At 43.4% G+C, this 69294-nt stretch overlaps 1 protein-coding gene across 1 annotated transcript; it reads right to left on the reverse strand.

Moving 5' to 3' along the window:
- Positions 1 to 16318: 16318 nt before the first annotated feature.
- Positions 16319 to 29648, reverse strand: CRABP1 (cellular retinoic acid binding protein 1). Its single transcript, XM_084640713.1, has 4 exons — positions 29396 to 29648; positions 28772 to 28950; positions 25683 to 25796; positions 16319 to 16643 (listed from the first exon to the last, which is right to left on the reverse strand). The coding sequence occupies exons 1-4, from the start codon at positions 29631 to 29633 to the stop codon at positions 16593 to 16595; spliced, it is 582 nt and encodes a 193-aa protein (XP_084496839.1). The 5' UTR covers positions 29634 to 29648; the 3' UTR covers positions 16319 to 16592.
- Between the last annotated feature and the right edge of the window lie 39646 nt (positions 29649 to 69294).

A 69294-nucleotide genomic window follows, 5' to 3' on the forward strand; every position in this document is an offset into this window, starting at 1 on the left:
CTTCATCGGATGCACACAAGTACTCCTTTTCTTTTTGCGAATACAGACTAACACGGCTGCTACTCTGAAATCAGATTATAAAACCATTTTAACCTGATGCAGTCCGTTAGATTTATTCATGGAAATAATGATCTTGAAACAGCCTTTTGGGAAGAAAGTGCAGGTATTTAACACAGCTAAATATAGTACTTATACACAGCTATAAGCCACACCTAACATGCCTGGCAACTTGTGCTTTTTGTTTATTCATTTCTCCAAACCAACCCCTCTCCTCACCTATCTAGTGTCCCTCCCAATCAGCTCTGCCACAGTGAGCCCAAAGCCTTTCCTCCCAGCCCTCCACAGCAGTCGTTCCCCTCCTTTAGAGAATGAGCAGAGATTCCTGACATCAGAATTTTCAGTTTGCAAAGTCTCAGACCCTTAATCTCATCAGAAAATGGCTCAATTAAAGACTTGCTGGTACATCTGGGCTCACAAGAGCTATCACCCCATTCCTTGAACCTCTCCAGAGAGAATACAGTTGAACATGGATTTGGAAAACAGCGCTCCTACCCATGGGTTAGTAAAGAGAAACATTTCTGTACACCCTACTCCAGGCAGTTCTGCAGGTACATACAAATTCAAAGGTATGTGACACCTCCAAGAGCACCCACAAAAGGTGTATGTTAGTACTATAAAGAAAAAACTAGCATCCAGATCATCTGCTTGTGAATTCATTGGGTTTATTGCTGCAGAGTAATTTATTCTAGGAGAAAGCTCAATGCAACTCGCTAAGGCACAGGGAAACCAACTACAGTAACAATTAGAGCCATTGGGCAGGCGGGGGGTGAGGGGGGAGCGGCAGAAGCGATAAGCTTCCTTCCAGGGACATCTGGCCATTGACTCTCCTGGGACCAGGGTTTTCAGGTCATTTCATTACAGCCAATAGGCTGTAGAGAAGGGAATCCTAACTTGATGCAGCAGTGTCTTAATCACACCTTTTGGGACTTAAATGTTGGTAGGTATTGATTGAGGTAAGACTGTGACCCTTTCTCTAGCCAGCTGCCCTCACCTTTCATATGGGGGTTGAGGTCCATGGAGACCACAGATTCTAACATGTAATGTTCCATATTGATTCACATGGCCGGGCAATTAAAGAGCCCCAATTATTGCTTTAGGCCATTTGCTTTCCACTACATGAAGTGTATCAGGCCTGGCCAGCCAGCCTGGCCACGCAGAAAGGTGGATGCACTTAGCCATACCTTCAGATTAAAGCTGAGTATGGATCCATTCCATGCAAATTAGGTGCTGTCCTCAGACTCCAATCAATCAATCGCATGGAATGGGCCAGGTCTGGGCACCTCTGGACTGAGCCACATCTGTTGAACCCAATAAAGTGAAAGTGGTGTGGAATGGGCCGGAGTCCCAGCTCCACATGAAAAGTTGAGAAGGGAGGCACTGAAATAGTGGGGATGATGAAACTGGTTGTCTCATTGTTGGTTGCAGTTTAGTGCGTGGCTGGGGAGGAGTATTTATAAGATACCCATTGCTCAGCAAGCTCTGTGAGGAATGGACCATTTTCCCTACGACAGAAATTGTTGTTTCAGGAAAACCACACCCTGTCCTAGATTTGCAGCAACTGGAAGCTTGGGAAATTCACATGCACCCATCAGTTCTGTGGCTCAAAACTGATGCCAGTTTCCCAACCAGGAAATGTACATGTTTCATATAAGCAGGCAGGATTTCTCCCCTGCTCCAAAACATACACTGCTACTCCCACTGTCTTGCAAGGAGGTTTGTTTTTTCAACAAAAGAGAGCAAACAATAAAATAGTCTTAACTCAGTCCTTACTTTCAAATTTCCACTCAGCTCAGGGGCTTCTAGCATGTTCCCAGCTCTTCTTCCTCTCTAAGGCAGCAACCTCAGGACTGTGTCCTAGCGCATCTAGCCCACTGCTTGAGGAGAGGAGACGAGACGAGACGAGACGAGACGAGACCCGACCCGACCCGACCCACCACCTGTTTCACTCTATCTCTCCTCTTCCTACCCCCAGCAGCCTTTTATAGGCCTAGGTGTTGCCCAGCCCTTTTTAATTGGTTGGATTGGACACACCTGTTCTGGTCCAGGGCTGCTAGGCCTAGTCTATGAACAGGGACCAGCTAACCTATGATATTTTCCTTCCTCTATTTTCTGTGGTTTGTATTATTCACTGAATATCTGACAACGCTCTCTTTACCTCAGCTGTGAGACTTTTCTATGGCTTCCCCTCAACTCTAGGAATTTCAGAAATAAATCACCCTATTCCCCAAACAATCTGAAGAGAAAAACTAATCCTTTGTTTTCATAGCTACATTCTCAGTAATAGTTATGATTACTTAGTTTATCGTGGTCATGGATGACCAGACAACTGAACAAGACATCCAGATTCCAAGTATTTCCAGAAACAATAGTGTACTGTACTTCATCACATGCTACAGACAATACAAAGTCTGTGTGGCAGGTTTCTTGCAGACTCCAATCAATGCCTTCTGGCTACTGTTGCCACATCCAGAATTGGAGGGAAGCATTTATTATGCTAACATAAGGCAAATATTGTTATTAAAGTCATACACACTTAGCACATTATATTATTATTATTATTTATTTATTTCTATTACCCCATAGCACTTAGGATTGTTTGTTAATTTTATATGCAATGTTGTTGTAGCTGAGTGGGTCCTAGGATATTGGAGAGACAAGGTGGGTGAGGCAATATCTTTGATTGGATCAATCTCTGTTGGTGAGAGAAATGAGCTTTCGAGCTGTACAGAGATCAAGAAGAGCTCTGTGTAGCTTGAAGGCTCATCTCTCTCACCAGCAGAAGTTGGTCCACTAGAAGAGATTGCCTTACCTACCTTGTCTCTCTGTTACTTTTACAGTCAGACATGTGCATGGCACTTTACAGATATTAGAGATGGATTCTTAACAGACAGATCCCCCCACCCCCATAATATAATGGCCTCATTGTGCAACACTTACTTTGAGTGGCACTTAAGCAAGTTGCCCTAATGTCTTCTGTGGGACTTCTTGTGTGAATAAGTAGTACTCATTGTAAGGGCTGCAGGAAGGAGGCCTTAGTTGGATGGTAATAAATAGGATGCTTGAGAAAAGGATCTAACAAAATTATTACAACAGAACATAGAAATCAATAACCATTTGTTCAAAATAGATTGTCAGGTTTTAGTGGATACACCATGGCACTTTTCAAAAAGGAAGGAGATGCATGAAATTCTCAGCCAGTGAGCATCAGGATATTTCCAGGTTCTCACCCTTTTCTCTAAACAGCAGGCTGATCTCATCTGTTTATGGCCAGCTGATGTGAATTGTCCCGTTTACCAGACATATGCTAGTGAGCTACCATGAGACAGTCATGCTCCATTCCACATGAAAGAATTGCTCCCAACCATTCCAAAGTATCATTTGGTGCTTCTGCTTCTGGTCACCCAGCTGCAGTGAGAACTCTTCAACCATCTCTTTATTTAATCAGCTCCAGGAATTTATTTCATTCACTATTTGCCTGTTGATAAATGTTTTCTAATTCTTATCCCCAAATCCTCTCCTTTCCCAAAATATATCTGGATATTTCTCCCCTAGACATTTCCTTTCGCCTTTGGTTTGCAGTAGCACACAAATAAAAACTGGCTAAGTGGTACCTTAATTACTTCAGCATCCCAACAACAAGCTTCAGGCAAAAAGATCATAATTACTTATTCAAAAGTATTCATAAAATTAACATATCCTGAATGAATTCAAACTTCATTTAACAGGCCACTGCACTTATTATGAGCATTTAGTACATGTCATTATTTAAACTTAGTTGAGAGCAACTTGCTCTTTCATAAGATATCAGGGTCAAAAGTAGATGAAGCAGCAGTTCACCCTAACAAGAGGAAATGTCAAATGGTTTAGGGAGCTATACAGCAATCTGGTCACATGTATGTAATTTTAAGGCATTCAATGAAGCTATTTCTCAGGCCTTTAATTTATTGCACAGAATTCTAACTGCTCCTAAAACGCTGTTTCTCACCTAATATTTATCAAGAAGGAAAAAAAATCCTGAGGGAAGAAATTATGAACTGTTCTTTTGTGGAGCTGATTAGGGGCTTTGTTCACAAGCAAGACCCTTCTGTGTTTCCAGATATCTGCAGTACCAAATGCACTTAATTCCCACTGTGGCTGTTATTTGGGGAGCAGTATATATGGATATTTTTGCACAGAATTGAAGCATATAAAACTGCTTTACAACAATGTTGGTTTTCACAGCCAAATTTAAATGTTTTATGAAAATTACGGGATTACTTGTACATTTCGGCAGTGCTATCCATTGTTAAAATCTGCTGGACTGTACAGTATTCCACTCTGTTAACAAAATGGTGTCTGTCACAAATCTCTCATCATATTTTTAACTCTTCAGACAGCCAACAATGTGTTGGTAAAATGTACTATGTCAGTGAGGCAGGGACGTGCTGGCGCAAGACCTGTTTCAAGGTGATTGCTAGAATCCATTTTAAAGGGAACAAAACTAGTTTGTGGGTGATCTCTCTGGTGAACCATGAAACTAACAAAAAGAAAAGGAGTACTTGTGGCACCGTAGAGACTAACCAATTTATTTGAGCATAAGCTTTCGTGAGCTACAGCTCACTTCATCGGATGCATTCAGTGGAAAAATGGAAACTAACATGAGGCCAGCACAAAGAAAGCTCAATTATAGTTCCATCTATCTCTGGGTATGTCTACACAGCAACAAAACACCCATGTCAGAGACTCTCATGGCCTAGGTCAGCTGACTTGGCCTCATGCTATGGAGCTAAAAATTATAGTTGATCTCCTAGACCAGTGGTGGGGAACCTGCAGCCGGTGGGCCGCATGTGGCCCATCAGGGTGATCTGCTAGCGGGCCACGAGACATTTTGCTGATGTTGACTATCCACAGGCATGGCCCCCTGCCGCCCCACACAGCTCCCCTGGCCGCAGTTCGCCGTTCCTGGCCAATGGGCGCTGCGGGAAGCAGCAGGCTGCAGAGATATGCTGGCCATTGCTTCCCACAGCTCCTGCTGGCTGGGAACAGTGAACAGGGGTCACTGAGAGCTGCGGGGGGTGGTGCCTGCGGACAGTCAACGTCAGCAAAATGTCTCATGGCCCGCAATCAGATTACCCTGATGGGCCACATGTGGCCCACAGGCTACCCACCACTGTCCTAGACCCTCTCCCCTCTCTGGATCTCAGAGCCTGGTCTCCAGCCTGAGCCTGGATATCTACTCTGCTGTTTTTAGCCCTGCAACGTGAGCCCATGACTTGGGCTCTAAGAGTCGCTGCTGCGAGTTATTTCTTTGTTGTGTAGACATACCCTAAAGTGATTATATGGCCTTATTACCATAGTGTCTAAGTGCCTCACAATCTTTAGTGTGCTTATCCTCACAACACTGTGAGGCAGGGCAGTGCTATTCCCCCTTATTTTGCCGATGGGGAACTGAGACACTAAGTAACTTGCCTAAGGTCACAGAAGATGTCTGTGGCAGAGCAGGGAATTCAACCTAAATTTCTTAAATCCCAGTCTGGTGCCTGAACCATCGAACCACCCTTTCTCTACATCTACACTACAAATACTTATCAGAAACTAGAGACACTACAGGAAGCCCATGAGCCTCCTACTCAAAACCACCCTTCCTCTGTTCCCTGGCTGTTACCTTCTTGGAGAAAAGCTCACTGGCCCTGCTACCCCAAACTTGCTCCCTCCTTTGGTGTTTTCATGGAGCATCTTCTCCTCTCAAACACCCCTTAATGTTCCTCACGGTCATGTCCTTCTGCCACCTTTAATGGGTCTCCTCTGCTCTCCCTTCATTGCACACTTTCTCCTCCATTGCTTTAAGGTTCTCCCTTTTCCTGTATTCTCCCACCCACAGTGCAGGGTTTCCTCTTCCCCATCACTGTGGATTTTCCTTCCTACATATCCCTCCTTGCTGTGGGTTCCCCTTTCTCCTCAGTCACAGTAACATTCCCCTTTCTTCTCCGTTTCCTCCCTCTCTATGGAGTTCCCCCTTCCCCTCATTGCTATGCGGTTCCCCATTTCACTTGTGCCCATCCCATCCTTTCCCCAACCCCCCAATGTGCAGTTCCCTTTCCCCTTTTCACTACAGCTGCAATTTAAAGGGCTGTTCTCCGCGTACCTCAGTGCATTTGAGTAGGACTTGTGATGGCCTGATTTTCTCCTAGCCCCTTTGCTGGGCCTATGTGTGACAGCAACCGTGTCAGGTTGAGGCCACCTCGCCGTGCTGTGGGAGGGGCTGTCCGGGTGTCTGCTTTTCCACAGCAGGAGCTGGGCCTCTGGTGCCATGTTGCGGAGAGGGAGGTGGCAGCACTTTGGCCAGCTTTGGCAGTGGCTACAAAAGCAGCTAAGAGTGACCCCCCCCCCCCCGTTGGGCCTCCTGCCCAGCAGTAGAGGGTGCTGTGTGGGGCCTGGATGCAGCCAGCTGCAGATAGTGGAGCAGAGGAGCCGGACAACTCGCAGACACAGCCCTGCCCTCCTCTGCTGGGGAACTGAGAGATTCTCAGGTATTTTACCCAGCAGAGTGAACTACCAGGAACTATTCACTCTTCTAATACTTCCTACAGTTATTCAAACAATAACATGAAAGAATAGGGCTGTCCATGTAAGTGGTCCATGTACGGCACTCTTAGCATTCCAATGGCTGGACTATATCATGGCCTGTTTTGAAGATTCTAACAGCTGTTGCATGAAGCCATCAACCACAAGGTTTCTGTGGTAATCTGTCCTAAGGGGCCAGTTGCAGACTTTTATTATCCTTCGTGCCGGCACTAAACTGTTGACATCAAATTAGTTACTGGAATTGGGAAGTAAATGACATTTCAGAGGTTATCGTGCCAATCAGCTCCAGATGATTCCAATTTATTTCACTAAACCACAACGTTTTATGTAAGCACGTTGTCTGCTGGCGTGCCTGGAAAGGACTTGGCCTTCAGGCTCTATAATATCTGCAATATGTCCAAGTCCTCCGGCAATGTCCTGCTAAAGAGAGTTTGAACTCAGCGTTAAAACCGATGAAACTAAAATTATTAGATACTCACATTGAATATGTGCAGTCCTGGCTTAAGCAGAAGTGTCATTTAGATCACTGCGAGTTTCATGTGATTATGGGCTGCAAAGTTATGTGCAACTTATCTAATTGTTCGCAAATTGCCCTATTGTAGTCTGATTCACTAATTGTCACTGTGGCACAGTACATATTCTGCACAGATGTTCACACACAGAACATTTTAAAAGTTCCTAAATATAGCAAAAGAAATGGCTTCAATAACCAGCAACCTCCTGGTAATATGAACATCTCTGCATTGACACTGGCAATAAAATACTGGCTAAAGATTGCTATAAGGAATTGCCACTGTAAATCATTTTGTCTTCGGAGGTAGCATGCTAGAGGCAGTGTGATCTAGTGGATACTGGACTGGGCCTCGGAAGACCTACGTTCTATTTCCACCTCTCCTTATAGCCTGCTGGATGACCTAGTGCAAGTCACTTCCCCTCTCTGTGCCTCAGTTTCCCCATATGTGAAATGGGGAAATGATACTGAGCTCAGTTGTAAAGTCCTTTGAGCTATACTGATGAAAAGCACTATATAAGAACTGGATATTATTATTAGACCATAATACCATTCGTGCAAGGGTGGGCAAACTATGGCCTGTGGGCTGGATCCAGACCACGAGCCGTTTTAAGCCTGCCCCTAACCCATAGCATGCGGCTCAGCCCCGCTGTGGTGCTCTGGCCGGGGCGCTGGGTTGGGGGCCACACCACATGACTCCTGGAAGCCGCGGCATGGCCCTGCTCTGGCTCCTATGCGCTCCAATGGGAGCTGCAGGGATGGTGCCTGTGGATGGGGTGGCATGCAGAGCTGCCTGGCAGCGCCTCCACATAGGAGCTGGAGAAAGGATATGCTACTGTTTGTGGGAACTACTTGAGGTAAGTGCTGCTCGGATCCTGCACCCCCTGAGTCTCTCCACACGCCTGAACCCCTTGCCCCAGCCCTGATCCCCCTCCCCAGCGCCAAACCCTTTGATCCCAGCCCAGAGCACCCTCCTGCATCCCAAACCTCTCATCCCCAGCCCCACCCCAGAGCCCGCACCCCCTCCTCCACCCCAACCCCAATTTTGTGAGCATTCATGGCCCACCCCTGCATTAAAAAGTTTGTCTGCATTAAAATTTTGCCCACCCCTGCATTAGTGCATGTTTTAGGCCTTCATTGTAATGGAAGAATGAAATCTCAACATGCAAAGAGCATCAGGCTTGTTTTGCTGTTTATTTCACTTATATTGGGTCAAATTCTGCAGTCCTTATTCAGCACAAAACTTCACTGACTTCAGTGCTGCTTTCTGTTCTCTAATGCAAAGCCTTGGGAAACTGCCTACAGGAGATTAGAAGGAAAAGCCTTCTCTCTCCCTCAATTCAGCAGCTTGATTTGGCGATCCTACACAGCGGCTCTTCAGCTAATGCAGCCCCTGGAGATTGTCAGCCAAGTTGAGGGTGGGAAAAGAATGCATCAAATGCACAGGAAGGAGTTGGAGAACTTTTCGGGAGCAGGGAACTCATGTAAATGAGCAGCACTATGTGTATTCTCAACCTGCGTCCTGCTGTACTGTATGCTGTATAAAATGGGCAATCCTGTGAGACCACTTGATATCTGTCATTATTTTATCACCTTTCAGCAATGTAATTTACTGGGGCATGAAAACTCCAGCCCTGGGAAAACTTACTGCAAGATCATCAGACCTGTCCTCCAATCTGTATTCTCCAGTGAATACACACTGAGGTCAAGATCTTGGTCCTTATCTTCAAGGCTCTTAACAATTCGGGTCCAAAGAACTGAAAAGATTATCTCGAGCTTCAAGATCACAAAGAGTGGTATAAAAACCTATGTAGACTAGAATGGAACTGCCAAAGTCAATCCCATTCCTCTAGCACCATGGAGTTGTCTACAGCCAGGGTACTACTCTGTGCAGGAGATACAAGAGCTGGTCCAAGACTGTGAAACTCACTGGTACAGAACCTAAGAACCACCCCGAACATGCAGTTGGACAGTTTGGCTTCTGTCCAATAGTGGGCAAAAATGCGGTTACTTGTACACTAACCCAGTGGTTCTCAAACTTTTAGCAACCCGAGGACCTCTCATTTTGATTTAAAATTTTTCACAGAAGCTGGCTTCTAATTTTCCCTCGGCGTGCTCAACCCATGCTCAGCCCCAGTCCCTGGCCCCCATGCCACTCCTTTCCCCAATGCCCCCCACCTCTTCCCACCCCCGCCCCTCCTCTTCCATGCCTTTTTCTGCCCCCTCCCCGAGCACACCCCATCCCCACTCCCCTCCCCCCCCCCCCCCGCGTCTCCTGTATGTCACTGAACAGCTGTTCTGCGGTGTGCAGGAGGCACTGGGAGGAAGGGGGAGGAATTGGTCAGCGGGGTCAGCAGCCCTGGACATGACTTGCGGATCCCCTGGAGTCAGACATGACTTATGGACTGCCAGAGGTTTGCGGAGCCAGTTTGAGAACTGCTGCACTAACCAATTCATTACAATATCACATCTCTGGCTGAGCTGTTCCTTTTCTCTTTTTGCTTTCCCAGTGTGAATTAGTTTGAATCCAACATCATTGCCTGTTCTGTTTATTGGCTTGTCTTTCTTTGTTTTTGCTGGAGAAAAGAAAACAAAAGTTTTATGAGAACAGCATTATAACAACCAAGTGTAGTGAAATCAGAGAAATATTCCCAATCTGAATCCTTCTCGTCCTAGGGCAGATGATGTGGCCTGATATCCCAGTGTGTCCCAGCCACCTAAGGGTTGAATCATGCAAAACAGATTTTTTGTTGTTGTTGAAGTTACACAAGTTAACTGGAGATCTCCGTAAAGATCAGGCTAACCCTTTATAGATGCCTTTATAGCATGTCATTCTCAGTATTCCATGCAATGAGCATGGTGGGCCCAATTGTACAAATATTTACTTGACTCAATGAGTAGTGCCAATGAAATCAGTAGAAGACAGTGTGATGGGTTTGGTCACAGAGACTCCTTTGGGACTGTCACCTTACCTGCTGGAATTACCTCTGAGCCTGTCTTCCCTGCCAGCTTGGGACTCCAGAACCCTGTCTTGGTGAGCCAGACATGCAAGCCTGCTGAAACACAGACCCAGGGTCCGAACCATGCCCCCAAAGCTGCAGACTTAACTGAAAACAGCTTAGCAAGTACTCCTGTCTCCAGCACCCAAACCCCAATGGGATCCAAACCCCAAATGAATCTATTTTACTTTGTATAGAGCTTATACAGGGTAAACTCATAAATATTCTGCCCTCTATAACACTGATAGAGAGATATGCACAGCTGTTTTCTCCCCCAGGTATTAATCACTTACTCTGGGTTCAATAATAAACAAAAGTGATTTTATTAAGAATAAAAAGTAGGATTAAAATGGTTCCAAGTAATAACAGACAGAACAAAGTAAGTCACCAAGTAAAATAAAGCAAAAACTCGCAAGTCTAAGCCTAATACATTAAGAAACTGAATACAGGTAAAATCTCACCCTCAGAGATATTCCAATAATCTTATTTCACAGACTAGACTCCTTCCTAGTCTGGGCCCAATCCTTTCCTTTGGTACAGTTCTTGTTAGTTTCAGCTCAGGTGGTAACTAGGGGTTTCTCATGACTGCAGCCTCCTTTGTTCTGTTCCACCCCCCTTTATAGCTTTGGCCCAAGGTGGGACTCCTTTGTCTCTGTGGGTTCCCATCCCTCCTTCTAAATGGAAAAGCATCAGGTTTAAGATGGATTCCAGTATCAGGTGACATGGTCACATGTCACTGTAAGATATTATTCTTCATTACCCACAGGCTGGTTCCCACGTCCACAAGGAGGCTTACAGGTAAATAAACCATCTACAGTAACTCCTCACTTAACATTTAGTTATGTTCCTAAAAAATGCGACCCTAAGCAAAACGATGTTAAGCAAATCCAATTTCCCCGTAAGAATGAATGTAAATAGGGGGGTTAGGTTCCAGGAATTTTTTTTTTTCCAGCCAAAAGGCATTATATACATTTTAAACAATTTTAAACAAGCAATTTAATACGGCTATTAAACAGGCTGGCAGCCCCCCATCAGCTCCCCTACACCCCCCCCCCCGCACCTCTGGCCCACTGGTGGATGCCGCAGATCAGCACCTTCTGCCTGCTCCCCCTGCCTCCTGCCCACGGCAATCAGCTGCCTTGTGGCATTCAGGAGGCTGGGGGGGAGGAGTGAGGAGGCACTGGGGGGGGGCGGCAATGTAGTGGGGCTGCAAGCCGTGGACAAAGCAGGCGGCCAAACAACGTTATAGGGGAGCATTGCACAACTTTAAACGAGCATGTTCTATAATGGAGCAGGGACATAATATCGAACGAATGTTAAGCAAGAGGATGTTAAGTGGGGAGTTACTGTACGGCCAATTGTCCTAGTCAATGGATGCCATCAAGATTCTAAATCACCATTAATGGCCCACACCTTGCATAATTATAATAGGACCTCAGAGTTAACGTCATGTTTCTAGTTTTAGATAGAAGAATGAGACATTCATACAAATAGGATGAACAAACTCAGTAGATTATAAGATTTGTAACGATACCTTACAAGAGACCTTTCGCATAAAGCATATTCCAGTTACATCATATTCACGTTCCAAGCATCTTTTCATAAAGCATGTGGAGTTCAACATCACAGACTGGTCAAGTGTTTGGAGGATCAGGCCCTTAGATTACAAGCTCCCCAGGCAGGGATCTTGTCTTTCAGACATGTTTAGGGAACACCTCATTCTCTCTTGGCCCTGTATAAGCAATTCTTATTCAGTAGTAACACCCCAAGTTTGTGTCATCATCAGATGTGACAACTCATGGGAGATTGTTTCCCTCGCGCATTCACTTGCATTGTCAGACATTTCCTAGCTACACAAGCAGAAAGCCACTTGGCAACAGGCACTGGTCATCAGATGAGAAGTAGGACTGCCTCAGGCTGAGGTGGATTGGTAAGACAGCAGACACGTCATGAACAGTTATGCTTATTGCAATCATTCAGCCACCAATGTGTCCAGATGGCAGTGGCAAACTTCATGTTTCACCTCAAGTGCTACTAAGCCCTTTGACACTCCCTGCCTGCACAATATAGCTTGGTGATGGCAAAAGTAGCTTCTGCTTTGCAGGAGGGGCATGGCCTGCTGGCTAAAGCACTGAACTGCCTCCTGGTTCTGTCACAGCCTTGCTGTGTGCCTTTGGGCACATCCCTGGGGCCCTGAGCCAAAGCCTATGGAAGTCAGAGTAAATAGAGTCCTTTTGATCTCAGTGGGCTTTGGATCAGACCCTTAATAATGATGCTCTGTAAAGCTGTGATAATGATACCCTCCTGCCTTCACTCACAGAGATGTTCTGAAGGACGTCATTCACTGATGTTTGTACAGCACGCTGAGCTGGAACATGCCAAAGATGTGCAGGTTATTTGTAACTGCTACACTGAAATTGTATAATTCCCAAAAGTGGCCTAACTGCAGCAAATAAAAAAAGCCAGAAGTCTTTTTCCAAGGTTTTTGGCCAATGGTCATTCAAAATCCCTTGCAATTAGATTTAGAATATTGCTGTATTGTAAAGAGTCAGGGGACTCACTAGTGCTGTTTGACTTTTGTGATCTTCCAACTGTTTGTTGTAAGAATAAAACAAACGCCTTGGGTCAGAAGGTACATCTGCACTTCAATCAGAGGTGTGATCTCAACATGGCAGCATGGGCTAGCCACCTGATTCCATACCCAGGACCCCACGTGGATGTGTATAGCCCATGCTGACACTTGTGCTACTGCAACTTCCCTGCTATTGGTATTTGAGCTGGCTAGAGCAAAGCTAGCTTGGGGATTTGCTGCCGTCGCACCTCTGATTGGAGTGTAGCCAGAGTCTGCTCTCAATTTACACCGGCATAAATCTAATGCAATGCCACACAATAGGATTGTCAACTCTCCAGGATTGTCCTGGAGCCTCCAGGAATTAAAGATTAATCTTTAATTAAAGATTATGTCATGTGGTAAAACTTCCAAGAATATGTCCAACCAAAATTGGCAACCCTAAATCGATAAGGTTGCAAAGCTGCTGTGACAGCACTAAGAGAGTAGGGAACTGCTGCAATGCTAAGCTACAGGCAAAACTTCATTTCTGTGGCTGGTTTCCAGCACTAAAGCAGATAAATTTCCTGTTACACAAAACGATCCCTGTCTCAAGAATCTGCTTTTAATCATAACCTCACAACTCAGATTTATGGCTCGTGCTTTGCTACAGAGCAATTGCCAACTGGATGGATATCTGACCATTTTTGACAATCAACATGAAAACTCTCAAAAGGATAGTTGCTGGAACAGCAGAGTCATTTAGCACTATCCTTTCTAGTCTCATGGCTTCCATTACATACATTCACTTGTTGTAGGAAATGTTAGAGCGATGGCCCTGATCCTTCAGCTGGATCCAATGGCTGGCACCCTGCCCTGGGGAGCAACCCCAGTGGCATAGCTGAGTGCAGGACTAGGAGGTCATGGTTACTCTTCAGATGCATCTATAATGGACCACATTTAAAAACAATTAAGAAGCTCTGGATAAAATATGCCAATTGTCATAATCAACCTCGGGTTCTGCTCTCCCTTCCAGACAAGTGTGTGACTTTTCCATCTGAGCCAAAACGTGCTGGGCCACATTCTGCTGGGCTACATACTGTGGCCATATTTTGTGTGGAGAGAGAGAAAAATGGTCTCTTACAAGGTAGATTCCATTCTGTTCAGGTGTAGGTAGTGTGAGAAGTCTGGTCAAGGCACCAGAAGACGGACGATCAGGGCCTGGTCTACACTCAAAGCTTTTCCTGGGATAGTAATGTTAGTTAGGGATGCGATTTTGTTTATGCAACATTTCTACTCTGGCAAAAGCCCTAGGCCAAGATCTTCACCCGTGTTTAAATGCCTAACTCCCCCGATTTAAGCAACGATCTGGGCCCTAACATAGACACAGCTATAACACAAAAGAGTGCTTTTGCCAGTATTGCTTATTTCATTCCTGGGACTAGTATAAGCTAAATCGGCAAAAGCTCCCTTTTTCAGGTATAAGCTGCGTGTACACTGGGAAGGTTCACTGGTATAGCTATACAGGCAAACATTTTCTGGTGCAGATTAGGTCCAAATGTTTCAGATACTGATGGTCTGCCTGTATAAATCTTCTCTCTTATCTTTATGGACCTCTCTATCTGTTTTGCCCCATCACCACAGTATCTAGGTCCCTCACAACACCCTGGTGAACTAGGGCAGCATATTTCCCATTCTACAGATCTAAGGCACTGAGAAACTGGTGGCTTGAGTTTCAAATGTGCCAATCTCTTGCAACTCCCCCTAGTGACTTCAGCTGGAGACAGGGTGCTCAATATGTCTGAAAAAATCAGATCATGAGTGACTTGCCCAAAAATTCTCACAGCACATCCATGGCAGAACTAGGAATTGAACTCAGCTCTCCTGAATCCTACCCCAGTGCCTTAAAGCCAAGACTATTCTTTCTCCTATGGATTACTGTTGGAATGGACATTGTAGTGGACTAATGCAATTCTTAAAAAATATTTTTTCCCCTCAACAATTTTTCCTCAGCTAAGCAAATTTTCTATTCAGCTTGTAACAGCCCCATGCTGGTAGGATTGTTCTTGCTTGTTATTATTATTAAGCTTATTATATGCCTGCATCCCCAGTAATCCAAGCCAGTTCAGAACAGCAAGTAAGTGGATGTGCTGTTCTTCACTTCCTGTCTAAGCGGTGCGTATTATTGTCAAAAAAGCCACGTTTTGATAATTATTACATTGAGGGCAAATGTTAGTTCCATGTAACTGTAAGATGCATTCTCTCCATGTTGCAGGAAGAAAGTTACTCATGCTGCAGTTCATATTATTACTGAACCTGAAGGAGGATCTTCACAGACAGAGTACCCAGGGATTCCTCATTCAGATACCAGAGGAACATTGAGGACATGGGAGATTCTGTACAGATAGACAGATATTTTTAACCTGGCATATTGTGGGATGCTCTGAAAGCCACAGAAGGCATGCAAGATTTGCAGCGGTATGTAGCTCTGTACATTTTTGTGGGTATTGGTTGTAGCAGGGTTTACCCACAGATGCATTTCTAAAAGCTACTAATTTTCTTATCCCCATCAGAAAAACACCATGCTAATTAACAGAGTTGGCAGTTTGTTCGCAAGAAATCCCTGGGATAGAAATAGCCAGTTTTTCTATTCCATTTTCCTGGACACTTCATTATATATGTTTTAAAGGGAAAGAGCAACATTTGCTGTGGTAATACCGGAGGGGGAGACTGTGAAGAAAACAGGAGTGCCTGGCTCATTTACATCTTAGTGCCCTGAAGATACTTCCAGCTTGGATCTAAACTGTAACAGTGCTGGTGTCTGAGCTCCACTCATTAGGCATGGAGATACTTTCCGTGGTTCTCAAGCTATGGTCCACCAAGCCCTTTCTGGCTCTTCATAGGTTGAAACACTGAGTCACACGTAGTGAGCGGGAAGGGGGTGCTGAGGGTTGCTGTGGGTCCACAAGAAATTCTCAGCATTATAAGTGACCCACAAAAGGAAAAGTTCAGTGGGGGTGGGGGTCTCAGTAGGCTTTCCTCCGCTCTACCCTTTAAGGATAGTAGGCAAGGTGTGTTGGGTCTGACTGCTCTCTGGGCAGATCCAAGATGTCCTGGTGTGACAGCAATCACTGTGAGAAATTATGAAAACATTGTTTGCCTTTAAATTAAGCTGGGGGTCTTACTGTGAGTAGCTAATGGCTGTCACCACTGGGGAAGGTTGACTGATGCCAGTGTTAAAAGGGTAGTTCCTGCCTAGCTCTATTGTGGAAATGTAGTGGGATGAGCTTTCCCCACACTGCATGGCTTGCAACAGAATGGCAGTCCCTCCACTCAAAGCAGCATAGAGATTGTTCCCTCATGGTGCCCTAGAGGGGGTGTGGAGGGGTAGAGAGTAAGCAGAACCATGGCTCTGCGGGAACATGCTGCATCCCTTAAAAAGGGGGAGCAGTTGTGCACTCCCCTTACACATTGGGGAGCTCTGGAAGGCATGCAGAGAGCCTCCAGCACTTCCCAGGGTCAGTGGGACGCTGCACTGCCCCCAACATGGGGCTGTGTCCAGTTGGCCCATACTAGCCCTAGATGTTTTGTTGGGCTTTCAATCCAGAACAACTAACAAAACAGCTGTGAGTTATGCCCAATAAATTTAATAACTGATACAAATTTGTAACTACAAAATACAAAGTAGACTGAAAAGTGACGGCATAAGAGTCAAAAGGAACAATGTTTGTTATGCAAAACAAAAGCAAAATACACTTAACAGCAGATAGGGATTCTGATATGACACACTTGGTCACATACAATGCTGCATTAGTAACAGTACACATAGATATTCATTATGCAGGATTTCTCACAACGGCTGCCTCTTAATCCTCCACTCCATCCCAGATGACAAGTCAATTGGTGTTCTTCATTCTCTTACATAAATTCTTGTGCACACAACATCATCGGCACCAAAAGTCTTGAAAAGAAACAGAAATCAATCAGCAGAGAGGTAATAGGCAAAAATTACATACAATTTTTCAGGAGTATGTTAATTTTACCATAGTAGCTAGTGGTATAGCAGACATTAGATTGTAACTTTGCCGAAGCAAAGACGTAAGTTTTGAAAGGGTAATATACTGAAGGTGGTTCTCTTTCCCAGACACGAAGTTTGTCAGAGAGATAAATAGCCTGGAACCTCATAATTTTTCTACAGTTTCTTGGCATGCATTTGTGAATGGCAAGAGAAGTTGGAATGTACTAGGTTTTTATATTTGAAAACAGTCACAATCTTTGAATGGCTTTGTCTGAATTAAGGGTGTTTAGGGTGGGATTCAGATCAGATTGACTGCACGTACAAGACTGACTGCTTAGCTGTCCAGTTCCTCAGCTGGCGTAAATCAGTGTAGCTCCAGTGCGATCAATGGAGCAATGCTGATTTACACCAGCTGAAGATCTGGTCCATATATACCACTATATATATAAAACCTGTAATTGGATAATGCTGCTGCAAGATGTTGACGTGACAGACCTACAGACTGAAATCCTCTTTTTCCAGCTATAGTGTAGACAGCATCAATGTGAGTATCCCCACACTGCTCTGACGGGGAGTCCTGACCCTGACCTGGAGCTTTCTCCTTTGGGAGTGAGAGGGTAGCTTAGTCTCCTTGCAATGCCCATTTGATCCTCGGCCCCTCTGCTGAGTCTACCAATAAACTTGCTAGTTCTGCTGATGTTTTCTGACATGGACACTTATCGACTCGGAATCTGTCTGAGGCAAACTCATTCCCTGCAAATGAGCAGTTAAAGGATTCAACCAGTTCCCCACAGCCATATAATCCAGCATTGCGCACTAATACCCCACCAGATTTACCCCACTTTAACATGGCTTCCTGACAACAATTGCAAAAATATGCACACATGCCAGATAACTTAAGCAGGAGCTATGCCAGAAAAAGGAGTGTAGGAATGGTACCCCCGAGGAGTTTTATTACTGTGATGTTTTTAAGCAATTTTATTTTGATTATAAGAGTTTTGAGGCAGGGATTGTCTTTTTATTATGTTTGTACAGTGCCCAACACAATGGGGGTTGGGCCTTTAGGTGCTACTAGAATAAAAATAATACTAATAGAAATAAAACAAAATAAAACTGACTTTGTGCACACATTCTCTGCAAGAGGTAGGGGACAAAAGTCCTATAGACTTCTTCCCTAGCTACACATGCAAAGAGATCAAACATGTTTGCACAGGATTTAGAAGACTACTTGCTAATAGTCACCTATCAGGTGCCATTGACATGACCCTTCAAACAGAGCTAGACATTGTTCCTTTCCTGAAGAGCCAGTCTAGATTATGTGGTTTCTCAGATGCTATAGGAATGTGTTGCATTTTTTAGCTCTGATGTTTTATATTTTATAGGTAAAGTTCATATTTTTAAAACTTGTGTGCCTAAAGCTAGCCACCTAAATCCACAGTTGGACACCTAAATAAGTGGTCTGATTTCCAGCCCCTTTGAAAGTAGAGCTACTTATTTAGGTGCCTAAAGTGGATTTAAGTGGTTAACTTTAGGCACCCATGTTGGAAAATTTTGAAAAGCCTAAAAGTTTAGCATAGTAGCATTATTAGTGAAATGGCATTAAAACATATTGTTGAGCAGAGAAAGTTATGTGTTGGAGGGACATGTACTCATACTTTCTGCACTCCTTTTCTTTAAAGTTACACATGACTTTGCTTCACAGATACATGTTAAGGACACAGTTGTACACCTCATACATTGGTGAGCATCTAGTCTTGTGAGAAGTCCCATTAAAATCAACAGGACTGATCATATAAGTGGTCCCCTTCATAAGAATGGCACAATCAAGCCTTAAATCAATTTAACATTCCACTCTAAACTACCAAGAAACTCAGATCTTGAAGCCCTTCCCTACATGTAACGCCCATTGAGTTCTGCACAGTGCTGGTCCATGAGAACAGTTCCTAGACAGAGGAAAATAAACTTTAATGGAGACTCAGAAGAGCTCTGACTAGACTTCTGCACAGTATAGATCCAGACCCACAGATTAGGTACAGATAGATTGAGGGATTGTAATCTCACAACCCCCTGCCCTAAAATTCATTGGATTTAGGGATGGGGAGTGGTTTGAGGAGACAGGAGAGTCTCTCCGTCTGAATCTGCCCCTAAGGTTTTGGTTCTAGTTTGGAAGAGATGTGGAAGAAATCTCATCAGCACAGCAGATCTCATAAGAATGCCATTATGCAAGAGGGTAGAAATCGAGACAGACAGTCCAGCCTGTCTTGGGCTGAAATTTCCAAAAAGCATCTTGGAAGAGTCCAGCACTGTCAAATCTGAAACCAATGCTAATGACAAAGGTGGGATTTTCAAAAGGGCCCATGTGAACATGGCACCTAACACGCATTGTAATCAATGGGAACTGGGCACACAATTCCCTTAGATGTTTTTGATATTCCCATCCTTTCTCATAAGCTTCAAACCTAAATTTTCATCTAAACTTAATCTGGATCCAAACCCAAATAATTGCCTTTTAACCAGTCTCTTGCTTCTGTCTAGCAAGTACAAATTTAAAGGAGAGCTATCCTGTGAAACAGGAATCCAGGAATCAGCTCTGTCGAGACATAACAGCATAATAGGTGGAATTCAAGACTTTGTTTATATTAATATATTCTGCCACTAGCTCACTGTATAACCTGCAAACAGTCACGAGCCTTTTTCTGTCTCATTTTCCCCATCTGTACAATAGGGATAAAACTCGCCTTACAAGGGTGCAGTGAGGCTGAATGTTTGTAAAGTGCTGGGGGAGGTGCTGTATCTAAGTGTAAATTATTATAGTGTCTTAAATTTATTATTTCAGAAATTACAACATAGCCCCGCCAGCCAATCAGATGGAATGGCCAATCAGGCAGCCTGCTGCTGGCCAGCTCTAGTGATGAGGCTGCTTGGAGCCTGGCTCTGCTGCAGGCCCTGATTCCTGGCAGAATGAGATAATCCATCAATTCACACTCTGCAATTTCACCCAGGACCTGATCCAGTGCACATCAAAGTCCATGAACGGGCTCCCATTGACATCAGTGGACATTAGCTCAGGTCCCCAGTACTTGAATAGAGAGACTTCCACAGCTTTTTCATAGATCCCAAGGCCAGAAGGGACCATTGTACTCATTTAGTCTGACCTCCTGCATAACGTGGGCTGTAGAACGTCCCCAGCACAATTTCTGTTTGAACTAGAGCATATCTTTTATAAAACATTCAATTTTGATTTAAAAATGGCCAGTGATGGAGGTTCCAGCACAGCCATTAGTAGATTGTTCTAATGGTTAATTACTCCCACAGTTAAAAATATATAGTTGATTTACAGTCTGAATTTGTCTAGCTTCAACTTCCAACCACTGGATCTTGTTATATCTTTGATAATGGGCTCTTCCCTCTAGCAGACAAATAGTTTTCCCCAAGAAGGTACTTACAGACTGTGATCACATCACCCCATAATCTTCTCTTTGTTAAGATAAATAGATTGAGCTCCTGGAGTCTATGACTGTGTCACTAACATTAGTTTCTAATCCTTTGATCATTTTTGTGGCTCTTCTCTGAACCCTCTCCAATTTAGCAACGTCCTTTTTGAACTGTGGACACCAGAACCGGACATAGTATTCCAGCAGAGGCTACACCAGTGCCAAATACAAAGATAAAATAACTTCTCTACTCCTACTCAAGATTCCCCTGTTTATGCATCCAAGGATCACATGAGCCCTTTTGACCTGAGCATCACACTGCGAGCTCAAGTTCAGCTGATTATCCACCATGACCTCCAAATATTTTTCAGAGCCACTGCTTCCCAAGACAGAGTCCCCCGCCATGTAAGTATGACCTACATTCTTTGTTCCTAGATATATGCATCTACACTCACCTGTATTAAAAGATATATTATTTGCTTGTTACCAGCTTATCAAGTGAGTCAGATTGCTCTGTTTCAGAGTAACAGCCGTGTTAGTCTGTATTCGCAAAAAGAAAAGGAGTACTTGTGGCACCTTAGAGACTAACCAATTTATTTGAGCATGAGCTTTCGTGAGCTACAGCTCACTTCATCGGATGCATACCGTGGTATGTAGCTGTAGTTTCCACAGTATGCATCTGATGAAGTGAGCTGTAGCTCACGAAAGCTCATGCTCAAATAAATTGGTTAGTCTTTAAGGTGCCACAAGTACTCCTTTTCTTTTTTCAGATTGCTCTGTATCAGTGACCTGTCCTCTTTACCATTTATAGTGCCCATCAAAGTCAATGCTCAGTACCTCTCAAAATCAGGCCACTTATTTGGGTGCCTAAGTTTAGAATACCCAAGTTTGAAAATTGTTGGCTTGTCCAATGTCACACAGGAAGTGACAAAGGCAAGAATAGAAGCCAGATCTCCTGACTTGCAGTCCAATGGTCTATCCAATGGATAACTCTATCTCCTAACTTATATGATTAAATACCTATATCAGTCAGTCAGCTGTATTACAAATGGTATTACAACAGGATGCATATTCAAATAATGCATTAGGTATCTCCAGTACTTAAACATGGATGGGTACTGGTTCTGGGCTTGACCTTGCTTTTATTGAGGTGAATGGCAAAACCCGCATTGACTTCAGTGGGAGAAGCAATGTTTAATTTGTAATGAAAGAGGTGCTGGGGTTAAAGCAATCTTTTTTACTTTCATAACTGATGCAGCAAGCCCAGAGTTGCCGGAGCTATGAACTGCCAAGCCTAGAGGTTGGGCTCAGCACTGGCAAGCCCCAGCAAAAATTAAGCCCTGGGGAGCAGACCCTCCACTTGATTACTTAAGATCAGACTTTTTTAAAATATAGGAAGCATTAAACCTTTAAGTGGTTTAATTCCAAGGCTTAAACCCACACAGACACACTTTGGCACTCAGCTGTGCGATCTCTCTCCAATCTGGGTTGGACCATCTTACCTGCCATGTTTAATTTCAGAATCCAGAAATATCATTTAAAAAATGTTCAATCATTCATCTATGCTTCACAGTTCACCAGTTTTAATCAACTATAGCATGAATTTTCCAGGGAGAGGAAGGGGAATAGAAACAATGCTTCAGACCCCTCAAACTTCTGATCTTTGACCCTTGCTAAAATTGATTCTGAGAACCCCTGTGTGACATGTGAACTGTGCAAAATTTGGTTTGAAGCTGTTTTTTAAAGCCATTCTTCAGAAATTATCTACTATACAGCATTTGCGATACAGATAAGGGGCTGAGCAGTCATGAAAGAAGCAACACAGAAAAGATAGAAGATAAATTATTTAATTTGAACCGCTAATATTTGAAGGCAGCAACCTTTAATTTTGGGTAAGAGCAGACCCTTTGTCCCTCCTAATTTGCATGAGTGATTGACAGCTCATTAAGGTCACAGAAAAGCGCAATAACAGCAAAAAACAATAGACTCACAATTAGGAAGTAAGGAAAAAAGACCTTATTTTAAAATAACCTCAACCATAAATCTTCATTTTTAGACCTGTACATGAAATACATATGCTGGGTCAGACTCTGGTCCTGATTACACTGATATAAATTCAAAATAACTCTAGTGAATAGTGTTCTCTGCAAATAAGATCAGAATCTGGCCCTGTATCTGTAGTCTAATTTAAAGTTAAGGATAGTTAAGGATACTCTCAAGGTAAGAAATCTGAACTTTGACAAGTTCCCTCCTCACCTCCCTTTTTGTTTGCACATCCCATGTAATCCTTTATATCCATTTTTATTCAAAAGTATTTAAAATCCAAGTTTTCAATACTTAAAAAACCCAAAACCAAAGAACCCCCCCATGTTAACATTTCTGAGAAACCCTATACTAATAAGTCTGTGATATAGAATAATAATGCTATTAAATATGAAGGCTCCATTGCCACATTTCCAATGGGATTACTATAAATAATACTGGAGAAAGCATCTTTTAAAAAAGAGTTTTAAAGTGTTAACGTGACCTTTTGCAAAACAGGGGGTTGATCCTGCCTCCATAGACCATCAGGCCTTAGACGAACAAGATTTATTCTTGACGTACCAATAACACCTTTCCCAAGTTAAGATGAACGAAGAGCAAAGATCATTTTTGGGAACACAAAACAGAGATGTAAAAAAAAATTCACCTTGGTGTGAAATGTATGATGCTATACCTGAAAAAACTCAGAACTGTGTCTTCTCAAAGGATCAGGCACCAGCCCTGCATGGCTTATACACTACAGCACAGGTTCTGCTCCATGCAAGGCAGCTATCCCAGCTGCAGAGACCCCCAAGGCGCACAGGAATGGGGCTCCCTCCAGCTCTGCTAGAAGGGAGCTGGGATAAACTGACTGGGGAGCTATGGGAAGGATTATAGGAGAAGGGGGTGTTGAAGAGGAGGGAGGCCTGAGAAGAAGGTTGGAGCTGGGATACATTAAGCTTTAAATGGCTGCTTGCAGAAAATTGCACCAGGGCGAATTTCAGCTCCCAGTCATTATGGTTCAAGCAAAAACCTTCAAGAGAGAAAGCCTTTTTAAATCAAGATTGGATATTTTTCTAAAAAATATGCTCTAATTCAGTGGTTTTCAACCTGTGGTCTGCAGACCCCTGGGGGCCTGCAGACTATGTCTAAGATTTCCAAAGGGGTCTGCACCTCCATTTGAAAATTTTTAGGGGTCTGCAAATGAAAAAAGGTTGAAAACCACCGCTTTAGTTGAAACAGGAATTAATTCTGGGGAGTCCTATGGCCTCTGGTTATAGAGGAGGTTAGACTAGCTGAATACAATGGTTCCTTCTAGCCTTATATTCTATGAGTCCATATTGTGTTTCTTAACCTCACTCTCCTTTCCCAGTTGGGTCAGTTTGTGTCGTGGCTGCAGAAGGGGACAGCATTACAATCGGATCTCCTGCTTGTACTGTAAGAGTTGGCCTTGGTTTTGCAAATGCCTCGTGAGTAGGTTGCTTAGATGACAAAATCCAAAAATGCTTTGTTAGAGAGCTGGAAAAATGACAGTTGGAAATAAATTCTGTTTGTATCAGTTAAAAAAAAAGGGAAAAAAAGGTATGAAACAGAGGGTAGAACTCCCCGCTTCCTAAGCTATCTGGGTAACATAAAGGCTTACTAGAGTTGAACAAACAGAAGGATCTGGATATTCATGTTTATGGAAACCAGTGTGATTTCACTAATAACATCCACCCCATTCCTAGAAACACTGTTCCTCACTATCTGAAATAACAACTTTAACATTCTAAAAGCTTCTTGTCTACACAGGGTCAGATCTGTTGTTGTTGTTGTTTTTTTCCCCTTTCAGATGAAATCTTAAAAAACAGAGCTCCTGTCTGGATTACATGAAGGTTAGATTGTATTGATATCTTTCGTAAGAGCAGAGGTATGCCCCAGTGTTCTGGACTAAAAATCCCCTCCCCATTGTTGTATGTGCTATAAGTCAGTTGACTGCCTCCATCCCAGACAGCATGTCCTCCAGACACTCTATTCCCGGGCTGAAGTACTGTTCTCTCTATCTAAGATACTTATATAGTCCCCATCACTGTAGTATCTGAGTACCTTACAATCTTTAATGTATATATCCTCACAGCACTCTTGTGAGATAGGGCACTGCTATTAGCCCCATTTTACAGATAGCAAACTGAGGCATAGAGAGGCACTAATTGATTTTCCCATGGCTGCACAGGATGTCTGTGTCAGAGCAAGAACTGACCTTGGATCTCCCACAGCGGAGACTAGTGCTCTAACCACTGGACCATCCTTGGGATAAAATTACTGGATTTACCCAGAATGCACTGACACAAACAGGCAATGCAGTGACTCTGGATGTGCAAACTGCTGTTGTGGGGGAAAGGCTACTGTGTGGGCACAAGTTTAACTGTGATACTTGTAATCAAGTTAAAGTGACCATGTCTCTAGCCAGTTACAGATCACAGCTGCAGTTGTAGCAGGGCTGGGCACTGAGGTGAGATTCAGAGAAGGGATATCAGTACCAAGATGACAACTGTAGGAGAAGTAAATAGACTGAATCTGACTGCGGGTACATCTACACCGTACTGCAAGGGTGGAAGGTCCCAGGGCTCAGGCTCGAGCCCGAGCTTGAACATTTACACAGCAATTTTTAACCCCACAGCCTGAGCCCCGCGAATCTAAGTCAGCTGACCCAGTCCAGTTGTGGCTGTGCCTCGGGTCTTTGATGTATCCTATGTAGATGTATCCTCACTGGCTCAGGTGGAGGGATCCAGTTCCAGATACATGAGGCAGAACTGCTGCTCCTGCCTGAGTGTGGAGTGTTATGTAGGAGTGGATAGAGGGATCACAAGGACTGAAGAAGCAGATTGATTGGAGCTGGACATAGTTGAGCTCAGACATAAGAAAGAGCGATTCTAGGAATCTTGAAAATAGAGGGCAATTCTGAATGGAGTTCAGAGATGAGCAGGGAGTCAGAGGTGATAGAGGATGTGGTGACATGTTCCTACTTATCAGAGGGAGGTTATATAGTGCTAACAGTATGCCAGGCACTCCTTTGTCATATACCATGTGATAAGAAGCATGTAATAACACATGTACCAAAAAAAGGAGAAGGAAAAGGATATATTTCCAGGTAAATCAAAGTAGGCAGTTCTCCAGAAATTAGGTCAAATTCTCTGCTCTCACTTACGTTGATTAAATCTGCAATTACAACTGAAATTACTGGAGTTACTTTGCATTTATAGAATTGGATTTAGCACATTATGGTTATTTTACCACTAAGTGTTTAGAGGCAGTTAAAACAGAAGAACATGATATAATTTGGTAAGTTATCTGAGAACAATGATTTAAAAAAAGTCATTGTGTGTGAATTGCACTAAAGAGGGTTAGGAGCATCCTGGCCTTTCAAATGCATTTAATATAAAGCAGCATGTTTCACAATAATTAATGGAAAAAAGTAACAGTCCGATTACATAGCAACAAAACCTATTAGTACAATGTATGCACTGGAAGGGTGAAAGGGTCTTACCAAAATCAGCTCATCGTTAGCTAATTCCCGAGTCCAATATGTTTTAGGACCCTCTCCCCCAATAAGAGTTTGTTTGCAATAGATCTTGTTTTCATTCTCCCAAGTGGCTAAACTCTGCAGGCAAGAAAACCATTAGTAACATTAATTATATTCCCTGGCAGCATGAGGGAGAGACACAACAATGAACACTACAGAGAATAATTGCTGCAGTAAAAGAGCAACACATGGTAGATAATAGCAAGGGAGAAAGGCATATCAACAGAAAGCAGTAAAATCAAAACAAAGGTTGGGGATGGATGTTTTGGAGATATATACATATAATTAACAAGAATAATTTCAAATATGACTTCTCAACATAACTCTGTGTTTATTTCCGTGCATCCAAATTAAGAAGTCCTTTAATTCTCATAAAAATTTTAATGGTGAGAACTGAGAAGCTTCATTTATTAACATGTAATAACTTAGCATCTTTGTAAAGATCTGGCATGAGCTGACATGTTATTTACCACCTCATGGCATAAAAGCAGCTAGAATCAAATGTAACATTTTGGAATAATAAATAATGCAGTACTTGCCACTTATAATCTTTATTCTATATGGCACTGTTCCAGGTTACTTGTATGTTTAACATATAGTTCTAACAAGCAGGGTACACAGCAACTAAATTAAAGTAGTTGCACTCGAATTTGGATATTTTGGGGTTTTTTAAAAATGAATATGGGGGAGGGTCTGAAAACTGAAATACACTAGGACATTTTTTCAGAGCACTTGGAATTATTACTATAAAGCTATTTTGAGGTGAGAAATCATGGCATTTCATACTGTTTAACAAGCAGGCAAGCACAGGTTCTCCACTGCTTTTCCTCCTAGTGTTGAATTATTATTCCACAATGCAGTGGAACAGCTGTGCAGAAGGATGCCCCATAATGAATGTACAAGTAATCGCTTTACAACTAGCACATGGGAGATATTCATTAGTCTGTGATGATAAAAAAAAATTAAAGTCAACATTTCCTTGACTTTCCAAAGGAAAAAGGTTTTCTTTTATATAAAAATTCGCTATTTCTTTTATATAAAGAACAATGATTCTTTCAAAATTATAGCCTTTTAAAACCAATATGGCAGAGTTATACATGTTATGCTTTTCATTCCAACTATCCTGAATCCTTATTTGTTTGTGTGAAAAATAGATCAAGTCAGACTGCAGAATAAGACCCTCTTTTCCTGTAAAGTGTTTCAGGATCTATAAACATTCAGCTATTTTGTCGGGTATTGCAAACTATATTATGATGTTATTTTTCTATCAATTTCTGTATCATAGCCACAGCTCAATTTTCTACTGAGCTCAGCAATATAATTCACTCATATAATTTCACACATGGAAAACATTTTACTGAAAACTACATTTTAAAAATTTGCCCACTTTCAAAGCAATAATTATTGTTTTTCCATATGTAGCAATAAAACTTTCATTTAAAATGGAGTCAAATATTTGTGTGTTCTGGATGATCAAATTCCATTTTACTTTCACCAAGAGAAAGAAATTAACAAAACCAGTGAGATATTTCTTGATAGATTTGTTCATCCTAGAGATTCAATGGGAGTTGCGGGTGCTCAAGATCTCCCAGGATCAGGCTCCCAGTTACACCAGTTTAAATCCATAGTAATTGTACTAAACTTGATGAAGTTACTCTAGATTTACATCAATGCAAATGAACTCAGAAGTTGGTCCTGGGATGATCAGAAATATTTTGCTACTATTTTGCCTTTTTAAAATATTACTTTGGGAAGGGGGGGGGGCTAGATTCTGATATCCTTTACTTGCACTGAGTTGCATCTTACTTTGAAAGTAGTTCCATTGATATCAATGACACTACTCACACTGAGTAGCACTTTCATTGATGAGTAGTGTCATTGACATCAGTGGAACTACTTGGGAAACAAGATGCTACTCAGTGAGAGTAAAGGACATCAGAACCTGGTCCTGTGTGAACTTTTTTCATACAACCCCCTCCTGCCACCACAGAGGTACCAATTCTCTATTTCCTTATGTCTTGTGTATTCATATAAGTGTAAATTGGATGTAAGCTGCAACTAAATCAGAATGTAGTATTATACACCCACTTTGCACGAGTGTAAATGACTATACAAGGTACAAAGCAATGGAAACATCAGGCCCAGAGTTTCTCATCAGAGTAAAGTGTAATAACCAAACCAAAACAAACAGATGAGGCATCTCAAAGATAACGCTGAACAAAGAAAGTGGTGTAATAACAATTGACAGCCGTTGAAGTTTACATAAAATTAAGTATCACGATACAATATTAGATCAAAGATACAAGCAATTAATATCTATGCAAAAAATTAAGATATATGTTTGACCTATGATAAAAGAATGTCCGGAAAAAGCTAAAAATATCCTGCAATTCTTATTTGAGACCTAGCCTGTTTTGTTTTAGGATAAAAGTTATGAGCAAGTTTGTGCCACTAAATCCTGCACAGCACTCAAGGCAGAGATCTTAGTTGCTCATCCACAGTGTGTTGTTATGGTAACAGACAGACATCAAGAAATCTCTTTCACCACTAGGGACATGTTAAAATAGAGAGAAGGAAAAGCAATCAGAAAAATTTCTGCATGCAAGGGTTAGGGAGAAGAATTGTGTAAAATCATCTTGAGCTCTTACTTCAGGACCTGATATTTTTTGCTGCTTTTAATTTTAAACTGCCCTCCCTGAGGAACAATGCCAGATTGAGGCCAAAAACCAAACAGTTCAGATTAGGGATGGAGGAGGCAGAGAAGACCGAGTAAAGGAGTAAGTCGGCAATGCCATTGTCTTGAGCCAGTGGAAATGTATCTATCTGCCGCATATAAAAATTACCGAGATCTCAGATAAATCCACGCTGGGAGAGCAAAGGGCTTTTCCTAGGACACAGGGGAAGCTGTCTCGTTGCTGGATCATACCTCTGGTCTGTTGTGTTCTATTCAGACTCTTACTCCACTCCCATTACCAGGGTAGGTGAGTGGGGTTCTGTTGGGAAAACACCATCAGCCAAGGCTGTACACACACACAGTTCTCCCCCGCCCTTACCCTGCATTTTCTGCCATCCACAGTCTCCTCTTCGAAGCTCTCCCCTACTTTGAAGTTGATCTCAGTGGTGCGGACGGTGGTAGACGTTTTGATGTAGAACTGGTCCCCGTCCTGGCGGATCTCCACATGCGGTTTGGAGGCGGCTGCCACCGCCACTCTCCTGAGCATCGCATTGACACCTGGGCAGAGGGGGAGACCAGGAAGCAGAGCATTAACCTAACCGGGCCCCTCCAGCACCGCTCACCGCGCTGCGGACGGCGTTTAGCAGCAGGCTTGGCAGCAATGGCTTGGCGTTGGCCACAGCCCTGCAGGTGCGTTAATCACTCCGACCCCGGACAGGTTGGCACGGCCCATGACGGCAATGCCTGGGGCGCGAGGCTGGGCGGAGCGGCTCGCCATGGGCCGGGCGGGCTGGCAGCCACCTGCTGGCGGCACGTCGCTTCCCAGGCTAGCACCTCGGACGGCCGCCCCGTGCGGCGAGGTCTCCGCAGCCCCGCGCCCCGCGGCATTGCCGTCATGGGCCGTGCCCATGGGCCGTGCTGCGTCCCTGCCCCGCCGGCGCCGCCCCCAGCCCGTGTCCAGGCTGCCGGCGCCGGGCAGACGCGCGCCCCGCCCGCTCCTTACCCAGCGCTTTCAGGAGCTCGTCGAAGTTCTCGCTGCTCTTCATTTTCCAGGTGCCGGCGAAGTTGGGCATGTCGGAGGCGGCGGGGCGTGCGCGGCGGCGGGGCAGGACGGAGCGACCCGGGCTCTGGCTGCTCTCAGCTCCGGCACCTTGTGAGCGGGGCGGGCTGAAGCGCTGGCTGTGTGAGTCACTTCCCCCCACCTCTCCTCCCGTGGGACTCGGCAGCATCCATCCATCCATCAGCCCGCCCTGCCTTCAGCCAGCTAGCCAGCTCCTGGGGCTCCCCAAAGGGAGACCCCAACTGTCACTCGCCCTGCAGCTGGGAGCCGGCTAGAGATTCACCAGCTATTGAAAGGAGCAAGAGGCAGAGGGGGATCCGCAGAGGAACAGTGCCCAGGATGGACTTTAACTGGGGCATGGTCCAGGGAGGCAGGCAGGGTATAGCCAGAATGACACATTACTTCCTCCAGGGCCAGCTCCTCAGCCTCCCAAAGGGGGAAAGGTCCCTTTAGAATCCTGCAATCTTGCAGGCACATGGGCCAAACACATGCTGGTGTAAGGGGATGAACCTGACCAAATATTTCTGGTCCAGAAAACCTAGACGCGGAAATGGGCCTTGACTCAGGAATGTAGCTAACAAGGAAAGGGTGAAACACACCTCAGAAAAACCCAAAACACCAAACACAAACCAATTTTCCCTGGTTTTTTGTTTCAGTGAGAACTAAAGAAATTCAGTTTCAGTTCAAAACAAACCAACAATTTCTTTTTCCAGATTTTTCAGTTGGTCCCTAAACTGAAAAAATCCATTATTCCCTCCGGTCTAAATAAATACCCATCCCATCCATGAGACTCCATACAATCAAGCATCAGATCACTCTTACTCACCTAGGTTAAGTTAGCCTAGGGTAGTAACAGAAATTAATCCACTACTCACTGCCAAAATGTCTCCCTTTCCCATGTGTCTTCATGCAGTTTTGGAAACGGCAGAGCAAGATCGGAAGAACTGGAAATTATTCCAGCTGCATCAGAAACTGCAGCGCCCATTGCAGAATCACACATTTTGAAAAAGCATCACAACAGGCTATTTCCCATGTATTTGAAAGAGAGATGAGTTTGGTAAAGTGTATCTATACAGTATTCAGGAGATAAGTATTGTCTGAGGTCTTTCATGCTTCCTTCTCCATAGCTGCTGCTTTTAATCCCTCCATTTCCTAGGTATCAGAAGAGCAAAAGAAGATTTCTCTCTCTCATACCAGGCCCAAGCCTGCTCACCTTATAAGTGTAATGGGACTACTCACATGAGTAAAATGTTGCACTGTTGTTGTAACTGTGTTGGTCCAAGGATATTATCGAGAAAAGGTAGGTGAGGTAATATCTTTTATTGGGCCTACTTCTGTTGGTGAAAGAGACAAGCTTTGGAGCTTACACAGAGCCCACACCTGAAGAAGAGTGCTGTGTAAGCTCCAAAGCTTGTCTCTTTCACCAACAGAAGTTGATCCAATAAAAGATATTACCTCACCCACCTTGTCTTATAAGTAAAATGAGCAAGATTTGACTGCATGCTGTTATTTACAGACCTCCTTCCCATAATAATACATTCTAATGATGCAGAAAGGACTCTTGAGTTTGACCCACAACTGTGCCTGATGCAATTTTACTATGCAAACCACTTGGCTGAGCCCGTTTCATAGCACACTCACAGCTACTCTTCCCTTGTTTGGTTGATTCTGGAAAATTCAGAATAATAATTTGGTTATTTGGAGTATTTTAAAGCAAGTGTCCACAACTGGACAAATGTCTAGAAATGGGGAGTCACCAGTCACAGACTGGGCTGATCCTCCAGGCCCTCCGCAGGTGAAACTGATGGGGAACTTTGCCCAAGTAAGGACTGCAGGAGGGGGCTGAATATATGTCTGCATTTGGTCAGTTTTCTACAGATATTTTCCTTCTAGATGTAGTTTCTTCGAAGGGAAATCAATAGAACTAGTTGACGCTTTTTGTCCACAACATTTTTTTTCAAAGAATAATGTGGTGATTTTTTCCCCAATCAGGATGGAAGTTTGTGTGAGCAATGTCCATTTGTGATTACATTTTTCATCTTCTGTCAAAAACATTTTTTTCCAGTTTTTGGTAACAACCAAGATTTTGGCCAAAACCTGAAAAATGTCAGCATTTTTTTTTTCAATGAAAATGAAAACTGAAGAAAACCATTTTCATTTTTGTCTTCTTTTTGTGAGAGGGGAGGGGGAAGAGACACAAAGCATTTCCAGAGCAGCTCTAGCAGGCAGGTTTTGCCCCTTTGTGGGAAAGGTTGCACAGTCCACTAGGCAATCTAGCAGTTCCCCAGGAACCTGTGCAGGAGAGCCTCCCTCATCCCTTAACTTCAGCACCCTGGCTGCATGGCTCCATTGTAACGTGACACAGCCTTGCATCCAGGATTCAGAATCACACATATGAGAACTCTGAGATAAGTCACATTTCTCACTGTTTGCAGGACTGGGGCCTTAGCTGTCTAAGATAACTGTCACGTGTAGCTCCCACCCAAGCAGATGGGAATCAGCCACATGTATCAGAGAGCAGAAACTGGCCAAGAGATTTTTTTGGGGAAGGGAAGGAGGGAAGAGGCGGCAGAGGGAGTCTTTTTCTTTAGAGGGGAGTTTAGTTTCCATGCCCATTCATTCCTTTGCTGCTGTGCTGAGACTGCCAACAAGGGTTTCAATTGATGCTAGTTGTGAGTGTTCTGGGGATGTGGTACTTGTCTACTAGATAATATACTGAAGCCATCAACCCATGTCATGAAGACCACAAAACAGCCTTGAGAGCGTCATGACTTTTAGAGATTGGAACAGTATTGAAAGAACAAGTGGCTTAGAAGTTAAAGGCTCCATTTTGCATTAGCAACACATGGAGATGTCAATCCTTCTGGATAAATTACACTTTTATGATGGGATAACACAATTTTGGCAATTAATTGATCTTTAAATATTCATGGTAAATAGACCTAATGGCCTGTGATGGGATGTTAGATGGGGTGGGATCTGAGTTACTACAGAAAATTCTTTCCTGGGTATCTGGCTGGTGAATCTTGCCCATATGCTCAGGGTTTAGCTGATCGCCATATTTGGGGTCAGGAAGGAATTTTTCTCCAGGGCAGATTGGAAGAGGCCCTGGAGGTTTTTCGCCTTCCTCTGTAGCATGGAGCACGAGTCAATTGCTGGAGGATTCTCTGCTCCTTGAAGTCTTCAAACCATGATTTGAGGACTTAATAGCTCAGACATAGGTGAGAGGTTTTTCACAGGAGTGAGTGGGTGAGATTCTGTGGCCTGTGTTGTGCACGAGGTTGGACTAGATGATCATAATGGTCCCTTCTGACCTTAGTATCTATGAATCATGCCCAAAGGCTGCTGGGTGCCTATGCATTTATATAGTGTCCTTCATAAAACAAAAGCCCAGATATACGATCTAATCAGCTTTGTCTGGCAATATATACACATTCCAAGGCAAGCATCTCATTTGTACAAAAGGCCCCATTTCCTTGAAGTACTGTACGATGTGGGATCAACAACTCTGTAGAATTAAGCCAAAAGATCCAGACATCCTATGAATTGCCCAGATTTGAGAATGAAGAGGCTTTGTTCATAGCACAGAGGGGGAGACAGGCATCAGCATTTCCAGAGCAAATTTCATCCTCCTCAAATATTCTCCAAGTGGAGGGGACACTGAAATCAAATGCTGCCTGGCATTTTCCCTTGCATTCTTGCTTTTGGTTTTGCTTTGCTTCTTTCGTGCTTTTTTCCTTTCCCTTTTAATTCCTTTACTTCCTCCCTTTCTCTCTTATTCTCTTTTCTAATCTCCTTCTCCTCACATTCCGCTGTCTTCACTGATTCACTTCAGAGTCAATAGGAGTAGTATTCATGTAAATGAGGGCAGAATGTGGCCCCAAATCTACAAGTACAGTTATTTCATTCTAACAAAATGCCCTTCAAGCAATACAATGCTTTTACCATGTTCGAAAGTCCACAATATGGCTGAGCCTTGCTGAGAAAAATGGTCCTTTGCCTTTTCCTCCCTGTTATTTAGATGCTCCAGAAATTGATCCCATTATGCTGCAGAGTACAAGGAGCGCAGCTTATACTGGCCAAGTTATGCAGTTAGCTATTACTTAAGTTGCAGCAAATTTTATGTATTTTGCATTCAGCTCATGCTAAATAAGGTGTATACACATGGATCTTGATCAGTTTACAAGCCGCCTTGAATATATTTGACAGCTAATGGCTCAGATCCTCAGCTGATGCGAACTGGGGGTAGCTCCAAGGACAATAGTAGAGCTATGCTGACATACAGTTGAGAATATGGCCCATGTACTCTAACCAGGTGCACAGATCCTTACCCTAACACAGCGTCTATAAGAGGCATTTATCATGCTGGTGTTAAAATGACCCAGATTAAGAAGCAGGTTTATTTTTTTTTTCAATCTATATAGATATATTTCCCCATTAACGTCGTGGAAAATAGCTTTGATTTTCGAAGTGTCTCCTTCAGCAGTTCTTCCCCTTGGCATTTATTTTAGATACCTGAATCCCTAAGGCTGATCTTTCCTTGCAGATGGACCTAATTAATCTTCCCAAAAGTGCCCCTAAGACAAAAGAAAGTAATATATGTACAGATGGGACAAGGTACTCCATCATCCATCCAAATAAGTGACCAATAATGTGACCAAAACTATCCCCCTGTGGTTATTGACCGACCACTGCAAAGTCACATAAGGCTCAGTGGAAACAATAAATTTTATTTACTAAGGTGGTACCAGAAAAAAAGATTGGTCTGAGGGAATATATAATAAATTATTTCGGACATGAATAAATTATACATCTGGAAGGCAAATTGCTGTCGTAAATTTATCTGCCAAATTAATTTACAATGGGGCTCCCAGCGTGACAATAGATGAAATGTAATATAAATGTATGCGGAATAAAAAGCATTTCTGCAGTTCTGCCTTGTATTGTCTATTACACTCTCATTAAAATGTCACTGCATCATTAGTTTTGTGTTTAGCATCAGCTGACAGGATACCCACTGTTCCCTGAGCTAAAACACTGGAGAGATTCCCTCCACCCCCAATGTAATTCTTATTGCAGCAAGGTGGATGGATCCCTGCACTGCTAGAGCTTGAACGGTAAAAAGTCCATCAGTTTAAAATACTATTATAAGCCTACACTATGAATGGAAAAATAAATGTGATTATTTACACTCATGGCTATGATCTTCCCAGTATTCTCCCCATGTCACCTCCTCCCCCAACAGGAATGCAGTTGACCCCTATTCTCTCCCAAAGTCAGGCCTCAAACTGGCCACCTGCTCCTTCTGTCTCCTCCCTTTCCTGCCAGGGGAATACAATGAAATTGCATATGTTTTTATAAAATAAAATACAATGTACTTCCCTTACTATATTATGTCTTTCAACCTTAAGAACAGGGACCCTGATTCTCTTCTCACTTGGTGCTCAGTCTCACAAGAGCCTGAGCATTCCAGCCCTGATCCAGCAAAGCACTTAAGCACATGCTTAACTTTAAGCATGAATTGTCCCAGGGAGCTGCTCATGCACTTATGTGCTTTGCTGGATCAGCACCAGAGTAAATCAGTTGAAGGCAATTGATTTACAGTAGTGTAAAACAAGTGAGAGGAAAATCAGGACCAGTCCCCTTCCCAGACTAGCAATTTGCAGGAGTCTTTCCATGAAGTTCACAATTGTAACCCTTCTGCCCGTCAGAGTTGGCAGCAACAAGGGCCGGGTTCAATATCTAGGGGTTCCATTCCAATAACACAATGCAAACCGGCTCGAGCCCCCACCCAGTGACCTGGGACCAATATATACCACCCCCGCTGGGCGCCTCCAAGAGGCAATACTTCCCCTCTCGCAAGCACCTAGTCTGAGTGTAGCAAAAGTCTTTTAATAACAGAGAGAAACAATGTGGCATTATGTTGGGGAAACACCACCAACAGGATTCATAACACAACCCATGAGCAAAAACAACCCCACCCCAGGCAAATTGGGGCATGCCCTTTTCCCTTTGGTTCTTGAGTCCAGCAACCCCAAATCACCCAAAGTCCCAAAAGTCCAATGCCCCAAAAGTCTCTGTCCCTGGTCAGGGCAGCCCCAGAGTTCGAAAGTTTATCGGCGGAGCTTTACCTCCCAATCTGGGTGGAAATGGGACAGGGGTAAGAGGCACCTTACGTGATCTGAAGCTGACCGCCCCATAGCTCCATAGCGGCGCTCCGCTCCGCCAGCCGCCCCACGAACTCCTTCGCTCAGCTGCGCTCCGCTCCGCCAGCCGCCCCACGAACTCCTTCGCTCAGCTGCGCTCCGCTCCGCCAGCCGCCCCACGAACTCCTTCACTCAGCTGCGCTCCGCTCCGCCAGCCGCCCCATGAACTCCTTCACTCAGCTCCACGGCCCACAAGCAGCTCCTGCCATCCACACACTGCTCCGCGTCGAACTGCTTCACCAGCCGTCCCGCAAATTGCTCCACAATATATCTTCAGGCTCCCCCACTACTTAACACAACACTCAGTGATTTCAGCTCTTAGGTGAATTCAGCTTATAGTAGGGGAGCCCCAGTGCTGGTGCACTGTCAGCCCAAAGTGAGCTCAGCAGCCTATAACTAGACTTCTAATGAAATCAAAATTAGCTCTGATATTCCACAGTGGAGAGAGGAGGAAGTGCAATCAGCATGTAAGGCCCTCACCAAGGGGCCCATACCACCAAGTATTAATACTTGTCCCCAGCCTCTCTCCATTCACACAGTTTTGGAACCCATGACCCTTGCCTAGCGAGTGCTACTTAGTTGATGGTGAATCCCTCCATCATAACAAAAGGCCATGTACAGTTCCAAGCACAGTTCCCATAATCAGGGTAATAGCAATTTATTCTTCCTGCCCCAATAACAGAGACACTGGGGATCCCACAGCAGCCAAAGTGACCATTTGGGCAGCTATGGTCTCATTCTAGGCGTGGTGGGTGTGCCTATGCAAATGAGATCGGCCCCTGAAGTTCTTTTCCACAACTTGCCACACCTCACCACCAGATGTCAGGGTGGAGCTCATCCTGACACTGCTTACACAATCTAGGAGAAACAACTACAAATTGCTGAGTTGCTTTGGAGAGGGAGCTGATGCAGAGTCATAGTAATATATGACCAACATCTAATAATTTTTAGCAGGAATCCTGTTTAACAAACATGCACAGAAAACCACTGAGACCATAGACTGCTGGGCTCCAAAGGAGCTGTTTCTCTGTCTGTCTATCAGGCCAACAATCCTTGGGTTAAACAAAGCAAAAGTTAACAAGGCAGAATAGAATGATTTTGAAGGAGCATTTACAGTCTGTCAGTTTTAAAAGATGATTTTGTAAGACTAAGGAAACCTATTTACATAATTAAATAGAGCTGTTATGGTCTGCTGGGTAAATAATGTGCTTAAAAAACGGGAGGGGGTGGTTAGTGAATTTCAGAGTCCAAGACAGTAAAGGGCTGATAGCACTGGTTAGAGCTAGCTTAACGCTTGCAGGCATAGTACAAGCTTCCTCTGCCAGCTCTCTTCATGCACATCGGCACGGAGATGCAGCACCGCTGCTCTTCCAGTACTGCCAGAGCCTTCCAGGGGGCAGCCAGAATACCAGCGCTGAGTTGGGTGTCCTGGAGTTAGAGGTTGGGTTGGTTAGCATGAACAAAGACACCGACCTCTAAGGGCTACGGGCTTGTTGTAGGGGAGCATGTGCGGGAGCAGAATTCTGTGGAACTGCGGAGATATTTCATTTAGTCAAACTGCTGATGCAGAACCATAATTATTGCTTTATGACCAACATCTAAATAAAGATTTTCAGTAGACAGCCCTTTTAAAGCTTATGTCAGTAGACCACTGAGATCAGACTCACCGGGTTCCAAATGAGCTGTTTCTGTCTATCTGGCCAACAAAGGAAGCTGAAGTGCTACTTGTAAGTGCGCCCCCATACTTGTAAGTGCGCCTCCAGCCCACAAAGGAAAGAGCCTCCCTTCCCATATCCTTATTCAGGAATGGCTGGAGGGTGAAAGTCATCCCTGTAGAGAACCAGCACAAGGCTTGTTCACCACTTATTGGGGTTAGGTGGGTCTGAAGTGGTGCATGTGCTGACTGTCTACCCAGTGGTGAATTTCTCCCTAGATGAATACCTAGGCCATGCAGCATGCCGGAGAGTCCATAAAACATAGATTTCACCAGACCATCAGATGAGTCTCTATTCTCCAAATCTGTCCCCCATCACACCCCTAACTCAAGGAAGCCCCTTGAAAGACTCTGCATGATACTGACATAAGCTTCTAGGAAATAAAATAAATCCATATCTGAGCTGGATAAACTGCTGCAGAAGTGTCTAATGGCCAGTGGCCAAGTGGCTGTTCCCCAATCAGAGGTCTTTTAATAAATACATAGTCAAGTGTTTTTAAATAGAAACCTGGTTGTGTGTCCTTGAGTCAGAGGAGCTGGAGATATACAACGAATTAGCCCTTGAAAACCATCCCTTTCCTTTGGGCAAAGTGCAGTGAATTCACTGAGTGATCTCACGTAAGTCATCTGATATCATCACTGTGGGTAACTTACCTTATATGATCCTGGAGGAAGTGAGACTTCCTGCTTTGGGTGTTTATAGAACCCTGAGCTAAGGCTGTGGCATTGAGATTTCTGTCTATGGGCACCAAGACAGAAAAAAGTGTTTTTTTTTTTTGTAATGGTGATAACTGTTACAATAGAAAGTAGAGATTTTTACATTTCGAGGTTTCTATGGAGTCACCTCACTTCCCATTTGACTTCATCTGTCTTACTCAGAACAAACAGTTGAACAAATAGCATTACTAAAACTGGAGCTGTCAATGTAAGAATGATCAAACCATGTCAACTTCTCTCTGAAGAGGCCCCATATCTGTTAAGATTCACTTGCTCAAGAAGATGGATACAAATTTACTGACTTTCTTAGTTACTGGAACTCTCAAAAGATCTTGGTCTCCACAGATGAAAGGATCACATGACTTCTTCTAGCAGACCAAAAAAGAGTGAGAACCCAAAGGAAGATACCCTTGCTTCAGTAATGGAGTCAGTGGAAAGACTCCAACTGGCTTCAATGGGACCTGAGGGAGGCTGTGAATCTACAGAGGCCCAAACCATTTGCACAAACCTAGAAGGTTTTCCTTTTCCACCTGTTCCTTGCTGTTAATATACCAGATTTAAAAGCTTCACACTACCACTGAGAGACCAAGAGAAAATGTTTGTTTTTAATTTCCAGACAATATTGAGTACTTTGGCATTCCATATAAATTGGAACCAATAAACAGGAATCCCATCCTTTAATTTAATTTACAGAGTTATAAATGCTCCTTAGAACACTGCTCATCATCCTAACTCAAAGCACTAATAAGTTTAAGATGTAAGGACCCAATCCTCAGCTCGTATAAATTAGTGTAGCTCTGCCAAATTCAAGGGAACTATTCTGATTTATACCGGTTGAGGATACAGCCCTAGGTATCTCCAGGTTGGTGGTGTCCTGACTCCTATTCACTCTTCTCCATCTTTGCATTGCCATGATTTCATGATTGCTCAGAAAATGGCCTGGAGAAAAACAGCTCCTTCCACTGTTAACTCTCTGACCTTCTAAACTAACATCCTTTCCTCTTTCTATTAGGAAAAGTTTCTGGGTCTTATTAACTAAACAGACTGAGTGACCATTTCCAACTGAAATCAGAGTCTCCAACAAGGAAGTCATGGTTTCCCAAGCTTCCTTCCCTCAGTACTGGGTTGGCAGATTTCAGATTGAAATAGAATAAGGCAGCATTCTTTGTTTAACAGTTATCTTGATGCTCTCCAGATAATGCAAGCCACTTCCTTGTCTCTTGGTTTTGAAGAGCCATTCTTAAAGGCCCAAATGATTATGGCCACAAGTTTCAAGCGTGGATGCCTAAAGTTACTTAACAAAAGCCTACAGTTAGGCACCTAAATGAAAGGGGACCAATTTTTAAAAGGTACTGAACACCTGTAGCTCCCTTGGATGTAAGCAGAAGTTAAGGATGCTCAGCACCTCTGAAAAAATCAGACCACTTTTATTTAGGAGTCTACCTTTACAGTTAGGTGACTAATTTTAGGCACTCAAGTTTGAAAATTTTGGCCAAGATCTCCAGCCAAGATTTTAAAAAGTAGGACCCTAAAATCAGGCTCCTAAATCCATAGTTTGAAACCTGCCTGATTTTCAAAGGTGCTGAACATCCAGCAAATCCACCTCTAACTGTAAACACTTATTTTCAAAAAACCTTGGCCCTCATCAGTGGTGCCAATTAGGGGAGGGCAAATGCCCCTCTTTCCCCCAAGGTTTCTGCACTTGCTCAAAGTTCCACAGGCCTTAGAGTTGGGTGGCAGGGGGTGTGGGGTGAGAGATTACTTTTAAGCAGCAGTCCCATACTGAATTGATATGGCTGCTGCCAAAGTGGTCCATATCACTGTATGGTTACACCACCACTGAAATCTGACCCAGTTGCCCCTCTGTACAGGGTTCCCGCAGGGGGATGATTGGAATTATCTCTTCCCTCCCCTGCTCCCACTCCAAGAAATATCTGAATTGGCACCACTGGCCCTCAGTTTTAGCTAAGGGATCACAAAGACCCAACAAGTCAAATCAGAATAGGGACTTTTGCCTTACATACCCTAGAACAGCAGAACACTCCATCCAAGACAAGGGAACACACTAAGGGTTTTTCATCCCCCATAGAACAGTACACCTATATTCTGAAACTCAGGCAGGATGGAAGCCACACTCCAAAGAGGGCCTCATTTTTATCAAAAGCCCCTTCCTCAGAAGAATCCACCCAAAGTTTAAGTACTGCATTATTCATATCTCAATCCATCCTATTTCAAAATGCCCCTGGACCACTTTCATTGTAAAGGTTTCAGAGTACCAGCCGTGTTAGTCTGTATTCGCAAAAAGAAAAGGAGTACTTGTGGCACCTTACAGACTAACCAATTTATTTGAGCATAAGCTTTCGTGAGCTACAGCTCACTTCATGGGATGCATACTGTGGAAAGTGTAGAAGATCTTTTATACACACAAAGCATGAAAAAATACCTCCCCCACCCCACTCTCCTGCTGGCAATAGCTTATCTAAAGTGACCACTCTCTTTACAATGTGTATGATAATCAAGGTGGGCCATTTCCAGCACAAATCCAGGGTTTAACAAGAACGTCTGGGGGGGGGGGAGTTGTGTGTGTGTGTGAGGGGGGTGAGAAAACCTGGATTTGTGCTGGAAATGGCCCAACTTGATTATCATATACATTGTAAAGAGAGTGATCACTTTAGACAAGCTATTGCCAGCAGGAGATTGGGGGGGGGAGGTATTTTTTCATGCTTTGTGTGTATAAAAGATCTTCTACACTTTCCACAGTATGCATCCGATGAAGTGAGCTGTAGCTCATGAAAGCTTATGCTCAAATAAACTGGTTAGTCTCTAAGGTGCCACAAGTACTCCTTTTCTTTTTTCATTGTAAAGTGCATCTTTTGTAGGTGACTGACTTTCTTAATTATTGGAACTCTCAAAAGATCTTTGTCTCCACAGACAAAAGGATCACATGACTTCTTCCAGCTGACCAGAAAAAGAGAGTGAGAACTCAAAGGAAGATATCTTTGCTTAGGTAATGGAGTCAGTGGAAAGACTCCAACTGACTTCAATGGGAGCTGAAGGAGGCTGTGAATCTACAGTGGCGCAAACCACTTTCATGGGAGAGTGAAGAGAAACTAGTAATGTGCAATTTCAATGGGTAAGTAAAATCTATTAGGTAAAGACATCAGCTCTAGCCGTAGGAAGATGTGAGATTTTGTATTGACTCTGGGAGGGTATTTGCAACACAACTGGAGAGAACCACATGAGAAGACTAAGTGGTTATTTTACTGTAATGCTGTAATTGTACTGTAATCAGAACTAGCAGGAAAATGGATTTTCCATCCCATGAAAAATTTCACTGGAGATGGAAAAGCCAAAATTTCAGCATACACTAAATGAAATTCAGAAAAAAAAAATCGTTTGGAGTTGTTTTTAAAAGTGTTTAAATAAAATTAAATTTCAAAACCAAAAATCATTTAGAAACAACAACAAAAAATCAAAAAATTTTCTCCAGTTTTTTTAAAACGAATCTGCGCTGATATGATTTCACAAGAAATTTCTGGAGCTTCCCAGACCATGCAACAGAGTCTGCTCCTCTGGTCATAGAATCAAGACAATGTGAATGTTGTATAGGATAGACTGTTTGATTGTTTAGTACATTTACTATCTTGTTTGTGGCTTTAGAAATCAATTTTAAAAGAGGAATCTGAATAATCTGAACATTTTAAAAGCCAAATCCCTTCTTTACCAGAGAATAATAGTTAAATACTGTTGTACATCAATCAAGCATACTTCCACACAAAGGACACTTTTGGCCTATCGACAGATACAGTGTTAACCCTAAATTGCTGTTTCTTATTCACATTAGAGTCTCATCCAGGGGCCCAGTCAGGATCAGGGCCCTTTTGTGCTAGGTGCTATACAAACATCGCTCTGCCATTTTGCATCCACAAATAATAGCAAGTACTATTTTGTCAGCACAAGCAAATCCATGTACACATCTAAAACTAATTGCACCTGCCTCTGTCTTCTCCATACCCTCCTTTGCATCTGTGACAGTTTGGGGATAGGTCTGTGCCAAATTAGGAATTCCATTTTGTTTTATGAACACCATTTATGACCTTCCTTGTGATTAGAGCATCAGTTTTGTAGCAGAGACTTGACTATGTGGATCCACTGTCCGAGAAGCTGTGACCGAGCAATCAAGGGTCATCAGCATTGAATGGTTCTTTCCTACTGGAACAATAGGGGTTCCCCTAGCAGTGCTATTGATTTTGAATGGACTCGCTCTACATAGAAACCTGTCTCTGAAGGGGGGTGGCGGAGTGTTGGAATCCCCCAGTCAGAGCACATGGCTGGGAGACATGCAGTGGCCCAGATTGACTAAAAGAGAGACTTTAATTTAAGGAGGCTGCTTCTTAGAGGACAGGAGGAACTCATTCTACCTCCAGAAGCAAGATGGCCAAGCCAAGAAGGACAGAAGGGCTGCCTGGTCTAAGGACTTGGCCCAAACCACAGATGCACAGGTATGACAACAGCAGATCCAGGGGGTTGCATTCAGGAGCTTCTTGTTTTCCACAGATCTGTAATTCTCTTGTGCTTTTTAAAGAGTCAAGTATTTGTGAATAAAAAGTTGTTTTGATAAGCCTGTGTTCCTTGCTTTATTGCCAGTTTTCTAGTTACACCCTTCAGGGACAGAGCTCCCACATCCAGGTGGATTCTCGGGGAAACATGTCTAAGCAATTTGGGGTTTGGGAGGGCTGTGGTATTGGTTCTGGGCTCTAGGTGCAGAGTGCAGGGCCTCACTACCCAAGAAGGGTGTCAGACACAGGGTCTGCACCTGGAAGTGTGCTTGGGAAGCCCAGACTAGGAACAGTGACCAGTCACTGCCCAGACCCAGGGGGTTTAGAACCACGTGGGAGCCAGCTGTTGGATCCACTCACAACAGATTGGTGTCCATCCAGAGAGTGGGATTGGGCCAGGCTGTGAAAACACCCAGAATTATTTTTGACCACTGTTGTTCATGGGAGAAGTCTGCTGGCACAAAAGTGAACCCCATACCTGCCTTGTGTGAAAATGGAACTAGCCCTAATAGCATTCCACAAACAAGGCTTGCCCCTGGGAAGCTGGTTGGCTGAACATCACATCCCAATACTGAACATTTGCATTGGCTAATTATAACTATTCCTGCCTACTGAAAAATATACAATCCACAATTACTGTCAGGGTGACTTGTAAACATACAAACTCCTCATGACTCACTATTAGATTGGATTTGCATTACACTGATATAGTCGTCGCTTCAGACAACTGTGCCTTCGGCTACAATAGGACAGTTTGTACTTTTCACAATAACCTCCAAGGCATTCCCTGTATTAATATTCTAATGATTGTGGCAAGCAGGTTTACTGCTGGCCAAAGGTTCAGAATTCTGTCCTTTTTTAACAGTTATAAAGGACCTGATTCTGCCTCATCTGGAGTAGCACCTTACTCTGTGGGTAGTCACACTGATTGGAGTCAAGGGGACTAGCACACAGTAAGGTCCTACCCAATGTGAGTGAGAGCAGAAAAACAGAGTCCAATATGACTGAAATGAGACACAGTTCCAAGTGAACTGGCACACACGTTGCATGGAGTTCCTGACCTTGGAGGAGGCAAGGAAAGGGTGCAGGTACAATGGCAAGCATCTGATGTGGCATGTTGGATCTCCAACATTTTGGGAGGTGGAGGCAACCAACACAACTAAGTACCTAGTGGCATTTCTTCCAGCAAGCATTTTTATGTCAGGAGAAAGTGTACTACCATGGTGGAATTCAGACGGATTGAAATGGAAGGAAAGGAAAGGTAAGAAGGAGAGGAGAGGAGAGGAGAGGAGTGAGGGGGCAGAATGGAGGGAAGAGGGACATGCTGAAAGGGAAAGGTTAGACAGCTGAAGATCCAAGTAAAGCCTGCACCCAACTAGTACCAATGGAATCACTCGAAGTTAATGACTGTGCTCAGCACATTTGAGTGGGAGTCGGGGTGCTCAGCACCTGGCAGGATTTGTGACTAATGATTTGGCTTGGGTCTTGCATTATAAAAAGACTGATCATTGCACCAATAAATCAGCCATGGTCTAGCAATTCTGAATGTGTATACAACATGGAATGTAAACAGTGTATAAAGCTACCTGGGGCGTCACCATGGATTTAAGTGTATTATAGGTCTGAATATTGTACTTAAAAGACTGTTTGCAGCTGCTGTAGTGGTCCAATAGCAGAGCAGCAGATGCACATCAACACCCAGGTTTGAGAATAGATTCAAACCTTTCATTTCCTGGCCCTGAACACTGACAGCAACAGAAAAGGGAAGGTCATTTAATCTTGATATGGCAGCTTGCTATGAAGCAACTCTGCTTGACTGACTCTTTGTAGTCTCTAGACATCATGTGGCGTGGTAGCAGGTGATAAGTCAGACAGGCTTTGTGTGTGTGTGTAGAAAGAGTGTGAAAGTGTTGGAAACAATTGTTGTACAATGCCATCTAGCCTACAAACTTTCCTATTGGAGCAATTTTTGAATCTGTGTTATTTTTCCTCAGTCCTACTCTCTCATTCTCAATATTTAGATTTTTATAAAAATAATATAAATAGAACCTGATCTCTTATTCTGAATCATAAAGATTGTTGCTATTATAAGGATCTAGTGTTTAATTTCTTATTTCAATTTTGTGTTCATATTAAAATGCTACACTTTAAAGGGCACCATCAATTAAAAAAAAATCACACTCCTATCTGATTTTTAGTTATCAAGTAAGTAAACACTTATTACTGTAACTGAAAGGAGTTGGAGAAAAAAATATTCTTCTGATATTTTTACAGTTTTACTCTGTGCATTTTACTCTATGGTCAATTTAATAGTTTCTCCTAGCTTGTCCTTTAGGCCCCAATCCTGCAATTAGATTGGTATGAGCAGACCCTGGCTATTGGGTGGAGACCCAATGACTTTAGTGGGACTCTGCATGGGCACAAGGGTCACTCACAGGGATCCATTTGCATGATCATGGCCTCAATTATTCAGCTTCTTCCACTGCGTCTTTCACTCAATAGTGGTGGGAGAAAACCAATTAGGAAAATGTGATTGTGAAACCACAAAAACAGTGGCAGGGAGGCCCCAGGACAAGTGAAGCATCTGAAACGGTTTTAACTCATTTAAATAAATTGATATGGTTTCAAACCAACTATGTCTCTTTATTATACATATTCAAGAGGATGCTATTTGCAGAGAAAATTATCAACACAAAAATCTTACTTTTACAGTAGGTGCTAGACTCTGAATTTGATAGAGAGGAGGGGGGCATTTGGAAACAGAATTTCAGAAATAAGTATAATTCCATCATCCCTGCAGAAGGCATGTTGACAGAATGAGCCTTGGGTCAGATAGGAGAAGAAAATAAAAAAAGACAGGGACTATTCCATTTTAATATCGCCAAATGCCAGCGGCACAAAATACTTGAGATGTAATATGTCAAAAATGAATTTTTCACCTCATATACTAGTCTGTTTTGCTTTTCTAGGAAGCCATTGATTCTTTTTTTTTTTTGGAACAGTATTACCAAGATCAGCTCATTTCAGACAGATGTGCCACTGCATCAGTATCTACTAAATTTCTCCATCATAAAATACAGGTGGAAATCTTCATCCACAAAATTCTCTGTCTCTCGAATTTTCTCTTTTCCCTGATTTACACAATCATGTAATCCCAGGTGGAATAATAACAAATTTCCCATGTAACTGTGATTTGCTTGATAAAGCAGCATTCATATTTCCAACAATTTATTTGAATGTCATGAAAACTGGCCAACTTTACATCATTTCCAGTAAGTGCATATCAAATTTCATAAAATACAAATCAAATAAATATATTTTTCCACCAATTTAAGAAGGCAGCCATTAGTGAATGAACTTCTAACACAGCCAGAATGGGGGAATATTCTTAAAGGACAAAAATCAGAATGAGTGGGTAGTTATTTACCTATAGCCTTTCAACAGAGTCCAAGAACATGAGCCTTTTTGCACCACAGATTCTACATGCACAGGTCTTTCACCCCACGTTACTAGAAAGCTAACTCTTCAAGAACCACAATTATAAGTAAACTTTAATGATCTATCATCTTTACACACTATCTTCTCCACACAAGCCGATGTTGAAAGTCTAATATAGATAGTACCAACAGAAACAGATCTTCATCAAAACCAAATGTGCAAACAATAAGAACAAAAACTAGCACAGCTCTCTCTTACCATGCAGAGATTCAGAACAATGCATTTCAGCTGCTACTCTAGAAAGATCCCAAATCATGGATTCTATGGAATTTTTTTTGTTCAGTAAAACTGCTACTTTCAATCATCTCTCAACATTTGTTTGCTTCGCTGGGGCCACAATGATTGCTTCTAATTCACTTAATTGCACTTAAGTGCTCATTTTTTGAAACTGCTCTATCATTATCATGAACAACTACTACTAGCAACTGCAAATAGGGTATCGCTGGGGTAAGGTGGAAAGAGGAGAGAACAAAGAATAATAAAACCAGTGTACAGGTCCAACAATACTCCACTTAGTTCTCTCTAGATCTGGCTTTGAATGTACAATGAAGCAGCTACAGAGAAATATTGCAATTCTCTCTAAACATAATCAAATAAACTCAAATATAATTTGTCTACCTGATAATTTTCTGAACCAAGTTATTAGGAAACAGGAGGAAATTGATATGTTAGTAGTCAAGACTTCTATCCACTGGCTCTTTCCAATACACTTGATTCATAGCAGATGTTAATAAGTCGACACGTCTGTTCCTGTTACTTTGTTCTGAAAGAGTAGACTGGGCTGAGAACAGTCCCACTGAAGTCATCTGGAGAGGATTTTTAAATATAATAATAGAGGGTGAGATTCTCCCACCCATACTGACAGTGGATAGTAAATACCCAGTTCCTCAAGTATTCCCATTGAAATCAACAGGACTACTTGAGGACTAATGTACTACTTTATATGATTAAGAGAGGTAGAATCTTGCACAGAATTATTACTTACTAATTATTATTATTTGTATTATCATAAGGCCTGTGAGCCCCAGTCGTGAACAGGACCCCATTGTACTAGATGCTGTACAAACACAGAAGCAAAAGATGGTCCCTGGCCCAAAGAGCTCACAAGTATAAGACAAGAGACAGATACAGACAGATAGATGGGGGAATGCAAGGAAACAATAAGACAATACTGGTCACTACGATGGCTACGTACTGTTATTATTAAAGGGATTGAATACTGCAAGACATTAAAAGAGTCAGAGCAGGTAAACAGAGAGAAAAGCCATTTGAAATCATGAAAAGTCCAAAGACAATTACACAATGAGCTGAATATTAAAGGAAACAGTAGACACAAAGGAAATACAGGGAAAATCTTTCACCCATACACAGGGGAGTTAGTGGAAGGGATGAGGTAAAAACAAATACTGAAGTAGAGGATTGTTCACAAGAGCTAAACAGCTATTTAAGAGCAAACAATGTATTACTGTATATAGCCATTAGTTAGGTACCTAGATCAAACTCATGAGCTTCCTTTCAGCCAAAAATGGTTCTTTCTTCCTAGATATGCTATGATTATACCTGGCACTTGTTGATAATGTGTATAGTCAATTGGTTGACCACACTCTGGTTCATTATGAAACATATTCAGAAGACCAAATAATGTCAGCCAGGTTTATTAATATGTACAGGAAAAGAGGTTCTAAACAATGCTAGTCTCCAAGGAGCTGTCCCATGCAGTGGTTACATTCACTGTTCGCAGGTGAGTGCCTCAAGTTATACACTTTAGCTAGTATTATTTATATGATGATTCTTGTTAGGGAATTCCTTTCTTCCTTCTCTTTGGTCTGGATATTAGCATGGCAGGTACTGGTCCAGGAAGGTACTTCCTAGCTTGTAGTAAGACACAGAAGAAATCTATCTTGATGTTGACAAGTTTCCTCTCTGCTTATGCCAAATGATTACTTCAGCAAATGCAAGGAGTTATGGGATACTTAGCATAAGTGAACAGGATTACGGTATAGGCCAGTTTATGCTATATCATGATTATAGTATTTGTGCTTAATGTTACTGGTCCTTAATACATACTAATTTTATATATATAGCAGATAATATATATTATTAATATGATATATTTATATACTAGCCAGCATATATTAGTCAACACATTTATGAATCCAGTTGTGCACTCTCTAGTCTGGGAAGACACCTGCTAAAGCAAATGAGAATTTTGTGTAGAGTCCTGATCCTCTGACTGTATCAACCCACATGAATCCCATTGATTTCCACAGAATTAGGTTTTTTGTTAGAGGATCCCTTTCAGGATCAGTGCCGAAGTAATGGGGTACAGGATAGGCCCATGATCACACTTTCTGGCACAACATCTACATGAGATCTGTACGTAAATACTATTTTCCCCTTTTTACACATAGGAAAATTGGTGCACTCAGAAAGTAAGGCAAAAATTTTCCAACCTGCGTGCCTAAAGTTAGGCTCTTTAGTCCTTAGGTAGGCCCTAAATGAAAGTGCCCTGATTTTCAGAATGCTCAGCACTTGCAAATACCCTTGATATAGGGGAATGCAGTGCCTTATAGATGATGCTCTGCACCTTTCAGCATCAGGCCCTAAAAAATTACACATGGCAGCTCGTCCTCCAATTGCCATTACCTAACGAGCTAGCACCTCTGCATATATAAACCTCACATCATATGCTTACAGCCCTTACCTGAAAAGAACAAAAGATAGTGTGGTGCTAATCACCACACCTGCTACTGAAAACAGTCGTATGTAAAACAGATTGTAAATATATGGTGCACATTTTCTATACTCAAAGCAAAAGGAAGAGAAGTTGATAGGCAGGCATTGCTATAGGGGTAGAGTTAAGATTATTTTGGTGGATCATCTGAAGTACAACTTTAATTCAGCATTCCTGAGTTTCCAATATTTGTAAGGGGGGGGGATAATTCCATCATTGTTGAAAGGTAACATGCACCCAAACCGCAAATAATGTGGATGCAACCTTAACTTCACCTTAAGAATATATTACAATAATATTAATATTTTAAACATCTTAACCTTAAAATAAATAGCTCTCTGATTAGATCTCATTACATGGTAGATCTGTCTTGTTGGGTTGAGTCATGGCACTACTATGTTGGGATTGCTTCTGAGACTTTATTTTACTCGGCTTTCCAAGAACAGTTTGATTCCAAACTTCATCATGCAGGTATTTTTATTTGGCATACAGCAATGCTATGCTGAACTGATTAGACTTAAATGCAGGGCGTAGATGCAGGATACATTACAGATCTAAAGTTACACAGAAATCCTCTCCCTTTACATACATTTACACATCATATTGCATTCTACATTTTAGGACTGACTTGATTACTTTATAGGAACCAATCCCTGTACAGCATACTCTGTCTATGCACTGTCCGTGTTTGACTTACTCTTTACTTCATTTTTACGTTTCCGACTTATTTTGTCCATTTTATCTTGTTCTTTGTAAAAGGTTTTCTGGGTGTTAGTTCAAAGACATTCTGTCTTTTAGTTCACTGACCCATTTACCTAGTTAGCACAAACATTTTGTTTTCAGTCTGTTAATCTATTTATCTCCTTAATCCTGTCTTTTAAAATATAAAGCCTCCCCCATGTTTAAATTATTCATGTCAAGCCAGGCCTACATGTCTCAATTACTGCATATAGAATATGGAATTCATTTTCCCCAGAGGAAGGTGTACCATGGCCATTCCACTTAGGGCAGGGTTATGATTGGTTCTTGCCTGGGCCCACAGGGTGTAGGGGACAGAAGTTTCCTGGTCTTGCCTGTCCTGCCCAAAGGCAGGGCACAATAACAGTCCCACTGAGCAGGAAGTGCTCACCACTTTGTCCCTTGACAAGCAAATTGCCTGAAAGGGATTGGAGAGGATCAGGAAAGATGGGAGGCCATGACTCCAACACCCTCTATACCAGCTTGTGGAGTGGGGGAAGTGTACCAGGACAGCAATCTGCACCATCCTAATGGATGGCAGAGAGTACACTCCTTCCCCACCCCCTCGCTATGTGTACAAAGCATCGAAAAGATATTTTTCTTGAGGCACAATCTCTGTGTGTGCTCTCTGAGGTGGTGCTGCTACACCTTGCTCCCTATACAGGACTCTCTGCAAATTGCACAATCCAGCCCCCACCATAGATGAAAAGGAGAAGAAGAAAGGGTAATGTGGTAGCACGGAAGACAATCCAAATGAAGAGGTTGTATGTGCCTTCCATTGCGTGTAACAGTCTGAGAAGATTTGGATCCCCACATGGAAAGGGTATTTTTCCCACCCTATCACAGTGCATCTCAGATCCCTACCCATCTCCCCACTTTGCTTGTTGACTGCCTTGCAGATCCTACTTACAAGTCAAAACACTGTCCAATTATCTTTCCAGCATTTTGCTGAGAAGTCGCATTTGGAAAGATACAAGAATACATTTTCCAAGAGATTTAATTCCTTTAAGGGAAGAGCCTCCTTTTGCCACTCGATGGAGAGAACTGTCACATTGGATTTCATTACAGAGACTTAATACAACATGACTTTATAAGGCAGAAGAAAATAACCCAATCCATTTGAAAAACAACTTGGTCAGATACCCACACGAAACACAGGAAAAAGGTTTGCAATTCAAAACAGAACATCTTTGCTTGACAAGATTAGATTTTCTTTATGTGGATACAAGCTGTAAAATAAATATTCAGACTCACATTCTTTCCATTAACAATTGACTTTCACATATTTTCTCCAGCAGAGAATCTGGTCCTCAGATCCAACATCTTGGTCACTACAACTGATAAGGCCAAATCCTGAAGTGTATACTCAGTTTTTATTTGGTCTTTACCCAGGCAAGACTTTCCACTGAAGTGAATAAGAAAGGACTTCAGAATTTACCCCATTGTTAGGGGCAACTTTGACTGCAGTTGCCTTAATATATTTTCATTAACAAAAGTAATTAATCTAGGAACTGCACCTACTGGACCAGACTCTCATTTACACCATTCTCAATCCTGAGTAACTCCAGGGATGTGAGAGAAGAATTTGGCCTCCTGTGTGTTGCACAGAAGAGTCCTTTGCAACTGCAGATTACATGGGGAAGTGGTTGGGAATGCTGAAGGCAATGTACTTCCACAGTGGAACTAGACAAGGCTCACACTGCACAAGGGAGGAGTAGTAGGCTGTTTGCTGCTCCTGTACTTCTAGGACCTGGAGGTAGATGAATATGGGCTAGCTATACAGGACTCAAGGTCCTAAGCATATGTCAGGCAAGCCCCCTTTGTGCGTTAGCACCTGTGGAAGTATAACATTGTATAAGGGGACATGCTGGATACATTGTATATGAGAGGGCATGCCAAAACATGTTACAAAGTATCTGAGGGAGCACACATAGGGACAGTTAGCTTTTGAATGGAGAAGCAATTAAGATAGAGCCAGCACGTCTAAGAAGCAGGCATCAGAATGGAAGGTGTGAAGGGCAATTAGTTAAGTTAACTGGAAGCTGTTAAAGGAGATTGTTAAGGGTGGCAGGTAATTGAAGATATGTGACTGGTCTCAGGGATCTCGAAGGGTGGTGACTAAAATCTTTTTCTTCTTTTGTCTGTAACTTCTCTGTAACTTGTTCTCCAAAAAACTGTATAAATTAAGAGACACAAGCCCCACTCGGGAGGCTCACTTCTAAATGTATTAGCAGAGCAGCTTTGCTAATAAAACAGAGTGGTCTGATAAATTGTGAGTCTGAGTCAAACTTTGACACACCTTAACCTCAGAGCAAAGCCCTTCTACTGGGGCCCTGCTCCATTTCTCAGGAGAAGACCAGATATAAAAAGTAGCATAAGGAAATGAGAATTGACTGGTGTTTATTTTTTATGTTGGGAAATCTTTCATTTTTTTTTTATTTTAAATCATTCCAATTCTAAACATGTGTTGGAAAAGCTGCTTTTCAAAATCTAAAGCTGCTGCACAAACCAAAGCTTACATGCCAGTTGTTGAACCATCAAGCTGCTAGGGTTGCATTTTCCATTCCCTCTTCTAATGTACGACAGGGCACCTTTAACGCACCGAAATATAACAAATCATGTCTAAGAGCCAAACAGCCAAACCTTGTTGCCCTAAATCAAAACTCCAAACGACTTCAGTGGGAGGCTCTCCTGAGCAGGGCTGGCAAAATCTGGTCCTATGTAAACTGCCAGCAATCCATAGTCATTTATGGCAAGTTCAGTAAAACCTCATTCCACATGGAGTACAGCCAGGCATGTCCCCTCAAATTGACTCTTCAGGGCTTGAGCAATCTTCTGCACTGAGAAACATGGATGTAGCTTTTATTAACTTCAGCTCTTGTTATTAAAGCCCAGATCCAGCAAAGCACTTGGACACATGCTTAATAATCCCACTGACTTCAATGGGGCTACGCACATAGTTAGCACATTTTTAAGTGCTTTGCTGGATCAGGCCAACTCCTCTACATGCAGGTGTGCTAGTTTTTTCTGATAGTTTAAAAAGACAAAGCAAAAACACAACCAACCAACCCTACTTAATTCCAGCATGCTCTTAATTTGAACGTCAGATAGTGACTGGTTCCTTTGCAAAAATCCCCACCTAGAATATTTGTCCTGGACTCTACTTCTCTTTCCATTGTTTTCATATGAACACGTGTGCGTCAGAAATAGCAGCTCTCTCTTTTCTAACACTCTATGGATATTGGCAAAAATCAGACCCTTATTTCTCCAATATAGTAGCAATAGTGGAAGCTGTATTGTAACTGGGCTTCAACATTTTCCCCTCCATGTTGCCTAACTTTGCTCTGGTAGTTAAGTGGCTACAGTATAGCTTCCACGATTGCTACCACTGGTGGAGTTGCACCAGTGTTGAAATATGTGGTTGGGGTTTCCATAGTATAGACAAAGGCTCTTCCCAAATTCATCCGACGATGTCACTTCAGGGATTGAGACATCTCTGTTATTTCCCTGGCAAAAGAGGCATCTCAAACACTGCGCTGATACATCACAGGGGTGAAATTCAATCTGTGCAGTAAGGCTATGTCTATACAGTACTGCAATAAAAGACCGGCAGTGCCAAGTCTCAGAGCCTGGGTCTATTGATGGGCTTGTGGGGCTCTGGCAGTTGGTCTAGAAATAGCAGTGTAGACATTCTGGCTCAGGCTGGAGCCAGGCTCAAATCCTAGCAAGAACGGAGGGTCTCGGCGCCTGGGCTCCAGCCTGAGTGGGAACATCTACACTGCTATTTTTAGCCCCACACTCCAAGCCCAGAAAGATTGAGTCAGTTGACCCAGCCTCTGAGACTTGGCACTGTGGGTTTTCTTTGCAGTGTAGATGCACCTAGAGGGGCCAGCACAAGGGTTATGCACACCTTAAGCTCTGTTTTGAATGTTTAAGTGGGACTTAGGTGGTGCCTAGGACTTGCCCTGGCCCCTCTGCAAATCAACGAATTTCACTCCAAGCAGTTAATTAGACAGAAAGCAGCTTCTGTCTGAAGACTAATGTCTTGGGTATGGGACCAATCCTGCATTCTTCATCAGACACAGCTCCTAGTCTACTCACTGAGAGATTTGCAAATGTAAGGAGTGTAGTATCAGGCCCCCTATCAGTAAAGGTAGTAAGGGAAGTAGGGAATGAACTAAGGCTGGTAAACTGGGTTTAGTGACTTAGTGAACTTTGCAAAGTTTGATGGCATGTGGAGGGGGCCTTAAAGGTTGCTCTTCATTTCCAATCTCAGAAGTGTTGGGTCAATGAGTCATACTTTTCATGCAGAACCAACATTGGCCTGATGTTTTTGATGACTTGATCTTCCATATCCCCAGGTGTCATTACAGAAATGTCTTGTATGACTTCCTTCCATTACTAAGTTCTGGGAAGCTGCGGCTGAGCTAACTGGGGTATGAATACAAATATGGTGTTAAAATTCCCTAGCCTGCTCAGACACAGACTCTTACATTTTTCTCTTTCAAATAACTTCTGAAAGTCACTAAGCCCAAGTACTGTATTTGGGGATCCTGCTCATATCTTTCAAGCAGCAACATCATAAATATATTTAGTGAGTCTCCGAGGCACAAAAGCTACCTTACCCAGTCATCTTTGTTCTATCTAGACAGTGGAAGCAGCAGTGCCCAAACCCCATGGTAAAAGCTGTCCTCAGGGCATTTTCAGCCCACCCAAAAGCAGAAAATGCTAATAATATTACAAGATAGCCTGTTCCAATAGGTTTTCCCATGCTATTTTGTAGACCTGCATGTCCTATTAGGAGGATCGTCTGAACTTCTGGAGTGTATGTATACCCAAGCCAAACTCCAAGTTTAGAGTTCTCCCACCCCTAGTTTGGAATTCCCTGTCACCACCCAATATACTAACTCAGACGCTGCACTGTTCAGAAAATGAGCTTTCCCATAGGAGCATTCACAGGACCAAATCCTGCCTTTTGATAAAACAGGAGGTGCAATGTTCATTGATGCCAAACTCTGGAGTGTCTTTGTGCTGCTGGCAAGAGCTGTCCACTCACTAGTGCTAATCCAAAGTCCAATGAAGTCAATGGCACTCTTTCCATTGACTTCAGTAGGCTTTGGATCAAGCCCATAGAGCGCAGGGACCCATGTACAAGAACTGCAATCTCTTTAAACCTTCTCTCCCCCTAGCACACAGGGCTAGCCACCAACTGGCCCAGAACACACAAAGCCATCACTTTCTTCAAGGTCAGGTATTTTATTAATTTTATAAACCTAAAAGCAAACAGCTGTGGCCACCATGCTACTGGGGATGATTGAAATGATCCTGGCAGGAACTCACATTAGTGGGGACAAGTGTAAAACACACCAATATGCAGTATTTTAGGCAGAGATTCAACACAACATTTAAACACGTACTTTAGTCCCATTAAAATAAATGAGATGTAATTGCATGCTTTGCCTCATCAGGGCTTTAAACAGTGCTTCCTGTCTCCACAGCCAGAGAAGGATGCCATAGGCATGTATTATCCCTGTAATAATATGCTTTGACGCAAGCACCTCATATGAAGGCAGCTTAACATAATGGTATGTCAATGTGCTGTGCTCAATCTTGTTCCTGTTGAAGTCAATGGGAGCTTTGCCACTGACTTCAATGGGAACCAGAGCAGGCACTGCATTGGCGTTTATCCTGAAGGGTAGCTCCTCTGTGCAAGTTTAATACTGTCAACAACATTCACAAAGATGTGCAAGCCAGATAAACAAACTGGAGAAGAATGAGCCTCACTCACTTGGGGATGAGTACATGGAAGTGGTGGTTGCCCAGTAAAGTTATCAAAGCAGACAGCATGCATGAGACAGTGTTGATAGAGACAAAAGTGGCATTGAAGGCTGCAATAATAAAGCAGTGCAGTGACACAGAGTTAAGTGGCAGAGAAACTGACTGGTCGAGCCAAGTGTGTGTCTTTATATTCAGCCGGCAAGCAACCTACAAAAATGGACATTAGGCATTAAGGCTTCCTAGATTCTATTTACTCTAGAAATAACCAAAGTGTTGGCACAGAATACTGAGTATACCACATAAAACTGGGAGGCTTTTGATAGTGGCTGAGCTAATTATTGCAGTCTACCTTTGCACTCACTGTCAATCAGTGAAGGGCTCTAATTGAGTTTTTCTACACAGATCTTGATGTATGGAATGTGCTGTGTGTCTTGGGCTGCTGAAGAGCTATGTACTCTGGGCACTGCGCACAGAAAGTCCACTGAAGTCAATGCGATGCCATGTTGGTGGTCAGATTCTGGCCCCCACCTCAGCTGCTTTATACAAGAGACATGATCACATGCATTAAGTCACCTATTACAGGAGAGTGTTTTATGAAAGGGAATCCCCAAGTGGCAGAGAGCTAGTGTAGCTGCTCTTATGCTAGGAACTGGCCCCAGCACCCAGGAACTGTGAAGGTGGCAGAAAGCTACTTTTGTCTTTGTTTCCATTCCTGTGCTGAGTGCAGCTTGGCTAGACAGAGAATCTGGCTCAGGGTGGTTACGGGACTGCCCCAGATCCAGTCTAGTATTTTAAAACGTATACTTGCAGAGGTCAGGCAATAATTCTCTCTCTCTCTCCCTGACCTCACTAGGGCCCTACACATACAGGACCATGAGACCAGCCTGGCACAATGGTCCTGGGGGTAAGGTAATAGATTCAGAGTCAAGACTGCTGGGTTCTATCCCTATGTCTACCACTGACTGTGTCTGACTTCAGGCAACTCACTGAATCTCTCAGTTCCCCATCTGTAAAATGGGGATAACACTTTACATCAGATGGCTGCTGAGAAGACATCATGTAAGAAGCCAACATACTACCTTCCAAAACATGAAAGTTCCTGTAATGTCAATGCACAGAAGACTCATCAAAATGTGGGGATGTTTCATTATTGGTTTTGGATCATGGGCTAACATCTTGTGCCTTCTAAGAGCAAGTCACAGATACATTCACAACATTTCCTTCTTCTAATCCTGACAAATAAACACCAGATGTTTCTTTGAGAACTATTGCATTTTGCAGCAGTTCAGCATTTCAGAGCTAGGGGAATATTTTAAAAACCTTCTCCAAACCCCTTCCGTAAAAGTGGCTTTAAGTGAGAACAAAACCAATTACACCCCCCCACAAGAAAGGGCCATTCCTATCAAAAGCGATGAACAACGGAGGGAAGGTAAGAACAGAGGAATTCTCCTTCCAGAAACCAATATTAGAAGGAGAGAGAAGCTGGGGAGAGAATGTTAGCTGGGCTTAGTTATCAGTAAGCATAGACTAATAGCTGGAAAGTATCTCACAAAGAGGAATGCTGCTCTTGATACTTTTTGATCCTCTTCCAAAACAATTCAGCTCTTAAAGGCTCCCTCTGACCTACAAAGGCCATTAAACAGGAGAATGAAAGGCTTGCAATTCTGTCTGACCCTTTTGTTCTCCCTGTAGGAAATATTGGGGATGTGAATGCTTCCAGTGGAGGATGGAGTTTAGTTTCTAGGATTTATTTGTTTAATTAACTGTTTTATTTTCCTCTTTTCTTCCCTGAACAAGCTGTTCAGTCACTCCAATTCCACTGCCCACATCAGCCCCTCTGATGGAAGGGACTGTACAAGGCAAGTTCTTCTCAGAGTTGCACCTCATGCAACCACACTGCAGCTGGATTGCACACAATGCCAGTCAGAGAATGATTTTTCTCAAGTGCCAAATACTGCATTATTGTCGTCATCATTAGACACAGCTATCAATTTGTAGAGGAGAATGGTGGCGGTGGGGGGGGGGGGGGGGAGAGAAATGGGGAAAGAGGGCTAGAACAAAACTGCATCCAGCCCCAAATTCCTGGGTTCAGGGGTCCAAATATTTTATGCCTTCCTAAACAGGGTTCCCGTCTCAATAAAGTTTTCTGATATTATCGTTTGCTAAGTATATTATAACATGCTCTTCATGCAGCTTCAGAACTTCTGGATATTGGCATCCTAGCTTCACCCACAAAATAAACCTCACTAATACTTTCCTTCCCCTGCCTCAGTTCCACCACCTGTAAAATGGGGATAATGGTATGAAAAGTGCTTTGAGATCTGCTGATGAAAAGCACCATGTAAGAGTTAGATATTATTATTATTGTCTTGCTTCTGCCAGTCTCAGCCTCTGGGAGGTTCATTTTCTTCTTAATTGCTGTCTGCCCTCTGTACTGTACTTGTAACTGCTTATTAATTGAATGGGAGGCAGGATTTGTCCACTGGATGGAATCCCAATTCAGTAATCACTTAAAAAAAGCTCCCAAAAATATGCTTAAAGTTAAGCACATGCATAAGTGCATTGCTGAATCAGGGCCTAGAGCAGGAGACTGAGAAAAAAAAGAAAAGACTCCTAGATTCTACTCTTGGCACGGTCACTGACTCACTTTGTGACCCTGGGTATATCTGGAGTTCTACGGGCCTCAGTTTTCCTAATCTGTAAAATGAAGATAATGATACTTCCCTACCTCACAGGGTGAGGAGGCTGCATTGACATTTGTAATGTTGTTTCAGATTTGTGGAGGAAAGGTTTCTATTATATCATCCTCCTGTTTGCCTGTGCCAATACTTGAAATCTGAGAGTGAGAATGGCTGTGATTTCAAATCGGATCCCCTTGTATCCCATAATATCTGTTACAACTGGACCAGGCACCACCATATGGAAGGTGTAGCAGCTTTGGCTAGTTTTAAGGGTCTTGTGGGCAGTCACGGGGTTGGGAAAAAGCAAGAGATGGGCTCAAAGCAAAACCCTAGTTCTGAACCTCCTTGAGCTTTAGAAAACTTCAGATTTGAACCTGGATGCCAACTTTGTAGCTTGGGACTAGCTCTAAGTAAAATCCCATAATAAAATGGTCTGGGAATTTTGAATGGATAAGGAGGGAGGGAAAAGAGTACAAGAGAAAAAAAAAGGAAAGGAAGGAAGACAAAAGAAGTGAGCAAAGAAAGAAACAGGAAACAAAGCCGCAGAAAAAACTGATGTTCTTTTACCTCATGTCTGTCCCAACCAGCACATTTCAAAAGAGGAGCACTGGAGATTATGTCTGCATCCACAAAGATCTTCCTATTATCTTCATTTCCCTTGCTTCCCAAGTTTGTTGCAATGCTGCTGGCATTATGCTTATACTATACTTGTCAAGAAAGACAGATGCTCTCTGTGTGACTATCCAGTCCTTGGATGAGACTTGCGTGAAAGGGATAGATACCACTGAAATGAATGAGAAAGCAGTGTTAAATGTTGCCTCAATTCATTCCCAAGATGACAGCAGAGGATTCTTTCCACCTGCCACAACTGGTCACAGTCTGCTTCTCCACTGCCAGAACAAGGACAGTCTCGGAGTGATTAATGTTTCATTGTGAAGGCTGCATGTGTGTTACCAGAGACAGGCTGAGAATCTTGACAGTGTTGCGTTTAGGAACCCTTTGTCACTGCGGTGGCTGCAGGTGCTACAGTTTCTGTCAATGGTCCCTTTCTGGTACACCAAGCTCTCTTTAGGTAGGGAAATTGAAGCTGAAACTGCTGGAATAGTTCATTGATTTTCATTGTCCAAGCTGACAGGAATGCAAGAAAACTCACTTCACTCTGCTCACGTGTTCATACCCTTTCTCTCACCCCCCGCCAAAAAAAATCACAACAAAAACAACTTTTCTGTCTTATCTATTTAGATTCTAAGCTCTTCAGGACAGGGACTGTCTGCTGCTTTTTTGTACAGAACCTAGCACAATGGGATCCTGTCCTAGACTGGTCCTTAGGCAATACCATAGCAACATGATTAATAATAATAGTAATCAAACAAAACGCATACAAAATGAAATTGGATTTTAAGTTTCTCTCTCTTTTAACGTATTTAAGGTGTTAGCCATGTAGGTTAAAATTCTTTATCTACAACAAAAAACATTTTTTATTTAGTGTCCCTTTTTGGCTGCTACTTTAACATCAGGGCTTCCTGCATCCAGGTTGTTTTCCCCACCTGGGCTGCGTAAGGGGAAGGCAGCAGAGCAGCAGCTCCTGCTGCTTGCCTCACAGCACATCCAAGGTGGGGAAAGTGACCTGGCGGTACAGAGCGCTTGGTGTTGTTCCTCGCTCCCTTCCTCACAGCCCCCTAGGGGGCTGCAGAGGAATGTCGGGGTGTGTGTGTGTGAGCAGTATCTGTATATCAGCACTGCTAACCCTCTCCCCCGCCCAAGAGGAAGCAGGGAGAAATCTGGCACCCCCGCATGCAGCACTCCCCTGCCAGCCGGGAGCAGTTTGATTCTACACTGGCAGCGCGTACCTCTGTGCTGCTGCACAGCGCCCCCTTGACCATGGCTTCCCTGGGCAGTTGGCTGGGTGGCTGACCCCTAAGGCCGGCCTTGCTCATGCCCATTTACTCTCCATTGTATCTCTATTACAGGCTACGCATTCACACAACCCACCACTCACTCTTCCTGGCCCACAGACTATCCTCTAGTTCACCTGCCCATTATTGCCAATATAGCTCACCTTTTACCTTTTGCAGAAGAACCAGACTTGGGCCTGCCCAATCCCTAGTGCTGGTGCTGGTCAAGACGCTGAAAAGCTCCCCCAGTGGTGGATCTATATATAGCAAGTTACAGGGTATTCTTATACACTGTTCTTTGCATTTGTTAATACAACTTGTTCTAGTTCTGTGTGTCCCACAGACATATATACCTACCTCACACTGCAGTTCATCCCAAAGAAGCCTAAGGATACCCCAAAGCTCAAAACATATTTTGCACATGCAGCCCCAAACCAAAACTGTTCCCTAGCTACGCTCCTATGACCAGAATTTTCAGAAGAGCTGTGCTCCTATTAAGGCACCAAAATAAACAGCCAAATTTTCAAAACATTTCAGCACATTGGGTGCAGAGCTCCTTTGAAAATCTGGTCCTTATTTTTAGGTGCCTTAGCGGGCTGTCAAGGTTCCTCCCCCACTCTGAACTCTAGGGTACAGATGTGGGGACCTGCATGAAAAACCTCCTAAGCTTATCTTTACCAGCTTAGGTCAAAACTTCCCCAAGGTACAAAATATTACCCCTTGGACAGGCCGCTACCACCACCAAACTAATACTGGTTACTGGGGAAGAGCTGTTTGGACGCGTCCTTCCCCCCAAAATACTTCCCAAAACCTTGCACCCCACTTCCTGGACAAGGTTTGGTAAAAAGCCTCACCAATTTGCCTAGGTGACTACAGACCCAGACCCTTGGATCTTAAGAACAATGAACAATCCTCCCAACACTTGCACCCCCCCTTTCCTGGGAAATGTTGGATAAAAAGCCTCACCAATTTGCATAGGTGACCACAAACCCAAACCCTTGGATCTGAGAACAATGAAAAAAGCATTCAGTGTTTTACAAGAAGACTTTTAATAAAAAATAGAAGTAAATAGAAATAAAGAAATCCCCCCTGTAAAATCAGGATGGTATATATCTTACAGGGTAATTAGATTCAAAAACATAGAGAACCCCTCTAGGCAAAACCTTAAGTTACAAAAAAGATACACAGACAGAAATAGTTATTCTATTCAGCACAATTCTTTTCTCAGCCATTTAAAGAAATCATAATCTAACACATACCTAGCTAGATTACTTACTAAAAGTTCTAAGACTCCATTCCTGTTCTGTCCCCGGCCAAGACGACTACAGACAGACACAGACCCTTTGTTTCTCTCCCTCCTCCCAGCTTTTGAAAGTATCTTGTCTCCTCATTGGTCATTTTGGTCAGGTGCCAGCGAGGTTACCTTTAGCTTCTTAACCCTTTACAGGTGAGAGGAGCTTTCCCCTGGCCAGGAGGGATTTCAAAGGGGTTTACCCTTCCCTTTATATTTATGACACGCCCCCCAAATCTCAGCTAGGGTGAAACACTGGCTGGGATTTCTTCCTGGAGCTCTAGGAAAACAGAGTTAATAAGACACATGCATCTCTAAATATACTACCAAGTACATAAAGACTAACAATATTTTCCACATCTCAAGGACGATTTTAACCAGTTGATTCTGGGAAACTTTCACGGGAGAGTGCATCAGCCACTTTGTTAGAAGCTCCTGAGATGTGTTGGATGTTGAAATCAAAATCTTGGAGAGCTAAACTCCACCGAAGAAGTTTTTTGTTAGTTTCTTTGACAGTGTGAAGCCACTTTAGTGCAGTATGGTCGGTTTGCAGGTGGAAACGCCGTCCCCAAACATATGGGCGTAGCTTTTCCAGAGCGTAGACAATGGCATAACATTCTTTTTCAGTGACTGACCAGTTGCTTTCCCTCTCAGACAGTTTTTTGCTGAGAAACACTACAGGGTGGAATTCTTGATCAGGTCCTTTCTGCATTAAAACTGCTCCCACACCACGCTCGGATGCATCTGTGGTTACTAGGAACGGTTTGTCAAAGTCTGGGGCCCTTAGTACAGGGTCAGACATGAGTGTCGCTTTAAGCTTGTTAAAGGCCTTCTGACACTTTCCGGTCCACTGAACAGCATTTGGCTGTTTCTTTTTGGTTAGGTCTGTCAGTGGGGCAGCGATTTGGCTGTAGTGCGGTACAAATCGTCTGTAATAACCGGCCAAGCCTAAGAAGGATTGAACCTGTTTCTTTGACTTTGGGACAGGCCACTTTTGGATAGCATCCACTTTGGCCTGTAGGGGGCTGATAGTTCCTTGACCCACCTGGTGTCCAAGGTAAGTCACTCTGTTTAGGCCTATTTGACACTTCTTAGCCTTAACAGTTAGTCCTGCCTCCCTTATGCGCTCAAGGACTTTTTGTAGATGTTCCAGGTGGTCTGCCCAGGAATCCGAAAATATGGCCACATCGTCAAGGTAGGCGACTGCATATTCTCCTAATCCCGCTAGGAGACCATCTACAAGTCTTTGGAAAGTGGCGGGTGCATTTCGCAGCCCGAAAGGGAGTACATTAAATTCATACAGCCCGAGATGTGTGATGAAGGCTGACCTTTCCTTGGCAGATTCATCTAGCGGTACCTGCCAGTACCCCTTGGTTAAGTCCAAGGTAGAGATGAACTGGGCCCTTCCCAGTTTCTCTAATAGTTCATCTGTGCGTGGCATGGGATAGTTGTCTGGGCGAGTTACAGCATTTAGCTTACGGTAGTCCACGCAAAAACGTATTTCCCCATCTGGTTTGGGAACTAGAACCACTGGAGATGCCCATGCACTTTCAGAGGGGCGGATTACACCCATCTGTAACATATCCTGGATCTCCCGTTCTATAGCAGTTTTAGCTTGAGGAGACACCCGGTAAGGTTGGACCCTAATTGGGTGAGCATTACCTGTGTCAATGGAGTGGTATGCCCGTTCAGTCAGTCCTGGGGTGGCTGAGAACGTTGGCGCGTAGCTAGTGCACAGCTCCTGGATCTGCTGTCGCTGCATACGCCCAAGGGTCATGGAGAGGTTCACCTCTTCCACACCACCAGCACATTTCCCTTCGTAGTAGACACCTTCAGGCCACTCAGCGTCGTCTCCTCCCTGGGCTGTAAACTGACAAACCTTTAATTCTCTGGAATAAAAGGGCTTTAGAGAATTAATATGATACACCTTAGGCTTTCGGTTGGAGGTGGGGAATGCTATGAGATAATTAACAGCTCCCAGGCGCTCCTGGACCACGAATGGCCCTTCCCACGATGCTTCCATTTTATGGGCCTGGAGCGCCTTTAAGACCATGACCTGGTCTCCTACTTTGAAGGAACGCTCCCTGGCATGTTTATCATACCAGGCTTTTTGCTCTTTTTGAGCATCCTGTAAGTTTTCTCTAGCAAGGGCTAAAGAGGTTCGGAGGGTGTTTTGTAGGTTGGTTACAAAGTCCAGAATGTTAGTTCCTGGAGAAGGTGTAAATCCCTCCCATTGCTGCTTCACCAACTGCAATGGCCCCTTAACCTCACGGCCATATACAAGTTCAAATGGGGAAAACCCTAAACTGGGATGTGGTACAGCTCTGTAGGCAAAGAGCAACTGCTGCAATACTAGGTCCCAATCATTGGAGTGCTCATTTACGAATTTACGTATCATGGCCCCCAAAGTTCCATTAAACTTCTCCACCATGCCATTTGTTTGATGATGGTAAGGAGTGGCAACCAAGTGATTTACCCCATGAGCTTCCCAAAGGTTTTTCATAGTTCCTGCCAGGAAATTAGTCCCTGCATCTGTGAGGATGTCGGAGGGCCAACCTACCCTGGCAAAAATGTCTGCTAGTGCCTGGCACACACTTTTAGCCCTGGTGTTGCTTAGAGCTACTGCTTCCGGCCATCGGGTGGCAAAATCCATGAAAGTCAGTATGTACTGCTTTCCTCTGGGTGTCTTTTTCGGAAAAGGACCCAGAATATCCACAGCTACTCGCTGAAATGGAACTTCAATGATGGGGAGTGGCTGGAGAGGAGCTTTGACCTGGTCTTGGGGTTTTCCCACTCTTTGGCACACCTCACAAGACTGGACATAGGTAGAAACATCCTTGCCCATTCCCTCCCAGTGGAATGACCCCCCCAAACGGTCTTTGGTCCTGTTCACCCCAGCATGGCCACTAGGGTGATCATGGGCTAAGCTCAAGAGCTTGGCCCGGTATTTAGTTGGAACTACCAACTGTCTCTGAGGATGCCAGTCTTCCTGGTGTCCCCCAGAAAGAGTTTCCTTGTATAAAAGTCCTCTTTCTACAACAAACCTGGATCGATTAGAAGAGCTGAGAGGCGGTGGGTTGCTCCGTGCCACCGTCCAAGCTCTCTGGAGGCTTTCATCTGCTTCCTGTTCGGTCTGGAACTGTTCCCTTGATGCTGGAGACATCAGTTCCTCATGGGATTGTGGACCTAGGCTTGGTCCCTCTGGAAGCGATATAGGGGATGGAGCTGTTTCTGTTGACTGTGAACCGCTCTCCGCTGGTGTACTATGTTGGGATTCAGGCTCCGGCTGAGCCTCTTGTGTAGGGTTATCGGCTGCTGCCAGTTCAGGTTCGGTGGGGCCCTCTGGTGTTGAGGTTGCAAGTACTGGATTCAGTGCTGACACGGGGTCTGGTGTTGGTTGTTTGGCTGGTTCCGGTTCTGGGACTGGTTCCGTCTGGGTCTCTGGGACTGGATCCACTACTGCTGTTGCAGACATTGGCCTGGGGTCCAGGTCCATCACCTCTGACTGGGTCCTGATAGAAGTTTCCGGAACAGAGCTAGGCCTCACGGCTTGTTTAGCCTGGTTGCGGGTGACCATTCCCACCCTCTTGGCCTGCTTCACATGATTGGCCAAGTCTTCCCCCAACAGCATGGGGATGGGATAATCATCATAGACTGCAAAAGTCCACATTCCTGACCAGCCCTTGTACTGGACAGGCAACTTGGCTGTAGGCAAATTGAAAGAGTTGGACTTGAAGGGTTGAATCGTCACTTGGATCTCTGGGTTGATTAAATTGGGGTCCACTAAGGAAGCATGGATAGCTGACACTTGTGCTCCGGTGTCCCTCCACGCGGTGACCTTCTTCCCACCCACACTCACAGTTTCCCTCCGCTCCAAGGGTATCTGGGAGGTATCTGGGCCTGTGGACCTCTGGTGTGATTCCGGTGCAATGAACTGTAATCTGTTGGGGTTCTTGGGGCAGTTGGCCTTTACATGCCCCAGCTCGTTACACTTAAAACATCGTCCAGCTGACGGGTCACTGGGGCGAGGAGGGTTGCTGGAGAACGGGGTGGTGGGACGATAAGGGGTCTGGAGGGTTCTTTGGGAGGTAGGTGGGGCTTTGGGCGGCCCCCGGTAATAGGGTGTGGTCTGGGGTGGTCCCTTCTGGTCTCCGCTCCAACTGCGACCAGTTTTCTTCTTCTCTGCCACCTCCACCCATCTGGCTCCAATCTCTCCTGCCTCAATTACAGTTTTGGGTTTCCCATCTAGGATGTATCTTTCTATTTCCTCAGGAACACCCTCTAAGAATTGTTCCATTTGCATTAGGAAGGGCAAATTTACTGGAGATTCAACACTTGCTCCTGATATCCAGGCATCCCAATGTTTTACAATGTGGTAGGCATGTCGGGTAAATGACATGTCTGGTTTCCACCTTAGGGCTCTGAACCTCCGACGAGACTGCTCGGGTGTTATCCCCATTCTGACTCTCGCCTTGGATTTAAACAGTTCATACTTGTTCATGTGTTCTTTAGGCATTTCAGCTGCCACCTCAGCTAAGGGTCCACTGAGCTGCGGCCTCAGCTCTACCATGTATTGGTCAGTAGAGATGTTGTACCCAAGGCAGGCCCTTTCGAAGTTTTCTAAGAAGGCCTCAGTATCATCACCTGCCTTGTAGGTGGGGAACTTTCTGGGATGGGAAGTGGTACCTGGAGAAGGATTGCTAGGGTTTGTTGGTATATTCTGCTGGGCCTTTATCCTCTCCATCTCCTCCACATGCTTCCTCTCTTTTTCCTTCTCCTCCTCCTTCAGCCGCATGAGTTCTATCTGTCTTTCATGTTCCCTTTGTTTTTCCTCAGCCTGAAATTTGGCTAATTCCAGCTGTAGTCGAGCTGAGGATTTGGCCATTCTAACCTCTCTGTTTTTAACTAACTTTACCCCCGAGGTTTAGAAATAAACAAACAAAACTTGGCTGTAAAATTTTGCTGTGCTGGAATAGAATACCTATTCTCTGATAGTGATTGTCAGCCTACAGAAAAAGACAATTCCCTTGTCTCTGCTCTGGGCCCAAATTAAAGCAAAAAACCTCCAACTACTTGGAAAACTGCTTACCCAGCCCAAAGAAAAAAAAAATCTCTTTTCAAACCTGTGCTCCTTGTAAAACAAAAAAAAAAATCAAAATCCTAAAAAAACCCTGCCACTTTTGTCTCCAGGCAAATGGGTAGAGCACACACCCCCTATTTACTTTTAGGAAGAAAAGAAAAAAAAACCTCTGGGTTGGAAGACTGTGAATTTCCCTGCAGGAGTTAAGTACCCTGCCTCCAGGCAAAGAAAACCTGCAATTCACAAGATAATCCCCTTTTGTCTCTGCTTGGCCACAAAGCAGAGAGAAACCAAGCTGCTTTCAGTTTCAAAGCTGCTTCTGGACTTCCTAAAAATTCCTTTTTAAAATCTGTATTTCTAGTTCAAAAAATCTCAACTGGATCTCAAAATGATTTCAGGTTAATCCCACCACTGTGCCACCATGTCAAGGTTCCTCCCCCACTCTGAACTCTAGGGTACAGATGTGGGGACCTGCATGAAAAACCTCCTAAGCTTATCTTTACCAGCTTAGGTCAAAACTTCCCCAAGGTACAAAATATTACCCCTTGGACAGGCCGCTACCACCACCAAACTAATACTGGTTACTGGGGAAGAGCTGTTTGGACGCGTCCTTCCCCCCAAAATACTTCCCAAAACCTTGCACCCCACTTCCTGGACAAGGTTTGGTAAAAAGCCTCACCAATTTGCCTAGGTGACTACAGACCCAGACCCTTGGATCTTAAGAACAATGAACAATCCTCCCAACACTTGCACCCCCCCTTTCCTGGGAAATGTTGGATAAAAAGCCTCACCAATTTGCATAGGTGACCACAAACCCAAACCCTTGGATCTGAGAACAATGAAAAAAGCATTCAGTGTTTTACAAGAAGACTTTTAATAAAAAATAGAAGTAAATAGAAATAAAGAAATCCCCCCTGTAAAATCAGGATGGTATATATCTTACAGGGTAATTAGATTCAAAAACATAGAGAACCCCTCTAGGCAAAACCTTAAGTTACAAAAAAGATACACAGACAGAAATAGTTATTCTATTCAGCACAATTCTTTTCTCAGCCATTTAAAGAAATCATAATCTAACACATACCTAGCTAGATTACTTACTAAAAGTTCTAAGACTCCATTCCTGTTCTGTCCCCGGCCAAGACGACTACAGACAGACACAGACCCTTTGTTTCTCTCCCTCCTCCCAGCTTTTGAAAGTATCTTGTCTCCTCATTGGTCATTTTGGTCAGGTGCCAGCGAGGTTACCTTTAGCTTCTTAACCCTTTACAGGTGAGAGGAGCTTTCCCCTGGCCAGGAGGGATTTCAAAGGGGTTTACCCTTCCCTTTATATTTATGACACGGGCCCAGAGTTCTGAAAATCTGGCCCCCCCGTGCATGCTGAGCACCTGAAAATTTGCCCCTACCTGGACCAGATTCCCAACTCTACCTTTCATATTCACCATCCTGATAAACCAGAGACCGTGCCTTTCCGATACAAATCACATGCCCACTTCCAAGCAACCCACACGGAGCTTCAAGCACTATGTACCTCGGTCAGCAAACCCCTTCACTAAACTACTTACTATGGAGGAGAGAAAGGAGTTGACATGTCAGCTGAGTGGCTCTGCAGGGGTTGAGTTTGAATCCTGTGCAGCTCAAGCAACCCTCAGAGCTGAAACTCCTGATTATTGAATCTGCTGATTTTATAACGATTTCAGATACCTCCAAGACCTTAATAAATCAAAGTTACCTGCACATTTGCCATCTGATAAAGGCTAGGAAAAATAACGAGGAGTCCTTGTGGCACCTGAGAGACAAACAAATTTATTTGGGCATAAGCTTTCGTGGGCTAAAACTCACTTCATCAGATGCATGGAGTGAAAGATACAGTAAGAAGAATATATATTATAGCACATGAAAAGATGGAAGTTGCCTTACCAAGTGGGGGGTCAGTGCTAAGGACACAATTCAATTAAGGTGGAAGTGGCCTGATCTCAACATTTGACAAGAAGGGGTGAATACCAAGTGAAGGAAAATTACTTTTGTAGTGCTAACAAAGCCAGTGCAATCAAGGTGCCCCATTTCCAGCAGCTGACAAGTAGTTACCATCATGTGCCAACAACGCCCCTCTGCCATGTACATTGGCCAAACTGAACAGTCTCTACACAAAAGAATAAATGGACACAGATCAGACATCAAGAATTGTAACTTTCAAAAACCAGCAGGAGAGCACTTCAATCTCCCCGGACACTCAATAACAGACTTAAAAGTGGCAATTTTTCAATAATAAAAACTTCAAAAACAGACTCCAGCGAGAAACTGCAGAACTGGAATTAATTTGCAAACTGAATACCATCAAATTAGGCCTGAATAAATACTGGGAGTGAATGGGTCACTACAAAAACTAAAAACCAATTTCCCCATACTAATTTTCCCCTACTATTACTCACAACTTCTTGTCAACTGTTTGAAATGAGCCACCTGATTACCACTACAAAAGTGATTTTTCATCCTGTTGATAATAGCTTACTTTAATTGAATTGTCTCATTAGAACTGACCCCCACACTGGGTAAGGCAACTCCCATCTTTTCATGTACTGTTATATATATATATACATATATCTTCCTACTGTATTCTCCATACATCTGATGAAGTGGGTTTTAGTCCATGAAAGCTTATGCCCAAATACATTTGTTAGTCTCTAAAGTGCCACAAGTAATCCTTGGTTTTTTTTTTTGTTTTGTTTTACAAGTTCATCTAAGGATTTCCAGATCCTTAATTTAATTACCAACCTTTTCTTGTCTTAATCACCCAACTTCTGTTTGTAAACAGAACACTGACTCCCTGTCCCAGGGACACAAGCTAGGAGAAGCACCTCTCTGCAGAACTCACATTCCACACTAATGCTGCAGTTAAGAGCTCCGCCTGGGAGTGCACCTCCTGTATGAAACTTGGTGGGGGGTAGCTC

The sequence above is a fragment of the Lepidochelys olivacea genome (genome assembly GCF_965140295.1).
Source record: "Lepidochelys olivacea isolate rLepOli2 genome assembly, chromosome: 10".
NCBI lineage: Eukaryota > Metazoa > Chordata > Testudines > Cheloniidae > Lepidochelys > Lepidochelys olivacea.

Bases quoted from the DNA above. Each gene is read 5' to 3' on its own strand.
- CRABP1 (XM_084640713.1), bottom strand. From the start codon at position 29,633: ATGGATGGATGGATGCTGCCGAGTCCCACGGGAGGAGAGGTGGGGGGA. The intron at 28,951-29,395 runs GTAAGGAGCGGG...CCCTCTGCCCAG, and splicing joins CGAGCTCCTGAAAGCGCTGG to GTGTCAATGCGATGCTCAGG. The intron at 25,797-28,771 runs GTAAGGGCGGGG...TCTTGCCTGCAG, and splicing joins TGGATGGCAGAAAATGCAGG to AGTTTAGCCACTTGGGAGAA.